Here is a 72,089-nt window from a genome sequence, read left to right as displayed (position 1 = left end):
GTTGGATGGGGTGGCAGAAGGGGTGGACAAGACACGCTAGAGAAGTACAAGGGTTGGGCAGGCAGCACAAAGCCATGTTAGAGAGGAAAGACAGGTTTGACAGGCTACACTCGGTGAAGGAGGTAGGGTTCAAGGTAGGAGACACAATCAAAATCAGAGCACCTACAGGCAGGGCGCAGTGGTCTGAGTTTACAAAACCTACAAAGATTGTAAAACTGTTCAAGAACAAAGTGAACACCCAGGAGGGGAAGATATGGAACCTAGGACGAGTGGTGAAGTATCACCTCCCTCCGGAGGTCATTGATGAAGAAGTCACGAGAGAAGAGCCGACTCGGTGGGGGGACAACCTGCCCGCGAGGATGTGTAGAGGGGAACCCCACGCTTCACGCAGAAGTAGTCAGAGGGTTGTTAGTCGCCCTAAACATCTGTTCCAATATGTCACCTAGTAGTTTCTTGCTATGTTATTTTCCTGTTTCAAGTAATGCATGTTCTTAAAGATTGTAGGGTAGGGGGATGTGTGGTATCTTCCATTCCGCCTGTACAGCCACCGCATGTGTCACCCCTGCCCTCTGCGCCACCTTGGAACGCGCTGCGGTGACATCACTTCGAATGTCACTGCAGACAGCATTCCAAGGCGAGCGCTGTGACAGAACCTTGCCTGGCCGGATGCTAGCTAGCTGTGGCTGGGGTCTCGATCTTCGGACTTGTGTCCACAAATAAATGTGTTGTTTATCCAAAGTGTATTACTCTCTTCTGTTGGCGACCACTACAGTAACCTTCTGTCTACAATATTGCAATTTCTTCAGAGAAACTTTGTGATGATATGATGAAAGCAATGACAGTGTTCCTTCTTCACACTGCTCAGGAGTAACAGCTGCCAACAAGATGTCATCAACATATTGTATGAGCGCCACCCCAGTTGATACAGGGAAAGAATCAAGCTGTCTTTTCAATGCTTGGCTGAAAATACTAGGACTCTCTGAATATCCTTGTGGAACTCTACAAAATCTGAAAGATCTATTATCCAAAGTGAAGCCAAACAAATATTGGCTATCAGGATGGATAGCGATGGAAAAGAAAGCGTTCTTCAGATCCATCACTGAAAATGTAGTAGCAGTTGGAGGGACCATGGTAAGGGGCATCGTGATGTCGGAGACTACGGGGTATTGGGGCACTACGATCTTATTAACCCCTCGCAAGTCAATGATGAATCTGTATACTTTACTATCAGTGTCTTTCCTTAAGATAGGAAGGAAAGGGCTATTGCAAATATTGTAAGGGACCTCTTCCACAACCCCACTTCAATTAAATCCTGAACAATTCGTATTAATGCCTCCTCGCCTTCTCGAGAAATGTTGTATTGAGGTAACCGAAGTAATGAAGCACATTCCCTCGAGTGGATATGTTCTGGTGAATAACCATTTGCCCCATATTGGTATCTGATGTAGCCCACACAGTACTAGGGAGTGAAGCCAAAAGCAATATCCTCTCTAATGAGACAGGACTTCTCAACCACAGGAGAGTTATCATTCAAGATAACATGCACACCTTCTGGGGAACAGCGTTTCGTAGCCTTGAAATGCTTGAGTGTGTCGAGACCCACAATATTGTCCAGCGTGTTAGGGGAAAGCAAAAATGACATGGAGCAGAACATTTATCAACATGAAATGCAAGTGGTTGTGACAGTGGGATAAGGGAAGGTGTCCCATCGAAACCTATCAATGTAATGGTTAAGCCAGACAGGGGAGCCCTTGGAACCAATTGTTTAGACAGGGGGCTACGAGTAGCTCCTGTGTCAACCAAAAACCGATCAGTAGAACCCAAAACATGTTCTTGAACATAGGGACCCTTCTGATCTACTGGGACTTCAACTGATTCCTTACCCCATCCTAAGCATTCCTATGGTAAGCAGAATCCTTCAAGTCAGCGATTGGCTAATCTAATATTTAAGTATGGGCGGAAAAGTCTGTTCCCATGAGGCACGGGGTCAGACTGATTTGCATATGGCCATGTCTGAACTGGGGTGGCAGAGTGGGCTAAAGAACAGTGATGGATTTAACCCAGATCTATTGACTGTGTTTGATTGGTTCAGATGCTCCGTCCATCACCACCCCCTTTTGTATCGCTTTTTTCACCATAAGTTGGCAGGGTATGCTCAGACGTGAGTCCCTTGCTCACTTTGCACCTGGATTCAAGAAAGCCGGGCTGAAGATGGCTGAAATGCCAGAAACCGGTCCTCGGAAGCTTGTTTCCGGTCCAGGGAAGGCATGGCTTGGCAGTTCGGGCTAGACTGTTCCCATGAGGCACAGGGTCAGACTGAACTGGGGTGGCAGAGTGATCTAAAGAACGGTGATGGATTTAACCCAGATCTGTTGACTGGGTGTGAGTGTTTGATTGGTTCAGATGCTCCGTCCATCACCACCCCCTTTTGTACCACTTTGTTCGCCATAAGTTGGCAGGGTATGCTCAGACGTGAGTCCCTTGCTCACTTTGCCACTGGATTCAAGCAAGCCGGGCTGAAGACGGCTGAAATGCCAGAAACCGGTCCTCGGAAGCTTGTTTCCGGTCCAGGGAAGGCATTGCTTGGCAGTTCGGGCTGGACTGTTCCCATGAGGCACAGGGTCAGACTGATTTGCGTATGGCCATGTCTGAACTGGGGTGGCAGAGTGGGCTAAAGAACGATGATGGATTTAACCCTGATCTGTTGACTGGGTGTGAGTGTTTGATTGGTTCAGATGCTCCAACCATCACCACCCCCTTTTGTACCACTTTGCCAAGGAACTGGCCTCCCAACAGCCTGCAACACGTAACCATACCTCTAGAAACCCCCAACTATGCCCACAGTGGAAAGTTACCGGCTTAGGCCGAACATGAACAAAGGAGGCACAGAAGGATGAGCAACCATCTGCTAGATGGGTACACACTATCATACTTTCAAGGTTGCCATGCCGGGTCTCAGCTTCTCCTAACGTGGGAGCAAATCTACACACATGGATAGGTATGCAAGGGCGGAATGGCCTATTCATTAGTAAGTCACAAGGCAACTTTGAACAGAAGAGAAAATAAAAACTAAATACAGTCTTCGACTGAGGCAAGCAAAATGAAAAACAGGGCCTAGTTCGGACACAGCCTAATGGGGATTGCAATATACAAAAGGGAGTCACGCAGGCTAACTAAGGTTTGTGCATTACAGGGATAACTCAGTGGGTTGCATAATGTGAATACACATGAGATGTCATTTTGCCACACACTGCTAACCTACTATGGTACGAAATATATATATAGTAGGAATGGGGTTTCTGAAACCTGACAGACCCTCCATTTTGCATGGGTGGCTAAATGCTTTATTGGAGCTATCCAGTAGGGTCTTTACTATTCTAGGCATGGAAGGGAATGATGCACTTGGATATCAGACCTCATTATAATTAAAAAATGCCCTAGTTGATCAACATAATAGCCTCTATGTCTTTCATCATCATAGGAGAGATTTTATTATCTTGTTCTGGCAACTTAGGAGTCGGGGTGAGCTTACCCACACAATACGTACAGCATGCAGGGAGGCAGTTGACACAGAGATAGCAAGTAAATATGCCCCCTGCTAAAGCTACTAGGAAACGGAGTATCTTCCAACCCCAGGATGATATCAGGCCCCAGAACCACCCTGGCAAGGACCATGAACCATTGTCTTGGTGAATGTCAGATTCAAGCTTGTGAAGCTTCTGTATAGAAGAATATACATTAGGGGTGCGATCAGGGATGTAGACACAGCAGCTGCTACTGATGACGCAATAAGCTCCACCTCTATCTTCGAGGATGACATCTAAAACCATGCAGTTTTGAAGAGCAACAAGTCTCGTAGCCTGAACCTCCACCGTAATCTTGGTCAATATTCCTGCCGTCATATTGATGACCCCCTCTATCATCTGAGTGAGTCATCTAATATTGAGGCTATTGGCCATAGGGCCCAAGAACGGTAGAATGCCTTTCATTGCATGAGTAAACTGTTGCAGGGTAGTGTCAGTCGATCTATGTCATCTGTGTTGATCATCCTCTTAAGTTGAGAGGCTAGGACACCTCTTCGCTGTAGGCAATGAGTTTTGTCGTAGTTAGGAGGGCCTATATAAACAGGGGGAAGGAGGTAGGCAAGGTAGCACCACCCAGACCATCCCTTAGGGAGCCACACATAGCCACGAGCACCACAGACAAAATAAACATTAAGCGGCTGGATCAAGGGCGGACTTTTAGGCATCTTCAATATAGAAGTGGTGTTGCATCTACTCTCTCCCACCTCTATGTCTCCTGCTCCTTGAACACAAAAAGCAGCTAGTACATCTACCACCTCCAGGGGTATGGGCTTTTCTTTGGTGACATTGCGGGCTTGGAAGGATTGGTAATATTCAGATACATTGAACTGGGAGAACCTGTCTCTGTCCATTTCTGTTCTGTTTGTCTTTCTACCTCAATCTGCTGCCCTGAGACAGGAATTCAAGAATACCCGGTAAAAATGACCAATTCCAAGGGGAACACCATGTGGGACCTTATGTTGGGAATACACATTCATTATCAGGGAACGGGACCGGGTACATCTTCGTTCCAAGGAGTCAGCTTGAGAGAACGAGCAGATCATACTGAATAAGGTAAACCACCCCTCACAACTATTAACATAGGATAAGGGCATATGCAACAAGTTCTCATTTCGATGTGTGACAGAAGGTAGCAAACCAAATACCCAACATTTTGTTGTATTATAGGCAGCATGGGCTTGGTGCAATGTCTGGATAAAAACATTGTCCTTATAGGACTTCTGGTGCTCTTCTTATAAGGCGCTAAGGTATCAAAAAATATGTTCAGAGGGGGCTGGCGTAGAACTCATCCAAGCATGCACAGGGTATTTCTCTATTAGGAAAAACATCACCGCAACGGACTGCTCCTCGTCCTGGATAGGGTGACAAAAGGATACATTTATAAAACTTCAAAAGCAGCTTATATGTATCAGAGGGAAAAATTCACAAACTGGAGCCACTAATACTACAACAGTACCAGAGGGGAAACAAGTTACCCAGTTTCCTTCAGATCCTCACTGGTAGACTCCTATTGTTCATCAAAGAGGGTGCTATGAAGCACTCCCTCGGAGGAGCTATGCGGTCGCAGCCCTAGCTGGGATACAAATCCTCTTCTTTCAGGATAGGGCACCCTCCCTCCTTGAAAGATACCGTCAGCTTATCCAGTGTCAAGGTCAGTGCACCAATCTCTGTTCCCTACTCCTATCACTGGTACCTTAGGCAGGGTACCTACAACCTGGTCTCAAGTCCTTCCCTAACTCCCAGACTGTCCCTCTGATGCACCGACCTTTCGTCGAGGGCGTAGATTATGTCTGGTGACTCCAGGCACTGTCTCATCAACAAAAAGGGGCAGAAACTCAGGTTCAGGTGTGCATTAAGACTCAGAATCTGGTGTTTTGGAAATGGGGGTATCCGGACGGCCCTTATCTCTGGTGGGATCGCCTCAAACAAGGCTGCGCCACTTTATTCATCCGTCTGCGCCCACCTCAATCGGGTGTCAGAGAACAGAACGAAGCAGGGCACCCGCTCTCCTTCCTGGTCAGCAATGCCATTGATCACCCACTGATCACAAGGAAGTGGGAGAGGTACCTTCCTGAAATGCGTTCCATGGATCCAATGCTTCTGGCCTACGAGCTTGACTGCGGTGTGGGTGGCGAGGAGGACAAGCAGTGGCCCCTTCCACCTAGGCTCCAGGCAGTTCACAGTTCTTCAGTTTAAAGTTTTTCACCAACACATAGTCCCCGGGCTATAGCTGATGCCCAGGCCCCTGTAATACTGGTCGCAGCTTGTCTGTTGATGAATAGAACAAAGATCTTTAGACAATTCATACAGATAAAAGTAGGGGATACTCTATCTCTGAAAAGTGCCTGGGTCCTGGAATTTCCCAGACATTAGCGGGCATCCGAAGACCACCTCATACGGGGACAACCCTGTTGTAGAATGCGCTGTTGCCCTGGTAGATAACAAAGCCAAGGGTGGGGAATCTGGCCACAACAAACCTGTACTTTTTTGTATCTTTGCTAACTTCAGCTTGAGGGTTCCATTATACTTTTCCACGAGATCCAATGACTGGGGGTGATTAGCTGCATGGAACTTCTGTTTAATATGTAGATCCTCACACACTAAATGAATGACCTTTGAATTGAAGTGACTTCCATTGTCACTCCAAATCAAACGTGACAATCCGAATCACAGGCAGAACTCCTTTAGGAGTGCCTTTGCCGTCGCCACAGTTGTGTTCTTTTTCTTGGGTAAGCTTCAATCCATTTACTGAATGCACAAATCACAACCAGCACGTAGTTCAAATTGTTCACTCATTTCATTTCAATAAAATCCATCTGGAGGACCTCGAAAGGTACGGAAGGCAGTGCAAAGTTACCTGAGGGTGTAGGAGTGCCTTTCCCAGGATCATGTCTCATACAAATAATGCAGTGCTTCACTAGATGCGTGGCTACCTTGGAAATATTGTCGTTCCGCAATACTGGGTCCAGTAGCTTACATATTCCTTTGGCACTATTGTGTGCTGGGCTGCATGCCATGCTAACAACAGGGAGCACATACGAACTAGACAACAACCATCTCTGTTTTCCAGACAGGTCAGTCCAGCACCCATCCTCATCCAAATGCCCTGTACTTTCCTCCTATATCGCCAATTCATCTAGGGTCACCTCACTCGGAATTTCCCTGACATTTTCCAATGTGTCCTCGAGCATTCCATTGTCTGGGACCCACCTAGCAGGACCTGCCAGAAACATCTTTTTCATCTTTGAGCGAGCTGTCCCCTTAGCTGTCTGGTCTGCAAACTCATTTCCCCTCCCAACATCATCTGTGATGGCTTTGTGGGCGCTACATTTGTTTATTGACAACTTATCGGGAAGTGTCAATGCGAACAGCAATCTATGTATTAATGGGCCATTCTGTATTTGCAGTCCTTGCAAGGTCAAGAACCCTCTCTCTGGCCAGAGGCACCCACAAGTATTGGCCACCCCAAAGGTGTACTGGCTGTCAGTATAGACATTGATATTCAGTCCTCCACTCAAATCACAAGCCCGAAGAAGGGCCACCAACTCTGCAGCTTGGGCTGATTGATATGGGATGCAGGATGTCTCAACTACGGTGTATAACATTGTGATGCGTACGCTGCAGTGGTAGTGCCATCTGGTAATTGGAAACAAGAGCCATCAACATATAGTTCTCCTTAGGGGTCAGGTAAGGAAACATGAGTCAGGTCTACCCATCCTTTCGTTTCTTCCTCAGTCCGAAATAAACAATCATTGACATCATTGTCCTTTTCTTCTGAAGGGAGGGGTACTAATGTGGCTGGGTTCAGAGTAGCACATCGTCTGATGGTAATGTGTGGAGCAAACAAGGTCAGCTCATATCCAGTCAGACGAGCACTAGTAAGGTGCTGTGTCTTTGTCTTATTCAAAAGCGTATCCACAGCATGGGGTACCATTACTGTGAGGTCAGTATTGAGGACGAGCCCTGCTGATTTTCTGATAGAAACTGCCACCTCCGCGGCAGCTCTTAGGCAGCTCGGGAGAGCTCTGGTGATTTGATCAAGAATAGCAAAGAAGTAAGCGCAGGGTCTCTGCTTACCACCGGAAACCTCTGTTAGAACAGAGAGCCGCAGCCATCTGCCTTGTGTACATAGAGCACAAAAGGCTTCTGGTAATCAGGAGTACCAAGCACAGGAGCAGAGCAAAGAGCAACCTTTAATTGCTCAAAAGCTTGCTGGCATGCAGACGTCCATGGCAGGGATTCATGCACTTCTTTGGTTTTCAGGTAAAGGAGGGGTTTTGTTAGTAAGGAATAGTTGGGGATCCAGTGACAACTGCTTAATCTTAGGAAAAGAGCTAGACGCATTGAATCACACGCATATTATATGCGGGAATATCTTATAGCAGGAGTCATTCCAACTGGTCTTAGAGTTAGGAATGCTCCAGCGTTATTTATGGAGATACGTAAATTCTTAGAAAGATGGTCCCTGATATCCAACCGCTGTTCCAGAGATTGGATGTTACTAATTATAGAGACGGCCAGAGACATCCTTATTACTTTGAATGATGAAATTGAAAAATTAGAAGAAAAATTGAAAGCATCAGATGCAGTAGAAGAAGCCAAAGAAAAATTAGAAAAAATACAAACAGATATGAAAGACTTTGAAATCTATCTAACAAATAAGAAAACGGAGAAATTGAAAAATGACGTAAGGTGGTTCTCTAAGGAGAAAATTTATCCTTACTTAAACCCAAGCTACTACCAAGGAGGCAATTCTAATGAGTTCCCACCGAACTACCCGCCTAGAAAAAATTATACTAATTTTTCTGACACTGGTTCATCAGGGTCTGACAGTGACAACTTTGGTAACCCCGGCCCCAGTGGGGGAGGGGGATATAACTCTGGACCTTTTCAAGGAAGACAAGGACAACGTAACTTCCATAATAGGGTTTTTTTATCGAGGGGCCCTTACAGGGGCAGACAAGTACACTGGCAACAACACAGAGGGAATGCACACACCTCGACCCCACAACCTCAACAACGGTATGTAAAAACCAGGAATCAGCAGTATTGGTGGTAGAGGACACACGAGAAGATAGGCTAGTTAACAACACTTTGCCTATCTACAACCTCTCATCAAGTCAACTAAAAGACGAGGAGTCTTCAGTTTTGAGTAGAGGTCTTTCATTTGTTCCGTTTACTGCATTGAACAAATTCAAACTACATGTTGATCTGCATGCCTTTTTTAGAAAGGTTAGGTTGAAAAAATATTTTCAGGGAAGAGATTTAAATGATGAAGAAGAAAATCTCTCAAATTGCAAACCCCCTTCCATTTTTTCGCCGACATTGGACATAGTTGGCCCAGAAGTCCAGATCTTTGAAAGACAGGTCCTGGCAGACATAAATAGACTATTAACCAGACCAGAGAGGTATAAGTATAACCTTACGAAACAAGAAAACCTGGCACTCAAGGACCTTGGGAACAATACAAATCTGGTAATAAAACCATGTGATAAGGGGGGTGGTATTTTGGTATTTGACAGAATGGACTATGATAACAGAATGAGAAATATATTATCGAATATAGAACATTATAGACCGGCAGCCACCAGAGAATTAATTAGATTAAGTGGGTCAATTGGTGAAATGACACAAGAAGCTTTCGCCAATGGATACATCTGTGAGAAGGAATTGCAATTCCTGAACAAAATCTGCCCCATTACACCAACTATGTACGGTCTCCCCAAGACTCATAAAAATGAAATCAACCCACCCTTACGTCCCATCATATCGACTATTGGTTCCAACACCGAACCACTATCAAAATATGTAGACACCTTTTTATGCCCCTTAACTCAGAAATATGAGTCCTTTGTTAAAGACACAGGTGATATGACAAATAAAATTGAGGGCCTGGCATTTGATCCTGCTATGGACATCCTCGTAACGCTTGACATTGAGGCGTTGTACACCAACATACCTCAATGTCAGGCGTTGCAGGCAGTCTCTGCTTTATTGCAGAGATATCCCCAGAACAGACCAGATGAATTTATCATTCAATGCTTGGAAATTGTGCTCCTGAATAATTTTTTCGAATTTGAGGGAACCCTCTTCAAGCAAATAAAGGGCACAAGCATGGGCGCTTCTTGTGCGCCGTCGGTAGCAAACACCTATATGGGTGAATGGGAGATAAAAAACATCTTTAATCCAAATGCCCCCTTTTTCGAGAACGTCTCCGTTTGGAGACGTTTCATCGATGACATTTTTTTTGTTTGGCATGGGGAACTCACACAATTGAAGGAGTTCATTTTTTGGCTTAACGCTAGTGATACAAATCTTAAATTTACCTCTAACTATAGCCAAGAAAAAGTTGAGTATCTGGACATCACAATTGAAGGGAAGGATGGAGTTTTGAAGGTAAGCCTCTTTCGAAAGCCAACGGCAAAAAATACGATTCTCCAGTTCGAAAGTTTTCATCCCCATTGTCAGAAGGATTCCATCCCCTTCGGGGAGTTCCTTCGTATTCGACGAAACTGCACATCCCTTGTAGATTACGACTATCACAGCAAACATCTAAGGGCAAGACTAATAGAAAGAGGTTACCCCCTTCGCCTGGTTCGCCAAGCCTTTAAGAGGGCGAGATATTACGACCGAGATACCCTTCTGAAAAATAAGAGAACTAAGAGCCAAGACAAAATTGTATGTGTTGTAAATCACTCCACACTCAATTATAAAATCAAAAACATAATCAACAAAAATTGGAGGATATTGGAGGTTGAAAGTGAAACAAATTTAGAAAAACCATTGGTGACATATCGACGTAATCAAAATCTGAGAGATCATCTGGTTCACACCAGAAGAAAAATGGTCTCAGCAGAAAAACAAACAACGTTGACCAGTGGAGACATGATTCGTGGCAACCACAGATGTGGCAATTGTCATGCGTGTGATGCTGCAATTACAGGCAATAGTCTGCTTCACAATGACAAAATGATCACTTTAAGATCATTTACAAATTGTCGCAGTAAAAATATCGTCTATTATATTGTATGCCCATGCGGGTTGGCGTACATAGGCGAGACCGGACGCGAATTCAGGCTAAGATTCAGCGAGCATAAATCGTCAGTACGAACAAACAAGCTGACATCACCTCTGACCCAACACTGTATAGATCATAACCACAATGAATCGGAATTGAAGTGGTGTATTCTTGAAAAAATCCAATGCAGGAAAGGTGAACTTCCGGAGAGAACTAGGAAAAAGCGGGAATGCTTTTGGATTTTCTACTTTGATAGTGTCAGGAGGGGCCTGAACGAGAATATTTCTTGGTACGTGACAGAGTAACTCCTTTAAACAGATTGAATATACATATGTCACAACTTGAAATTGTACTGGTAATTTTATCGAGAGTAGTGCTATAATGCCTTCTACACATCACATAAAGACGATATAAGATATGTTCTTTTCTGGCCCAATGCGAGAGTCTTATGTCTCTTGGTAAATAAACAGTTACCTTTTGGTATTCTGAAATAACAAATAGTATTTTTGAATGGTTATATTGTACCTTCTCAGACAAACAAATCGCCTCCAATATTATCATTATGCGGTTATTTTAATCGCAATATATAAGGACGGCTTAATGGAAATATCCATTATGATACCACTGACCAATGGCTGTTATGAGCAATTGACTTTATCTATGATGCTTCTGGGGGCGAAATTTATTTGATTAATGAGGGTCAAAGATATCCTTACATCATTCTACAATGGCCGTTATGGATTTGACCATGTGACCAGCACCATGATGATATAATACAACAAATATCGCCAACACCTTTATAACATAATATGAATATTATCGTGAGGTAGATGTTGTTATATCTTACATGAAAGTGAAGCAGTATATTTTTATTGGTGTTAAGTGTTTTGATTTCGCTTTCCCCAATAAATTAACAGCACCTTATAGATACCATCTTTTGAGTCATCGAACTCTTAGTTATTTTACATAAAAATCAGTGGTCACATCTAGTGGGTACATCGTTCGCTGTTTAATAGAAACATGCTACCAATATTCAAATAATGTCTTAAATAAAATTGTAACGTATGGGGACGATAGGAGGTAACCATTTATCAGAATACCACTGAGTAATGGCGGTCTCTGTATCCCGATCACGTGACCGCATTTAAGGCGCCGCCAATGACGACATACACTCGACCGCAGAGTGGTAAAAACACTTCCTTAAACACCACTGAGTAATGGCTGCCAGGGTTTCGATCATGTGATCAACCTTGTGGCGCCAAAACACCGTACATCTAAAATTGGTAGAACGGTAACATTTTAGGCGACCGCAGCAGCACGAGGGCGTGTTTGTTTGGAATAATACTGACCGGACGGGAGAGCAACAAAAGTAAGTACGGCATAGTGGGTAAATGGATAAATGAGATAACTTTAAAGAGAACATCTAAAAAGACAAGCAAGCGCTGAGAACTTTTTTATCTGACGAGCTTGTATTAACGTCTATTCCAGAGTATTTAAACTTACATCTCCCCGAGAGTAAACAATGAGGGGCGCGGCGGTGATGACTTAGGTCGCGAAAACCATCCCTTGGTAGAAGACGTTATTGCGGGAGGAATTTAAATCATCCATAAATAAGGTTAGTAATAAAGTCGACAAAACCTGCAATAAATTTGAAAGTCCGTGTAATGCAAAACATTAGTGAGACAGGGTCCTTTGTGCTTTATTTTTGGGCTTCTGCAGATGTACACCGGTTTCTAAACAAAGGAACACAACAATCCCTCGCATTTGTAATCACTGAAAAGAGTCGCTACATGATTTAAGGGTCAGGCGTTTTGGATGTAAGGTCAGTAATAATATTGACTAAACTTGTAAAAAATCTAAAAATGTCTTTTCAATGCTAAGCTTTAGTAAGACAGGGTCCTTTTGTTGTTTTTTCTTGGGTCTCTGCAGATAACCATCGGTCTTAAAATAAATAAATGAACACAACAATCCTTCACAATTATAACTAGTGGAAGAGTCAATACCTGGTATAATTGGTAAGCGCTTTTGTATGCAATTACTTGAAAAACCTAATACTAAACTGCAATATCCCAGAGTAGTGACCATAGGTGTTTTCACTCTGATATAGGAAGCTCCATAAAAATAAGCCCCGAAGTCGGTGCCTGAAGTTGGAAAATAGTCCACTGATAAAATTGAAGGTATACTATTCACTAAATCTACGTCTGTTTTTGCTTAAAGTGACAATACTCTCAACCTGTCATGTGGAAATAACTATGTGTATATATGAGATGGTCTCCATTCAAGGAGTCCTCTCTGAGAGAAAAAACACACAGTTATATAAAAATTTTAAGTCACCCTTAGTGGTATAAAGTCCTATCATAATTGATGAGGTTAAGGTTTTGTGTCTATGATGAGAGCTCCAGCGGTGAAGGTGCATTGCTTGTTTCAGGTTCAACTACATGAGAGATAAAATAAATGTAAATGAATAGTTCCTTTTTGTTGTACATAGGGCAACGCAATTGATTCAATTGATGTAAAAATGATATGAACTATGAAGAAGTGAAACAAATGTATGTCATTTATCGTTACAGATACCCAACCATGCAGGGTCTATAAAATATCGTTTGTGAATACATGAGTATTCTGCAAGAAAGGTCCTGAGGAAGGCGGTTTTATACTGCCGAAACGCGTCGACCTTGCGTATCAAATCGCACTTCTATCTGCGATCCCTCAGACGCAGAATCAAGAATGAATGTAGTATGTATGACAAGAATGGGGTGGATGTATTTGTGAGAATGTTTATTTTTTCATATATTGTTTTCTCTGCATGGAATGGCCTTTTACTGATTGTATTGTAGTATTATGTGTTTTATATTATGTGTCTTTGGAAATATATAAATTGATATGATAAACTGACAAATGAGAAATTTTTGTACTAAGAAATATAACTAAAGTGAAAAAAATAATAAAACTATAAATTAAAAAAAAAAAAAAAAAAAAAATGTTGTTGTTTGCCCATATGTATTAAAATATAAAAGTTAAAGTGTTGGAGGTATATCGCTAGAATTATAGAGGTCAAGGGGGAATATTTTTTGATAACAATATGAGGATATACCAATCAAGGCACGCACTTCGCGTTGGGTCCTAGGAACATGCAAAAACAACAATTGAATGTTGCACAATGGCAAAACATTCACCCCCAGTCACAGATCTGGGTTTAATCCATCATTATTTTGCTCACCACACCACCCCAGTTCAGACATGGCCATATGCAAATCAGTCTTGATCCTGTCCCTCATAGGAACAGTCCAGCCCGAACTGCCAAGCCATGTCTTACCTGGACCGGAATCAAGCATCCTAGGACCGTTTTCTGGCTATCAGCCGTCATCAGCCAGGATAGCTTGATTCCAGTTGCATGGAGAGCACTGGACTCACCACTGAGCATACCCGTCCCACTCGGGGTGACAAATGAAAAAACAACAATTGATGGGCAAAATGTTGCACAATTGCAAAACATTCACCCCCAGTCACAGATCTGTTGGGATTAAAATTCTTGCGGACCGTCTAGAACAAAGCAGCACACAGCAGATAGCAGAAAGCAGATAATGTGCAAGATTGTTATGGTAACCTGGAGGAGCAGTAGAGGTCTGATAGGATCCATCAAGATCAACAGCACAGAACACAGCAGGTGTTATGCTAGATTGTTGTAATAGCTAGGTGGATCATTAAAGATCTGAATGGAGACAGCAAGTCCAACAGCATTGTGCACAACAGTTATTGTGCTAGGTTGTTGTGGCAACAGTTGGCAACAGGTGGCACAGTAGAGATTTGATGGGCACCAGCAGGACCAACAAGCAAGAGTGAGAGGCTCCAAATTATCAAGGAGCTCAGATCACACCACCTCATGTGTGGACACCAATTTGGAGACAGACGAAGCCCTGCGTGGCTACAGCTCCCTTCAGAGTATCCTCAAATCCTATCAAATATCGGATTCCTTGGAAGCAAGTATATTTGTAGATGAGCTGTCGAATGTGCTCAAGGGAACAGCTGTTGGTTGTATAAATCAGTGTAAGCCCTTATCTACTTGTTTTATTCAGATGCAGCCACCATTTTCAAGTCTAGAATGGCAAGTTGGTACATGGACCAGCCTCCCAAGAAAGCCCAGTCCTCCAATCTTTTAACATACCTTCGGAGGAAGAGCAATGTCACTCGAGCTGCGGGCGGAATGCAGTGAATTTACAAGAACCTTGTTTGTTAAGCGCTTCACTCCAGCTCATTTAGTGCTGCCAGTGATGCAAGGGTATGTCTGTCATTTTAGCCAGAGATAGCGGCCTACAGAGATCGAGACCCATCAAGAGCCTCAAAAAGCCCTGAAGCAGTGAACCTTCCTATAGAACGGTTCTGACGATGCTCCGGAGACAGGGACTGGAGCGGCTTTCGCTGGAATCTGTCATTTGAGTAAGAAAGCCCACTGTGCAAGACCATGGCAGCGGAGCTGCACAATTAGGCTGCCATGTGCCATGCTGCGCAAGCCACCCCCATTTCTCATGACTTTTATGTGGTAGAATTATGTGGTCTCTTTAAGCTCCCATTTTTCTTTTCCCTAAAGTGATCAGCCCAGCACTGCTGGAAGGGGTTCTTTGTCTCAACCGATCCCTAGTTCTCGTTATTCTTAGGCTACTTTTGATTTGGCCTCCAAGCAACAATCTCAGAGTCTGAGGGCCCGATTCACAAAACTAACTTAAGACAAAATCCTAAGCTTACTACTATGTTGGTATTCACAGAAGGCACTTACTCATTTTGGTATTCACAGAAGGCACTTACTCATTTCGGTATTCACAGAAGTTAGGAGTCCTAACTTTAGGACTCCTAAACGCCTTCTGTGAATACTGAAAGTCTTAAAGTTAGTATTTTTCTCAGTTTAGAAGTATTAAAATTAGGAGTCCTAACTTTTGAACTCCTAAATGCCTTCTGTGAATACCGAAAGTCTTAAAGTTAGGATTTTTCTAAGTTTAGGAGTAGTAAAGTTAGAACTCCTAACTTTAGGACTCCTAAACTGAGAAAAATCCTAACTTTAAGACTTTCAGTATTCACAGAAAGCATTTAGGAGTCCTAAAGTTAGGAGTCCTAACTTTACTACTCCTAAACTGAGAACAATCCTAACTTTAAGACTTTCATTATTCACAGAAGGCATTTAGGAGTCCTAAAGTTAGGACTCCTAACTTCTGTGAATAACAAAATGAGTATGTGCCTTCTGTGAATACCAAAATGAGTAAGTGCCTTCTGTGAATACCAAAATGGTAGTAAGTTTAGGATTGTGTCTTAAGTTAGTTCTGTGAATCGCGCCCTAAATACTGTGGTCAGGATATTTTTTTTCTTGTGAGAGTGTTGCTTCTCCTTAATAAAATGCAGATTATTACTATGCAGGCAAAGAACAGTTGCGTTCAATGGCGCCGGAAGTTGAGGTGAGGGGTGCAGTAGCATCCCCCATAAATCCTTGGAGTTCAGATCTGGAATTAACAATAAAGATGCCTTTATTTATTAGTCCTGAAGCATTTACTGTGCGTTCAAGTACAAACTGTCTCATGGCAGATAACTCAATTTCAGAAAGTGCTGCTAATTCTTTTACAATGGCGAGCTGTGCTTACTATCCCTTTCTAATACTACGGGGCTTTTTTATGGGTGCTCTGTGTCACTTTTGCAACACGTAAAGTGGTGCATGTGTGACACAGGGCTCTTATTTTAATTTATGAAGCCAAGCAATGCCACCCTGTGTCTACAGTCAGTAGCGAACATTTTGGGGCATATTTACAAGCCCCTAGCGGCACTGTAGCATCTTTTTTTTTGATGCTTCAGTAAGCAGTGCCATTTTCCAGATTTTTAAGGTGGTGCTAAGCCACTTTTATTGGCTTAACACCACAGTGTAAATATGCCGATTTCTGACGCAGTCCTGTGGGGCAAAGGGGTATGCAATGGGAGTTCCACCACAACACCCATTGCTTTTTGATGCTGGTCCAGAATTACAAGGCTGAGGCAGCACCAAAAACAGATGCCATGGAATACCGGGCATTAGAATGGCACAATGAGGAGAAATACATTTTTTTGCTCTTTCCATGTGTGCTGTATTCTGCAGCACATGTAGAAGGTGCAAATCACCATTATTGATTGTTTATGTGCAGGGAGGTGTCCCTTGCTGCACATAAACAATCATCCCTGCAGTGCTGGCACCTTTGCAACATGGCAGCAGGGTGCCAGCGCTGACACTATGCTGCTTTTTTTGCACTAGGTGAAACATGGGGGTGCGCAGTATTCTTGTGAATACAGTGCATCCCTGTGTTTTGAAAAGGTTGGACCGCAGGGCTGCCAAATTCGCCACAGCTCCACTGTCCGACATTTTTCAGTAGAAAATTGTGTCAGATATTGAGATAGGAAGAGCAAGACTTTGGTCGGTTGAATAGGGAACAGGAAGCGTTGCAATTGTCGTGAAGGTCAGTAATTGGGATGTTCAAAAAAGCACATCTTGCACACCTCTACTACATATAGAAACAAGGGGCAACATTATCTCATTTTAAATGTTATACTCTATAGTGATCCCTGTCAGCCCCATTACAATATGGTACAAATAGAATCTGCTGGTCCCTTTCTCACAATCAGTAGAAACTGCTTTGAGAGAAGGCCTGCTCCCTGCAGGGCTATTTATTGATTTCCTATCTTGAAAAAATTCTAGGAAAATAAATAAGAATATATACTACATAATCCTCAGGCTACTAAGGACATAGCTGTTGTTGGAAGGCGGTCATTGCTTCGGCACTCATCGCTTTGTTCTTATCATACCCAATCACTTTAACAATAGAAATAATATATGAGCAAAACTTATTAGAACAGTAATAGAATATTGTGAAAACATAAAAATGATAAACAAAGATGCAGGAAAATGTAAAGGGAAAACATGGAAAAGCAAATAAAAAAACACCTTCCTGACGGAGGGTACAACATGATGTCATAATACCACGTCGACACTCGAGACATAAAACAAGAAGCAAATGTTAGTAAAGCACTCAAAAGATGTATCTTTATAGGAGATGCACAATAAAACATTAATGTGTAACATGACGGCCTGAGCATAGTTTGCAGAGTTTTGCTACGCGAAACTCAGTGAAGTCACAAAAAACTCTGCGAAGTTCAGCGAGTGGCGGAGTGCAGTGTGAACTGCAGTTTGTGCTGGTATTCCTGCCGCTCTGGTAGAAATTCTACCCGAGCGGTAGCTCGCGCTCGTGAACTTAAAATTCGCAATCGCGAACTCACCGTTCGGCATCGCAAGCGGGGAAAAAACTCCGCTGCACATCGCAAAGTGGAGTTTTCTGCACTCCGTGAACTCCGGGGAATGCAAAGTGCAGAAAACTCAGAAAACTCAGCAAACTCTGCGAACGGAGCGAAGTTAACCGCCCAGGCCTGGTTACGTGTAATGGACATTTTTGAGAGCAACAGCAATAACATATATTTAAAAAGCCAGCAGAGGGCACTACAGCCATTCCGGAACTGAAAACGGACGATGTTAGCTCCAGCAAGAATTATCCATTAAATTAGACCCATGGGGCCACAAAATTCTGGTATGTGGTGTAACTTCTGTTATCAAAATGACAAAGAACGAGGTTTCCTACCTATGTATATTTTTAATTTTTTGAATCGCTCTCCATCTCGTTTTGCTACATATAAGAATGTATGTGTTTGAAAAGAAAAAATATAAATATTTTTTACATAAATATTAAAAATTAAAAATATAAAGTAGGATTCTTTACAAACGTATGTTTATTTGTTCAACATATGTTTAGACATTATGGCTGTCTATATAGATGTGTATGATTCTTGGCTCCTTTAGGACACTGTGCGAGCACTTATGAGATAGTGAGAGATTCCACCAATTAAAACTATACATAGGTAGGAAACCTTGTCGTTTGCCATTTTGATTTTGTTCCCCTTATTAGACATCTGTGGCTTCTGTTCATCCCTTCACTCAAAAGAAAAGAGGGGCAGTGACCACCAGGAATGTATCAAGTGCCCCTGATTCTTGGGGGGAGTGGAAAGTGAAGTGTGCTAGCTTTACTCTGGTGATGTCTGATAGAACAGGGACCTGGTGTAGAGGTTATACTGTCTCACCTCACAAAACATTGTGCGTATCTAATTTGCACATGGCTGCCAAAAGGCGGCCCCTGCCCCTGCGACGGACCAGCTTTAGGCTCACAGATGTACCAGTGTGCAAGAGCCACGAGTATGGCGGGCAGGAGTGGGACCCCTGGGGGGTAGAAAGATGGGTGATGCTGTGATGGAAAGGACATGTAAATACAAGGACAAATATTAAAATCCAATGGGTATTTATAGACATTTACAATAAAGCTTTACGGCCAGCCAGATCTTTTATCGCTAGTGCTGAAAAAGGCACCTGTGACAGCACAAATTTGGGGTGAAAGGTATGAAACATCTTCCTATTTTCTGAGTGTTACAGGAAAGGAATGTCCACTGCAATTTACTCATGTGAATTATGAGAATATGTGATGTTACAACCTGATCAAAATGTTCGCGGTATGTAATATTGCAGTTTTTACAACTCAAGTCGTTACAACGACTTGCGCTGGAGGGCACTGGACTTAGGAATAGTAAGATTTATTATTCCAACAGCAATTTACGTACAGTAGGGAAGGTATTGGAATAGTAAATCTTACTATTCCTTAGGTTATAGAGCCAACCAGCGCAAGTCAATGTAACGCTTGCGTTGTAATTACTGCGTTCTAAAGGCATCGCTGTGTAATAACCGCGATGTAAAGGATGTTTCCCATATTATGACAATGGATGGAGGTCAGCCCTCATTTTCTTGACTACGTCTGCAATCCATGAAGAGCATAAAGTATGCATCCATCATACAAACACTTCTCAAAGTACTTTATTCAGTTTACAAGGTAGAAAATCATAAAAGTTACAGATCTCCAATAAAATATACGAGGCATATATATACATTACATAAACATATTACACGAGAAGCCAATTTTTGTAAATATGAGGGGGTATATGTACACCATAGACAATAGTTAAAAAAATACTAAGAATACAAAAGAAATGAGTCAGCTAGCTAGGAAGAACATGTGTCCTCAAAGGATATAGTAGATAAAACAGCCGTGATGTGGGTAAAAATTAATTTTCCATACAGTTTCTATACCTCAATGAAGATTTCAGGATCCAACCCCAAATAGGATACAATCTGGCTTTAACATTTGTAGAAAGTATAGGGCTGGGCAGACCTGGGTAAAATTTAACTTTTTTAAAAGCAATTTTAAAAAGAACGTCTGGGGAGCATCATAGAAGCTACAGAAGAACATGAAGTGCAGCAGATCCTGTGGAGACACTCTGTCGCAGCCACAGGGTGCTAGCACTTGGCCTCTATGGCACCCCTTCGGAACGTCAAGTAAAAAATGGAAATAATCCATTTGGAACCTGGTCAATAGGAACCGCTCGTGCGCCGACAGAGGCCACAAAAGACATGGCTCCTTGTCTGGGGTAGTTTTCAGCATCACAAACTTACGGACGCTAGTTTTGGACAGTTCTACCCCATCTCTGTTTGATTTTTTAAGCAAGATGAAAGATTTCTTTACAAACGCCACATCTGCTGTGGTAATAATATCAGGTCTTAAAAAGAGGTCCAGGCGCCCCAGCTCTCCAAAACAGCCCTTTATATATTTTAGCCACAGGATATTAATCATGTGGTCCAGGCTCAAAACTTCTTTCAGTAGCTCGTGATTAAGGCCAAGATCCTTATTTAACCAACTGTGTAGCCAAAAAAGCAATGGGCGTATAGCCAGTATGTCACAGATGAATGTTGTCCCTGTCTCTTCATGTACTATTAAATTAGATATTCCTTTAGGTACCTCCAACAGCTGTTTTAAAAAAGTATTCTCTGCCACCTGAATTCCCTCCGATGCTGCATATCCCCACAATTAACTACCATAACTGGCGATCGCTATGCTTTTTGCCTGATATATTTTCAGCAATGCCGCAATCGGGCGCTTAACCATTCTTGCGGCAAAGTTGAAAATAGCTGCATCTGCTCTTATTACCTCCCCCCTACTTTCCGAACTAGAGCACCCCAATCCAAGTGGTCATCCAGGAGGACGCCCAAATAAGAAAAAGCTAAAGTTATGGGCACTTTCTCCGCATTCACATTAAAGGGATCCTGCCTCTTTGGATGCAACCCGACTTGCATTATATACGAATTTGAACTATTTATGAGCAGGTCGCGTTCTGCCATGAAGCTACGAAAGGTGTCGAGCAGAGTCTGCAAACCTCTTGGGGTTCGAGCTAGGCGAACCGTGTCGCCCGCATAAAGCAGAACGGGAAGACCCCTTCACGCCACATATGGAAAATTGGCCCCAGTTTATATCAAAGTCTTGTCTAGATCATTGATGTAATACATAACATCGCTCTATTTGGCCCCAGTAGGGACTTTGTAGTAATGTTTCGAGAACCTTCAGCCCAGTAACATTCACTTTAGAGCCTTCTTTTAGATAGGTTGATACAGAGTCCTTTGTGTTTACACTTTAAGAAGTTATCTGACCTGTATAATCAAAGAATCTTGATTATTAAAAAACTCTAGTGTACACCTTCAAACGATACGGTGAGCCCCATACGAATTAACTTGTGACCGCTACATTTGTTAAAAATGATGATGGCTTATGTGACTTTAGTGACTTGTGTAGATAAGATTGTGAGTATCTATGTACCACCTAAATGTGTATGGGCACTATGGAACACGTCACGATACACCAAACCTGGTGAATAATACAGTTTTACACATTACCTGCACTTTGGATAAGCTTGAACTACATATCCCAGCAGGCTTGTGGGATCATTGCAGTTCAAAACCAAGCTGTGATCTGAATTTCTGTTTGACGTATAGACTAATTGTTAGATTAACATGTACTACTAAATGTTAGCCCTTTTTCTCATATAACACGATCCCTCCATTCGGCATCACCTGATTCTGGTTGACCGTCTATAAATGAATTGGCCCAAGACAGTCTGGAACTACATATCCCGTCAGAATTGCGTGATTTCGTAGGTCTATGAGAGCCATATTTTCAATAGTATTGTACTTACAACTTTTTGTATTTGCAACGTATCTGTGGCAGTTATGAATCTTTTAAATGGTGTGTGCCTTCAGGAGAGTGATTGTCTTACCTAGTTATAGACAAACCGCACATTTATCGAGCGAGAGTTGCGGATTCGGCTGAGACTACATTTCCCATCAGCCTAGGAATCGCTCTGTAGTTTCACACATAACGTCATCTTATTGTGCACGGTTTTTGACAAAGTTGTAACACCTGTGCGTGTTAGTATTTAAACTTGTTGGAGAGGTAAGTTTGGGAATAGAATCGCTGTTATTTTGAAGGCTGATGTATACGATGGGTGGCGGTCGGCTTTCACTAACGTGTCTCTGATGCAAGAGTTGTATTCTGCTCTACACCTTAACGTGACTGTTGGAATTAATTGAGGGTCCCGCTTAAGAAATCGATGCTGGGATTCAAACTGTTAGCTAGAGTCTTGCGGCTTAGAGATAGCGATTTTGCCAATTTGTACGCAAAATACAAAATGAAGTCAAGGGCATATCTATTATCGAGTGTTGTGGAGAATCTTTAAGATTATTTTAGAAACAATGATCAGAAATAGTTTATGTCATCTAGAGGATGACTACGTCTTTTGTCGGATATTCTTAAATAGCCTGCCATTTCTCTCCATGTCGTAATGGAGGTTGGGATTTGAGTTTTTAGAAGGATGAATATTGAGTTAACATAGCCAGCTGATACTTGACCGCTGCGATAGTCTAAATCAGGGGTACTCAAAGTACGGCCCGCGGGCCAGTAGCGGCCCGGCAAGCCTTCAGTGGCGGCCCACGGAGCTTTAGACATCGCACCTGTGTGTGTGTTTTTTTTTTATCTTCAGCAAACACCTCTGGGAGCGAGCAGCAGTGCGAGTCAGAGACACTGCTCTGTGGGGGCCCGGGCGATTCCAGCCACAGTCAAGAGTGGAGCTGCAGGGGCGCTAAGAGGTGAACAAAGCCCCATTAACAAACAAATGGTCGTTTAAAGACCTGTTAAGTACTGGGGTGCCTTGGAGGCTGTGTCAGCCAGGCTGACGCACAGGGGAGAGGGGGTGGGATGGGGGAGTACAGCAGGAACTGAGAGCGTGGTGAGGTGGGAGGGCAGAGCAGGGAGTGAGAGCCGGGTGAGGGAGGTGGAGGGCAGCAGGGAGTGAGAGCCCCCGGGTGAGGGAGGTGGAGGGCAGAGCAGGAACTGAGAGCCGGGTGAGGTGGGATGGCAGAGCAGGGAGTGAGAGCCGGGTGAGGGAGGTGGAGGGCAGAGCAGGAACTGAGAGCCGGGTGAGGTGGGATGGCAGAGCAGGGAGTGAGAGCCGGGTGAGGGAGGTGGAGGGCAGAGCAGGACTGTGAGCCGGGTGAGGTGGGATGGCAGAGCAGGGAGTGAGAGCCGGGTGAGGGAGTTGGAGGGCAGCAGGGAGTGAGAGCCCGGGTGAGGGAGGTGGAGGGCAGAGCAGGGAGTGAGAGCCCGGGTGAGGGAGTTGGAGGGCAGAGCAGGGAGTGAGAGCCCGGGTGAGGGAGGTGGAGGGCAGAGCAGGGAGTGAGAGCCCGGGTGAGGGAGGTGGAGGGCAGAGCAGGAAGTGAGAGCCCGGTGAGGTGACGGAGGGCAGCAGGGAGTGAGAGCCGGGTGAGGGAGGTGGAGGGCAGAGCAGGGAGTGAGAGCCCGGGTGAGGGAGGTGGAGGGCAGAGCAGGGAGTGAGAGCCCGGTGAGGTGAGACATATAGAGATAGAGACAGATAAAGACAGGGACAGGCGGAGCTACATAGGGTCAGAGACAGACAGCGATAGAGACAGACAGAGAGAGAGACAGACAGAGAGAGAGACAGACAGAGAGAGAGACAGACAGAGAGAGACAGAGGGAGAGAGGGAGACAGAAAGACAGAGGGAGACAGACATAGGAAGGGATGGAGACAGACAGAGAGACAGACAGAGGGAGACAGACAGAGGGAGGGAGACAGACAGAGGGAAATAGACAGAGGGAGGGAGACAGACAGAGGGAGACAGACAGACAGAGGGAGGGATGGAGACAGACAGAGGGAGACAGACAGAGAGAGGGAGACAGACAGAGGGAGGGAGACAGACAGAGGGAGGGAGACAGACAGACAGAGGGTGGGAGACAGAAAGACAGAGGGAGATGGAGGGAGGGAGACAGACAGAGGGAAGGAGGGAGGGAGACAGAGGAAGGGAGGGAGGAAGACAGAGGGAGGGAGACAGGGAGGCAGAGGGAGGGAGACAGAGGGAGATAGAGACAGACAGACAGACAGACAGACAGAGGAAGGGAGACAGACAGACAGAGGGAGGGAGACAGAAAGACAGAGGGAGACAGACAGAGGGAGGGAGACAGAGGGAGGGAGGGAGACAGAGGGAGGGAGGGAGACAGACAGAGGGAGGTAGACAGAAAGACAGAGTGAGACAGACAGAGGAAGGGAGACAGACAGAGGGAGGGAGGGAGACAGACAGAGGGACGGAGACAGAGGGAGGGAGGGAGGGAGACAGAGGGAGGGAGGGAGACAGACAGAGGGAGGGAGACAGAGGGGGAGAGGGAGGGAGACAGACAGAGGGAGACTGAGACAGACATACAGACAGACAGAGACAGACAGACAGAGGGAGGGAGACAGACAGAGGGAGGGAGGGAGACAGAAAGACAGAGGGAGACAGACAGAGGGAGGGAGACAGACGGAGGGAGGGAGACAGACAGAGGGAGGGAGACAGACAGAGGGAGGGAGGGAGACAGACAGAGGGAGGTAGACAGAAAGACAGAGTGAGACAGACAGAGGGAGATAGAGACAGACAGACAGACAGACAGACAGAGTGAGGGAGACAGACAGAGGGAGGGAGGGAGACAGACAGAGGGAGGGAGACAGATGGAGGGACGGAGGGAGGGAGGGAGACAGACAGAGGGAGGGAGGGAGACAGACAGAGGGAGGGAGGGAGACAGATGGAGGGACGGAGGGAGGGAGGGAGACAGAGGGAGGGATGGAGACAAACAGAGGGAAGGAGGGAGACAGACAGAGGGCAGACGGAGGGAGGGAGACAGAGGGAGATGGACAGTGGGACACAAATAGAGGGAGACAGATGGACGGAGACGGAGAGAGGGAAGGAAAGAGAGGGAGGGAGACAGAGAGAGAAAGAGAGGTAAGACAGAGAGATACAGAGGCAGAGAGACAGAGGGAAACAGAGAGAGAGGGAAGGAGGGAGCGAGAGAGAGATAGAAGGAGGGAGACAGAGGGAGGGTTATGGAGAGAGAGAGAGAGAGAGAGAAAGAGAGATGTGTGTGTATGCTGGTCTGTTGGCTCAGTGGATGAACGCGTCAGCTGCAGGGGCCTGTGTTCAACTTCATGGTCACAGTTGTTTTCTTTCTAGCCCCTTCCCCCTCCCCCACTGACCCCGCCTCCACCGGTGCAGCCCTCGGCCACAAACCACACTATAAATTTGGCCCCCGAGAGAAAGTTTGTGAGTACCCATGGTCTAAATGATTCAGCAACATTAGACTTTCCGAGCTAATAACTATGGTTATCTTGTAGTGCGGGGCCTCATCGATTGCCACTCCAGCTGGTTCTGAGAGAGGTGAGGTCCAGACTTGGACAAGTAGTGGTAAGCATTGGGTTTATTTACTACTCACTGTTTGAAACTTAACTCAATATGTTGGTAATAACCTTTATGATGCAGAGTCTATTTACAAGTTTTTTTCAATTCTTTTTTAGATATCACTAAGCATCATGCTTGTCTTGAAGGTTTGAAACAGGATATACAATGTATATATTTATCCTTTATTTTTCTGCAGTGACAGTACATCTTTAGATGTCCTGACAAAAGCCAGGGAGAATCATCCTCAAGGCTGAAACATGTTGACCACTTAGACAGTGACTAATATCGAACTGTCTTTCTTTTCACCTGCACTTTGGTTTTAAATTGGAAAACTTAACTGAGTATACATCAAATCAATGGTTAGATTGCAGGGCTCAGGGGTTTATCCTATTTTAACTCACAGTTTTTTCACTATATGCACTGCTTTTCTTCACTGAAAAACTTTTGAAAAACATTCTGAATACTTTCCCTGTTTGCACCTTTTTCTTGTGAGCACCCACAAGTGGATACAACTATACCTATTATTTTTTTCAAAATGCTCAAAGGAAAAATAGAGGTATTTTGTTTGGTAATACCCAGATGATGACACTGGGCACACTTATGATGGTATACCAAATATACAAGAGTGGTTCTGGTTCACCTTTGTATTTGTAAATTTAGATCTACGCATCTTGGTGTATATATATATTTTTCCACTTTCTTGACATACAGCAAGGAGTGGGAAGAGAGGTGCATATACTCAGACTGCATTTCTCCACTGCCATTTTTTGGTATTTTTGGAAATAGTAAGGAGTAGGGGGATTGAATCTGGTTGGTCTCTAAATATTTTACCTCTGGCCCCCATATTGTAATAGGTGTGTACCCCTGCCATTGTCTTGGGCAAAAAACGGAGTCACAAATCAGAAAGGAGAAATCATGGATCAAGTTTTTGATGCCAAGCTGAGAGAGTCACAGACCGACCAGAACGGCCAGGAGGCTTTTCCTTGAGGTGACCCCTTTTGAAACGAGGGTTGCTTCAGAGATCCCAGCATCAGGCCTCTGAATCCTGGTCCAAAAGTGAATGCAAGTTTGCACCTTTTTGTTTGTTGATCAAGAATACCTGGGCATACTGGATACTTTTTGGCCCCAACAAAAGAGCAGTGCGCCAGCAGAGCAATATAGGAGTGAGGGAAGGACTTGAGTTCAGGGTACAGGTGCTGTGTCTTTGGTGCCTGTTAGATTCAAGTGAAGAAAACTGGTGTACTGCCTGAGACACTGGACAGGATCGTTGAAAGACTTTTGCTTCTCAAACTGTGCCGTGATTCCTGATTTGCGAGTTGTGCAGCTCCACCTTGGGAACAACAAGAGCCCGCCTGTGAGGCTCAAACGGACACAGGGAGAAGACTCCCCTCTGGCAGGTTGTACAGCAGCTTAAATTCCCAAGGACTTCTTTTTTTAGAAGTCCTTAGGACGTCCCTTTTGCACGTCCCATTTTTGAGGAGGAGCAGCCCTTTGCAGCCTCTCTTCCTAATTCCTATGGCCCAGTGTGGTCCTCCTGGTCCCCTGGAGCCAGGATTATTTTTGAATATATTAAATGATACTCTAGCCCTCATAAAAGGAACACTGGAAAAGTCTATTCAAAATGTTTTTCACATAGAATTGGACTAGATGGTTCTAGGATTTGCTTTTTGCTTAGGGCTTGAAAAACATTGATAATTCTGTTTGTGATAATAGTCATTACTCTCTCCTGCTATCTGTATGTTAATTATGACCCAATGTTTTGTTCCCTTTGTATTCATGCGTATACCTTATGTATACCTGCTTAATGAAATATTTAGAATGAAAAATGCAAACCTTGCAATGAATTAGGATATTGATACATTTATGAGAATACATTTGCAAAATATTTTCTATGATCCTACTAGTTTATAGGAATGTCTTTAGCTCATGCTAAAAGGACTAGCTGTTAAAGATTGCAAGAATCGCTGTTAGCATGAGCTGAAAGCCATTTTGTACTTGGCAGCCATCTTATTTAGCCATGTGCTTGCCATGTGCTTTCTCCCTCTTCCAGAGCCTTGCACATGCTCAGAAAGGCCTAGCTGTCAGAATGCACCGGCTCCTAGTATGTAACTGTCAGGCTATTCTTGCTGATGTAAGGAGAAATGTCTCACCTCCCACTTTGTGGATCAAGCACATTTTGTATACCCATATTAGTCAATTTGTATTCTTGTATGTGCCAGGACCTCCCCTTGGTTTTATGCTGACTAATGTAACCTATGCATACATAAGGCCCCTGTTTGCTGTACTCCTCAGAATGACTCCTACAGTGGCCTGAGGGTACTGTGTGACGTAGTCTCCCTCATATGAGGTTAATAAATGCATTATTTTTATATTACAGCTTCTGTGCCAATCTCTTCTTTGTTGGTTAAAAGGACCAGGTGTATCAGTGAACCCCTTAGGAGGTTTATATTTCACAGATAAGTGTGGGGTTCAGTCTAGGTGCCTGCTCTGATGTCTAGTTATGCTCAGATGTCAGTTCCATGCTCAGTTATGTTATGTTATGTTATGTTATTCATGATTTGTAAAGCGCACGGGCACCCAGAGGTTTCATGGCGCTAGAGAAGAGACAAGATGGTAAATAGCATCCTAACCGTGTGCTTGTCTGAACAACCAGGTTTTCAGTGCACCCCTGAATTCCATTAGATTAGTGCAACTCCGGAGAGATAAGGGAAGCGAGTTCCAGATCTTTGGGGCGAAATAAGCAAATCAGCACCCGCCGAGGCGTTTCTTTTTAAAGAGGGGCAGGGTGAGGAGGGATAGGTGTGCAGAGCGGAGATTACGGGTCGGTTCATGTTTGTTTATGAGGTGGTTTATAAACTTGGGGCTTTTTCCATGAAGAGCCTTAAAGGCCAGGCAGCCTACTTTGAAGGTTACCCATTGGGCTATAGGTAGCCAATGCAGAGTGGCCAGCAGTGGTTTCGCCGAGCTCCTGCCATTGCATTTAAATATTAGTCTGGCCGCTTGGTTTTGCACGATCTGCAAGCGATTGGAAAGAGCCAAGGGGATGCCTAGGTAAATGGAGTTAGAAAATCTAAGCGGGAGAGGACCAAGGCAATTACCACCTGGATGAGGGCGGAGTGCGTGAGCAGATGAGCAATTTTCTTAATCTTTAGTAGCTGGAAGAAGCATGAAGAGATCACAGTTCCCACCTGACTTTTTAATGAGAGATCGGCGTTAAGGGTGATTCCGAGACTTTTTACCGATGGGGAGGGGGACGGGGGGATCCCATAGAGGGCGGCCAAAAATAAGGGCCCCAGCTAGTTGCACTTTTACCCGGGAGTACCAGCTCGGTCTTCCGGGGTTGAGTTTTAGATGGTTCATCTCCATCCACCCTTGGATGTGCAACATAGTGGCCTGAAATTCCTCAACGGAGTCTGTGGAGTTTAGTGGGAAAATAAGCTGCAGGTCGTCTGCATAGTTGTATATTGTAACCTTCCTGTTTTTTAAAGAGTACAGCAGCGGTTTGAGGTACAGATTGAACAGGAGGGGGGACAATGATGAGCCCTGAGGAACGCCGCAGGTGGTGGAGAGTTTGGGCGCCGAAAAGTTCTCAAGCTTGACAGCCTGGGATCGGTCATTCAGGAAGGACTTGACCCATCCGAGAGCCGTGCCTCGCAGGCCGGCTTGTTCGACACGGTGTAATAAGATAGTATGATCCACCGTGTCGAACGCTGCCGACCATATACATGGCATTATCGTCGGAGTAGATAGTGGGACATTACGGGACCAAATCTGGTCCAGGATATGTCCCCTTTCATGAGTGGGGGTCAGAACTGATTGAGCGAAGTTCATGTGGGAGAGAAGCTCGAAAAGTTCTGTAGCCTGGGGTACTGCTTCCGGGTCATTATACCAATAATTTAAATCCCCAATCAGCATGACTTTGTCATAATTAACGATTAGGCTGGCCATTTGCTCAGATAGCGAGACTGGGAATGTAGGCATAGATTTGGGTGGGCGATAAATCAATACCAGCACTATAGTTCCTTTATCTGAGTCCGATTTAATTACAAGGTTTTCCGTGTCTGGTAGATCTAGAGGGGGTAGAGTGGTGAATGTATGGTTTTTATGAATAATTGCGGCAACGCCCCCCCCCAGGTTTTCCAGGTTCTCTGTTTGTCAGCAGAATGTAATAGTCTGCAGGTCGAGCTGTAAGAATATCCAGTAAGGAGTCCGCCGTGAGATATAATAGCATATCTGGTCTATCAGATTTTAATAATAGGAAGATGTCTAGTTGGTGTTTTACCAGAGATCCGGTATTAAGATATAGACAACGGAGGGTCAAGGCGTTTGGGCTTGGGGTAGAGTTAGTGGAGGTAGAACTTTGAGATGTGGTAAAGGAGTTCTCCTCCATTAGGTGGAGAGGATAGATGTTATTAGCTTTTAAGCAGGAGAGTGTGGAGGGATCAAGGCAAGGGGTGCCAGAATGTTTCAGAGAGAGGAGTTCGAGAGAGGTGTAGCTGTTAGTTTCTCCATTCTGCCTAGTCCCTGGGCCCGGCCAGGCGCGGACGGGCGCAGACGGGCTTGCCTTAGGCGCGCCTTCGGCACGCAGACGGCACGCCTGCTGCGCTCGTCCGCTGCACGTCCTTGAGAGGCACATGATTATGAGGAGAGATGGGGGCGTGGCCTAGCGGTTGTAGGCGTGGCTAGTGCGTGTCCCGGGGAAGTGGCGGCAAGAGTAAACGAGCCCCGCGTCAGCGCTAAAATCCGCTGCACGGGTGATCCTGGGATGTGCCCTGTCACCAGATCGAGTGCCCGTAGGATATGGTAAGTTAAAATACAGTATTTACACAATCACAAGTTTTAAAAAGAATAGCAGCGATTCTCCCGGCTTTCCACCTCAGGAGTTAGGACTCAAGAGGTTGCTTATTTTCCCATCTGGAAGATAACTTGAATGGCAATTCAGTTTGGACAACCTTTATTGGAGCAGGACCAAGGCTGATTTTATTATGGTAGGTGAAAGAAAATGGGTTATTGGTTGACGGCGTGAAACCCTACTCAAGCAACAACCACAATCCTTTCATCCATCTGCATAGGAAGCAACATCACTGGCTTACAGCCAAAAGTGCCTGTGAAAGAAGAATCTAAGCAAGAGGAGTCCTTACCATCCATTCATCTGCACAGAAAGTGACATCACTGGTTTTCCCATCATCCATCTGCACAGGAAGTGACTTTTAAGCCTGGCGGTGAACTCTGCTCCTTTCGCGGAGTTTGCGGAGTTTTCCGCACTCTGCATTACGTGGAGCTCGCGGAGTTCCGAAAAACTCTGCTTCGCGGAGCAGACTTTTTTTCCTCATTCGCGTTCACCAACGTCAAGTTGGCGAGTGCAGGCGAGGAAAATCCACCTCCCGGTGAGATTTTTCAACGCGAGGGTCAGGTTTCTCATTGCGAGTGGTCGTTTCTATGGGACTCCGCCGCTTGCTGAGCTCCGCGTAGTGCGACTGAGTTTTTTTGCCACTTCGCGGAGTTCTGCGTAGTGCAACTCTGTAAACTCCGCACTAGATTTCTCATGGTTCATGTGCATAGAGCGTTAAATAACTGGATTTCCAATCATCCATCTGCACAGGAATTCACAACACTCCTCTCCCCTTCCAGGTCCTACGTAACGGCTGCTACAGCGTGGATGCTCAGCAGATGCCGAAAGCACACCAATGGCAAAATTGTCTTTGCCTGTTCACTTCTGGACTGCACTCAGCATGAGGAACCATGGTCCTTTACCCTTACACCACTACCATTTATGACCCCCGCATAATAAGCCATGGTTGCTGCTCCACACACTGCTTCCTCGCCACAGCACACAACACAGAGGGAGCTTTTTTCAGCTATTTACACACTATTCTCACCCCACACGTACCACAGTAATGGCACCCATAACACCATTCACTCACAGGAACAAGGTTCTGCAACCATCCACACAACCCTCCCTATTCATATGTATGATCCTCAACACATGCTCACTCGTCAAACACGAATCAACAAGAAGAGAGGTAGGGTAGACCAGGCACTCTTACTCCCCACTTTGATTAGAAAAATACCAACAAAAGAGTGCTACTTAATACAAAACGAAAAGGTAGCTGAGCACAAGGAGTCAACAACACCCATTAGGTGTGTTTAGAAAGCCCTCACTCACCGACCTGGTCGGTGACATGCTTCATCATCGGGCCCCACTGGGTGTGACCGAATGTCACCCCAGTGTGCTTCAACGCCAGATTTACTGCGGAGCGGGTAATGTGAAGATGTGAAGGCTAGGTGAAGGAATTGCGTGAATAATGTGAGGTGGTGACTTAAAAATGGCTTGGGTGTATCAAAAAATTCATTTAATGGTTGATCACCAAGGGCATATTAAAATATGTGTTTGGAAAACAAGGTCAACTAAATTGGATGGCCTGTCTCCAGTAACATTACGTGAGCGGTCAACATGTTTCAGCCAATGTTGGTATGATTAACCTGGTATTCGTCAGGACCTAGTGTGACTAAACCCCGGCGGTATGGGCACGCTAAGGCCCACCCTACCAAGGAACATGAAAGTGAAAAAGAGATCTGTCAAAGTGCACTGGGAAGGTGGCGTCGCCGATCAAAAACGGGAGGCACAACCCTTCTAGTCTCAAAGTGGGAGACTCAAAAATTAGATGCACTTGCAAGGAGAGAAAATTAGACCCCATAGACTGCGGGAGGGGGGTGACGGCGTATTTTGCACATCGCCCATGACGCCAGGCAGCCGTTTGTGAACCTGACCTGCCCTCGCAACCTCGCCACCGACTCAGGTCGGTGAGTGAGGGCTTTCTAAACACACCTAATGGGTGTTGTTGACTCCTTGTGCTCAGCTACCTTTTCGTTTTGTATTAAGTAGCACTCTTTTGTTGGTATTTTTCCACTCGTCAAACACACCACTGACATCTGGGGCCTGCTCCACGACAATGCCCTTAACCTACTTTTCCTCACAGAAACATGGCTAAACTCAGTATTGGCACCTGAAATCACCACTGCTATCCCCATGGCTACGAGGTTGCAGGCAAGATGGATTTCAGAAGACTAGAGGCAGAAGAGACGTCATCCAGAAGAACATCATCAGCTGCACCACAACCACAGACATGTCATCCTCCAACACGGAGTACCTGTTGTTTAAGCTCTACATTACAGCCATCTTCACCCTTAGTGCCACTCTCATCTACAGACCACTATGACTGTGCACCAACTTCACTGACACCATAACATACATTTTCGTACCACTCACCCTCGATATAAGCAATTACATCTTACTCGGAGCCTTGAACTACCACCTGGAAGACCACACCAACCTCAACTCAAGAGCACTCATTGAAGACCTTGAAAGCCTGGGCCTCACCCAACAAGCAAAGGGACCTACCCACATTGCCGGACACCTCATGGACCCAATTTTCACCAACGTCAGCAATGTCCAAGTCGATGAGCCCACACCAATCCACTAGATGGACCAAACCCTTTGTCAAGTTCAACAACCCCATCCCAATCCAATGCACATGCACAAATGCCAGACTAGCCAACCAAAACTGGAACAGCATCATTGACAAGGACTAGAACACCTCTCTCAACACACACAGACCACTACTCAGCAACAGCCTCTACAAAACCAGCACACATTTCAACAATTGGATCACATGCTGTGCTGACTCCATGCCCCCAACCCAAAACACAATTAGATCCAGACCACAGACCAGTTGGTATATGGATGAACTCAGACTGATGAGATGCCACTGCAAGCAACTGAAGCACTGAAGAAAGAGCCAGGACAATGTAAACCAAGCACATTCAAGTCCACCCTAAGACACTACCACCTAATGATCCAGACCATCAAACATGCCACTGTGGTGGACTGCATCGATGCCAGCACTAACAATGAAATGTTCACCATTGTGCAATATTTTACCTTGCCATCATCTGCCTCAATCATGCCCTTGCAGGACCTCTGCAACAGTCTCTCTCAATTCTTCAGAAACAAAATCACTGTCATTTACAGCAAGTTCAGCCAACAACCGGACCTAACAGACCTTGTGTTAGAAAAGGGATTTCTGGTTGGCTGAGGCTTGCGCCAAAGTCAGGCAGAAAACACCACTCAAGTTAGGGCAAGGAAGTTACACTCCAAAGATAACCCCTGCTTACCCCCTTAGCAACGTAACACGAGCAGCAAGGCTGATCCCGGAGGCAATGTAAGTTAAGTATTTGCGCACGCACCCACCAACAACAACATCCCAGGCCCCCCACAAAAGGAACTCCACACAAGGTTATATATAAAAATAGCCTTTGTATTACCATAAACACATTAGATAAAAATCACACAGGTACACTGTGCCAACTGGCACTGGGCAGTATTTACAGGGGATTATATATACAGGACAGGGCCACGTGGGCCACTGTCAGGAATAGCACTTGGTAGAAATTAGCACTTAGAACATAGGATAATTGTAGCATAAAATAGCACTTGTAGAACACAACCAGTAATCACTGGTAAAAGGTAAGTACACCCTACGCAATCCTAACCACCTTAGGCATATATCATGCAGGGACTCATGAACTCAATAGCATAACTATACTAGGAAACACAACCTCCTAAGCATAAAAATACCTTTAGAGGTATAGGCAAAAAGGCATTGCATCTGATGCAGAAATCACATTAGGCAGGTAATCACATTTGCTCCAACAATCACCTAACTGACCCCAGGCCAACGTGGCCTCTCAGGGGCTCACAGGCCCAATGTCCAGAATGTCTGGCCCCGGCTGAGCAGGCAGCCAAAGAAGAATGCGCAAAGGCCTAACCGGTCCAGCTGCCCACTAAGTGCTAGGCAGCTGGGGAACTGAGCCTGGCACCAGCGTGCCTCCTGGCTCTCTTGTGGGCTTCCAAATAAACACAGTGCCCAAAAACAACTTGGGAGCCTTGTGGGCTCTGAACCAACTGTGCCCCAAACACGTGGGAGCCTCGCAGGCTCTAATCAACAAAATACGGCCATACGTTGGATCCTCTCGGGCTCTAGATAACAATGCTGCCACAATGGAGGACCAACCGGGGCCGCTCTACCCTCTGAAATGCCCCCATTCACGTTGGAGCCTTCAGGCTCTATCTAAAGTGTTGCCCAAGTCCGTTGGAGCCTCATAGTCTCTAGAAACAAAATGCGGCCTTGGAGCCTCCTTGGCTCTAAACAAATGCTCTCGCATTGGAGTCCCGCTCTGGAGACTCGCGAAACAATGGCCCCCGGAGCCCTCGTGGGTACTGAATACAACTGTGCCTCTCTTAGGCACTACAAACAGGCCCGGAGCTTCCCTTAGACCCGTCAGCACTCACAGGGCTGCTTCTTGGTCCCGGTGCCATCTCCTCCCTGCGGCTGTGCAGCGGGGCTGCAGGCGGGGCTTGGGAGAGCCTCCCGGACTCCATTGGGGCTCTCCGGTCTCTCTGTTTCCGCCGCGGGTCCCAGGCGGCGCAGCCTCACCTTGGGGAAGCTCCCCCTGGCTTGAGGTGCAGGCTGGCTGGGCAGCCAATTAACCAATGGGAGCGCTGCCCTTGGTGTGGAGGCGGGCACAGTGCCTTCCAGGCGATCCCCGGGCCTGCAGCGGTGATAATCGGTCAAAACACGGGGTAGGCTCCCGAGTAAAATTATAATATAAAGCGGGGTAGGCACCCGCTTGAAGCACAATGTCCCTGGCGGGGTGGGCAACCACTAGGGATATGAACCAGCAGAAACTAGGTAAATTATAAAGAGGCAATTATGCGGCAGGCAGTGCGGGGTGGGCACCTGGCCGCAAATTAGGGCAAAAGGCGGAGTAGGCACCCGCTAGAACGGCTCCCAATGCGGGCAAAATGCAGGGTGGGCACCTGCTTCCCCCTAAATAAAAAGAGCAAGTGGCCAGTCCACCAGCGCTCCTGGCAAGGGGAATAAAGTGCTTCCCAGGTGCTGCAGGCAAAGTTTAGAAACAGTCCTTAGGAGGTCAGGGGGGGGCAAAGTCTGGGCCCAGGGGCCAGCTCACAGGGCCCTCCAGGCAGGGAGGCAGTCCCCAGTGGTGGTTCCTCCTGGTGCCCAGCAGCAGTAGGCCCCCCTCAAGTTAGGATCAGGGAAAGGACATTTTGCATGGGGTCACAACCCCTTCTTATACCCAGAAATCCTTTGTCTCAGGCTGCAGGGTTAAGGGAAAAACCAGATGCAATTGGTTTTGGAGCACACTGTTGTGCTCAGCCCCTCTCCCCATTCACAGGACAGGCTAGGGTCATCAGTCGCACCACAGGGGGCAGAGCCAGCATTGTGGAGGGAAAACCCAGCCCTATTCAGGTCCCAGGTGCACTCCACCCTCCCATCAATATGCAGATCTCTCCACTCACCACCGGGGCAGGCCCATCCTTACTCCTGGAGCCAGGTACACCAGCCATCTCCAGCCAATCACAAGCCAGACAGCCAATTCATCTTTATTACACAGACATGCCAGATTCTAGAAGTGGCACTTCCACACTAGACATATTAACGCCGTGCGCATCATTGCGCAGCATTCAATCTCACAAGTACGCACATACTAAACTCGACCATGCACTCCCCATGCATCAGGAACTACCATGAACACACACATTCCCCATGCATTTCTATGGGAGTGCAGGCCAATCTCACCACACGCACTCAGAGTGCGCACGCACTTTACACTGGGACACAATGTTAAAGTGCGCAGAAGCCAAAAATAACTAGCACCAAGTCACACATCAAAGCAAAAAGTTTAGGGGTGAACCTGCCAGAAGGGCCAAGTCCAACACCTTGTCAAATACCTCCCGGGCATATCCAAAGAACCAATGCTAACCACATGGCCAGTCATTATCCCAGAAGAAACCACTGCCACCATGAAGTCCACCATGAAGTCCATTCACTCAGGGGCTTCATCGGACCCCCACCACACCTACTCCAGAGGACTGTAGCCCATCAGTGCCACACTCACACCCATTCTGAATTCCTCCACCTCTTCTGCAAACTTCTCAGATGCTTGGTAAAACACAATTGTCCTCCTTTTGCTGATCCGTCATCTGCAGGCCCATCTATGCTAACCAACTACAGAATGATCTCTCTGCTACCATAGCTGTCCAAGATCTTAGAGAAAATCATCAAGAGACACCTCACCGAATACCTTGATGACTGCCAACTCTTTGACACTGCTCAGTCTGGTTTCAGACCCAATCACAGCAAAGAAACTGCCCTCATCACAGCCACGAACGACATCCGCATGACTCTGGACAGAAGAGACAAGGCAGCCCTCATAATCCTCAGCCTATCCGCAGTACCTGACATAGTCTCCTACCCCATCCATATCCAATATCTGCACAACATTAGAATTGAAGGACCTGGACTCCATTGGGTCTGCTACTTCCTGAGTGGGAGAGCCCAGTTAGTCAGCCTGGCATCATACTCCTTGGATACCGGCAACCTCATCTGTGAAGTTCCGCAAGGATCCTCCCTTTACTTGACTCTCTTCAACACTTACATCCTCCATCTAGCCAGCATCATCAGCTCTCATAATATCAATGTCCACTCTTGCACTGATGACAAGCAACTCATTCTCTCCCTCATGGAAAAAGGCAACCATAACCCTGTTCAAGTTCAATGATTGCATGACATATATCGTCCACTGGATGAAGACCAGCTGTCGGAAGCTGAACACCGACAAGCCCGAAATAATGAGCTTCGGGAACAGCATGTTGCAGTAGGACTCCACCTGGTTGTCAATAGGGCTAAGACTGACACCCACCCCATCACTCACACCAAGAATCTCAGAAACTCGACATGAACACCCAAGTATTTGTATTTGTATTTGTTAAGTGCAACAATCATCCCAAGGTATAACACGGCGCTGGAAAGCAATATCCTGATACCCAAGTCAATGCCTTCACCGCCTTATGCTTTTATACCCTGAAGATGCTGAAGAACATTTTCAATTGCTTTCCAATCAGGATCCTGAAAATTCTCATGCATGGACTATGGGTGCAGCTTCTATGCTGGGATCAACAAAAAACTCATACGAAGGCTGCAGACCATTCAGAACTCAGCGGCCAGAATCACTAAAAGGAGACGAAAATGATAAAAATGTAATGAACAGAACTGGAGATATGCAATTTTAAACTTTTAGGTAGGTATAGTGCCTAAAAGCACAAAATGTTACTCACAGTCATATGGTAATACCCTGGAGGAAAGTTACAAGTTCAGGCTGACCACAATGGAGTGCGGACCAGATACAGGGAACAAGATAGTCCTGCTGAAAACTTTACTTTCTCAAAGTCCGACACGAAGACTCCAGAACTTCAGTATTTTTCCTTCTGTTGTAGAGGAGAGCACACGGATGCCAGACAACCTGAGGAGTAAGCCTGGGCGTAATTCTCAGCTCCATCCACGGAGTTTTCGGAATTTTGCAACTCCGTATTCCACATAGAACACAGAGTTACTGTTAAACTCTGCACTCTGCAACAGAGCAGAGTTTTCTTTTGGGTAACATGCTTGAAATGTCCTTTCACATGCGTGGGAGCGACTTGCCGGGCACTCCCAATTATTCACAAGATTTTCAGGGCCTTTCGTGGGCGCCACAGGATTTGCTACCCAGTCTTATGCTCCAGGGAGATTTTGCAGCCATCAACATGTCATTCAGGCACGCCAGCGACTTCCAGTGGATGTTTTATGCCATATGCGATCCCAACCATGCAGGATTTGCCGTAGCTGCAATCTGAGGAAGATTCTATCCTTGAAAATCATCAAAATCTTCTTGAAATGATGATTTAAAGTTAAAAACATCCTCAAATTTACATTTGACGTTGGCTGTTTTGTATGAGGAATCCTTCCTGTCACCAACTTCCTGTTCTTGTCCAGAAGCCTCCTCCGAGTGCTCTATCCATCTTCTAGTCACTTTTCATTTGTATTTGGAGCTGGAAGGATCACTCTTTGTGTATGCTGCATATCCCATTGGATATAAGGACTTTGTATTTGAGATTTTACAAGAAAGGTGAAAGACTGGTGTTATTTGTTTGATTGGGGCCATGCCCCTGGATTTTTAAAAATGTATTGTGGTGGGTGACCTATTGTTTCAGTAGGGGCCTAGTGATTTCTTTGCATTTAATTTTTTCCTATGTTTGTAAAGGAAAAATGTTGCACAGTTTACTATGTTTTCTACATTTTTTAATCCATTTGCAGTATTGATTTAATTCTCTATGTGGCCAAGTCTGCCAATTGGCCTTTCAGCCAGTTGGTCCAGTGCTAGTCATGGGTGCATGAACCAACTGGTTCTGTGGTGTCTGTTGTAAAAGCGTTTAGGCCATGGATGGATTTGGATTAAAATACAAAATGTGTTTTTTGTGGTATTTCACTTTTTCTGTCCTGTAAACAGTGTATAGGACTAGTTGGGGTAATGCTTTTGAATGATGCGTGTTGTTGTAAAGTTACATTTTTTTTAGCCCTGTTCATTTTCAGCATTGCTGCGTTAATGCTGTGTTCTCGGTTTTACCATGCCTCATTTGTCTGGCCAGTGTGTGTGTGTGTTTTCCATAGGCCACCATTTCCCTTTGTTCTACATGCCATGTGGCCAGTGGCCAAGGGCCATTTTGTATAGTCAGTGGACTGTCCATAGGCCTACATGTGCTCTTTGTTTTACAGGCCTCCTACCTCTTGTTGTGAGTGACCATGTGACTGGCATCCATTTTGTGCATCCAGCCAGTGTGTTTTTGCAATAGGCCTGCATGTCTTCTTTGTTGTTGCCATGCCTTCTTGCTGATTGTTGTTGTGACCATGTGGCTGACTGTCATTTTGTGTAGGCAGCCAGTGTGCTTTTGCATAGGCCTGCATGCGTTCTTTCTTTTCTAGGCCTCCTTCTTCTTGTTGGGAGCATGTGGCTGGTGGCCATTTTGTGTATCCAGACAGTGTGGTTTTGCCATAGGCCTGCATGTCTTCTTTGTTGTAGCCATTCCTTCTTGCTGTTTGTTATTCTTGTGACCATGTGTCTGGCGGCCTTTTTTTGTAGGCACCCAGTGAGCTTTTGCCATAGGCATGCTTGCGTTCTTTGTTTTCTAGGCCTCCTGCTTCTTGTTGTGACCATGTAGCTGGTGGCCATTTTGTGAAGGCACTCCATGTATGTTTGCCATAGCCTTGCATTTGTTCTTTTTTTGTGGCCGTGCCTCCTTGCTGGTTGTTGCTATTGTTATGCATATCATTTTCCTTATTTGTATAGGAAAAATGTTGCACAGTTTAGTACATTTTCTACATGTTTCTTAATACATGTACAATATTCTTATAGTGTAATTCACTATGTGGCATAGTCTTCCAGCTAGAAGGCCCAGTACTAGTCATTGGTGCAAGAAAAAACTGTTTCTGTGTTCTCTGCTGAATGAAGAAGCTTTTTTAGGCCACAAATGGATTTGAATAGAAATACAAAATGTGTTTTTTTGTGGTATTTCACGTTTATTCTACATGTACACAGTGTGGGTAATGCCTTTGAAGGATGTGTGTTGTTGTAAACATTGTTGGCCCTTTTAGTTTTTGGCATTGCTGAATTAATGGTGTTTTCTTTGTTTTAAAATGCCTCCTTTGTCTGGCCAGTGTGTGTGGGTTTGTCATAGGCCACATTTGCCTTTGTTCCACATGCCATGTGGCCAGGGGCCATTTTTTATACAGTCTGTGTCCAGGGGCCTGCATGTGTTCTTTGCTTCCCAGGCCTCCTGCCTCTTGATGATGTGACCATGTGACTGGTGGCCATTTTGTAATACTACTAGCCAGCCAGTGTGCTTTCCCCTTGGGCCTGCAGGTGTTCTATTGTGACCATGTGATCGGTGGCCATTTTTTGTAGGCAGTCAGTGTGCTTTCCCTATAGGCCTGCATATCTTCTCGTTGTTCCCAATGTCTTCCTGCTCAGTGTTGTTGTTATTGATGACAATGTGGCACTGACTGACAGCCTTTTTGTACGTCCAGGCAGTGTGCCCCTTTGCCAAAGGCTGCATGGATAGTTGAGCAAAGAGATAGCAGTTTTAAAACGTATTATTATGTATTTGAGGATAACCTCTGTTGTGTTGAATTTTTTTAATTTAAAATGTTTTTCATTTTTTTAACATTTAGCAAATTATATTTGTAATTTTTTCAGATGTTTTATTTTATTGGTATTTCTTACGATGTTCCACTGCATCAGACATCAATCAACCCCATGTCTGCTCTAGGTGCACAACAGCATTCATTGTCTCAGTATTATTCCTTTTATTGTCATTTGTCAGCTGCACCTCCCTGAATGCCACATCACACATGAGTGACGTCATGTGACTCACATAAAGCAAACAGTTTCATCTGTATGTTGTAGTTTTTGTTCACTCTTATCGTTCCTGAGTGTACAGTCAGTCACCATGAAAGTTTATGTTGGTGTGGTTTTCCATTTTACAAATACATACATCGTATTATTTATTATTTATAATAGGGAGTAACCAGTGACCACACTAAATGATATTGTGTTTATTTGCACTACTAATTAAACAGCACCAATGCTACGTTTCACTGATATCCTTCTTGCTTCTTTTCTTTTAGGTGCAAAAGAGACATCACCCACAATAATGCCAGAAAGAAGGCCTGTGCATGGTCTGTCACAGAGGCAGCCAGTCTAATCATGTCAACACCGATGAGCAGTGATGTTGAAATTGACTCATCGCAATGTAGTGCAGGACACCCAGAGAAGTGGACAACAGAAGCCACAAACGGCAATAGTAGTTCCTCTTGAAGTAGGAGCAGTTCAAGAGATTGAGCTTCATGTTAAGAAAGTAGAGCAGTCTGCTCTTTCACAAGATTCAGACGGTGTTCGGCTGCTGACTCCACAGTAGTTGGTACATCGTGTACCACCACCCATGCATTCTGGTTATCATCGTAAAGTGCCTGTTCAGGCACCATCCAAGTCTCTTCACCTGGAACTACATAACGTACGCTGGCAGACAAATACATCATATATTCCAGTTTTATGACCTTGTACATTGGATATGCTAGCTCTTTCATTGGTGCTTGCCAGGTGACCTGTATTCATCGCTATTACTTTGCCCAAGAGACCTGCCTCTTTTGGGCATCCCAATCCTATTTTCTCATGGCTCCTCCAGATGAAGGCACTGCTGTGCCAACACGCGAGTAGACACCAGACACTATCTGGACTATAGCCACTGATTGATGCTGGAATCATTCACCAGTTTGATTGTATTAGTAGAATTAGGTGTTCTTTACATATGGTGATATCATTTGTCACAAAATTCGCATACAGTGAATATCATCAAACAAGGGAATTGGCTCTACATATGTATATATAAATTGTTTCTCTCAACTCTTTAATGTGTTGTCAGAGTGAATGTTGATGTGATCGTGGTGTGCCTGTGGACTATTTTATTGATTTCATCATTCAAATGTATTGTCTTGTCCTAATAAAAGTCAATGTTGTACTTGTATACAATCCTTGTGTTTTGGTTCTTTATCTCTCTATGTGAAAGTATTGTATTGCTGACACAGTTTTAATTATGCTTGAGTTGCCCTAGGAATTAGCATTTTTAATTCTTTTATATTTCAGACGATCCGGTGTCTTCCAGATCTCCAGCTGGAAAAATTAGGGTTAGGGGTTCATCATCTTCTTTTAAGCCCCCTTCCTAATTATCTAGACACCACTTGGATTATACCTCAGTCTGAGAGTGAGACACACCATGAGACAAGGCTAGGAAAAAGGAATGTTCCAGAAAGCCTCAGAGTTTTGAAGGCAGATGTAGAAGAGGAGGATGACAACGAGCCAGTCATCATAGAAGTTAGTCTTCCCCCAGTGGAGACCGACATTGCCTCATCCCAGCTTCCTCGGGGGGTGTGACAATGGCACCACAGATCCAACCATCAGCAGCTGCCATATATTCAAAGTCCTGGCAGAGACATACATATACAACCACCTCAGTACAGGTAGGTCATGCAGAGAGTCAAATGTCAAAATGGCCACATACCACCAGTTCATCTGACTTAGCAGTGGCACCAGTCAGAACGTTGAGCTCCCCAGTTTGGGACTTCTTTTCGGTTATCCCGAAGGAGGTGAATATTGCCATATGCTCCCTTCACGGAGCAATTGTTAATCGGGATAAGCTTGGTAGAAAATTTGGCACAGGGGGCCAGACAACCCCTTTGAGAAAGCACCATATGATCCGTTGGGAAGCGCACCTTAGCGGCCAAAAAATTGCAAATGTTGTTGGTGAAGGGTGGGAAAGCTGGTTCAGCAGGGAATCTAAATCTGATCCAATCACATTGAAAGGTGAAGAACAGGAAGATATCTTTGATACACAAAGCTGCCCTCTCCCCAGCAGTGCAGTACTATCGCCCACATCAGCAACATCGCAATGGCACAAGACTCAGGTCAAGACACCAAGGCAACAGAGGAGAGTGACCGCCCCCTAAAAAGCCCATTGAGACTACCACTGCCTACGCTCAAAAAGCCACCTGCATCAGTGGCATCAGGAAAGAAAAAAATAAATTCAGGCTCCGATTCCTGCCATGTTTAGGCTTGAAGGTCAGTCTGAATGCAATCACTCAAAGACATGTTTGTACAATGCGAAACTGGCTAGAATGTTAGCGCTGGACATCCACCCTTTTTCTTTTGTGGAAGGGGTGAGTTACCTTGAATTTGTGGCAGCCATCTGCACGAAATGGCGAGTTCCTAGCTGGTGTTATTTTGCCAGAGTTGCTGTTCCAGAGCTACATCACAATGTGCTGGAATTGCTTGGAGAAGTTTTGCAGCAGAGTGCTGTTAACAGTATTCACATGATAACAGAAATGTGGGCCAGTTCCCAAGCCACTGATTACATGTGCATTACTGCACACAGGATGTCGTTTGTGGGGCCTACAGAAAACATATCTGCAGGTGTTTATACTGCTCAGATTTTTAATGTTGCTCGGAAGCATGCAACAGTAGCCATGTTCACCATGGAGAAATGCTATACAGCTGCAAACATTTTGGAAGACTTTACCAACAAGGTCTATGAATGGCTGCAGCCAAGAGGGCTTAAGATTGGATTTGTTGCCACGGACAATGGCAGTAATATAGTTAAGGCTGTGGCCGATGGTGGTTATTTCAAGGTCCTGTGTTTTGCACACTACATCAACATCATATACAGGGCATTCTAAAAAAAGAATACCAACAAATCAACATACTATCCACCTGCAGAAGAATCTGCACTCATATCAGCCATGAATTTAAAGCCCAGCAACAGCTGAGGGTCATTCAGCGTGATAATAGAATGTCAGTTATTATCAATGAATATGTCATGCAAGGAGGAGATGCAACTATGAAAGGTATGATCATTTAGATGGATCAATAGGGCCTAGTCAAATGCCTGACAGAGATGCTGCTTTCTATTGAGGTGTTCACATGGGAAGTCAGTAAAGAGGACAGTACCATACGCCTTGCTGTCCCATTGTTGCACATGCTACAGGAACATCTAAAGGAGGTGTCTGCAATGTACACAGGCGTGGAAGAAAAAAAAGATGTGTATGACTTTTGATGGAGAGCTTAATCCTTCGTTTGTCTGCCAATGCAAGGGTGCAAAGAGACATTGTGTCCTCCAAACATTACATCTTTGCCACAATTCATGATCCACTGTACAAACCATAACTGTCCACTTTCATTCCTTTTTCAGACGGGGATGTTAGAAAATACAAAACATGGATAGCCAAGCAAGGCAGTGAGCTCGAAAAAGAATGGCAGGGAATTGGAGGCCCGCTCCGTCAGGGCCGTAGTCCTGCGGGGCAGCCTTCAAGTTCAGAGCCTGAGGGCAGGGCTGTTGGCTCACAGCAGCCAAAACCAACAACCAAAACACAACCAACATGTTCAGGAGCATTAGTCCAAAAATCTGCAACTGAATGGGTTCTACTGGCAGGAATTAAGCCCAGTGCAGAGGTGAAGGCAAAAGAGATTAAGCAACATGGAGCACCAGCAATGAACATTGAGCGAATGATTCAGGCCTATCTTGATGATACAACAGAGGTCTACCTTGAGGAAAACCCACTGGTGTATTGGTACGGGAAGAGGCACCAATGGCCAGTGCTTAGCAGTCTGGCAATAAACTATCAAGCTTGCCCGGTTGCCAGTGTCTCTGCTGAGCGTGTTTTCAGTGCTGCTGGTGCCATCGTCAAAGTGAGAAGGACCAGTCTCTTGCCTCAAAATGTGGAGAGATTAACCATGCTCAAATTGAATCTGCACTCTATGTCACTGTATTACTCCATTCCTGAAGTACCACAGGAGGAAGATGAGGGAGACTCAGGTCATGGGAGTAGTGTGCTAGATTACCTTCTTCTGAGTAAACCAGCAACGTTTGAGTCTAAGCCCCTACTTCCTTGACTACTAGGCCTGGGCCAAAAACAATCATAGAACTTTCCATTTCATTGTCTTATCAATCGCTGATCTACTTTCTTTCTTTCTTTGATGCCAAAAAAGACATAGCTACTAGGGAGCATTATTATTTACTTTTTTATTTGTCTGTGTCTGGTTGACTATTTCACTCTTAGACAATTTGTATTGCCACATTTGGGTTGCAACTGTGTTCAGTGAAGAAGTCCAGACTCCCCCACACACCCATTTTCCTTAAGTGCATTAGGTGGAGAACACAAACAAATGTGTGCCTGCCTTTCAAACCTGGGCTGTGACTATCTATCCTTTCCTACCTTAGAGGAACTGCCCCATGTGTGACATTATAAATCAATTTACACCAGCCATTTTCTGCTTTGTGAATAAATGGATCTGCATTCTACAATGTACCACGAATCGATCATGGTGAGCACACCTGAAGAACAGGAAAATGGCATGCATTGCACGCTGATTGGTTGTTGTTTGTTTTGTACTTGTCATGTGTATTGAGAAGAGATGATTCAAGTGGTGGCAGGCGGTGTGACATTGGGTGTTTGTTTATCTGTAACTATTACGCTTAAAATGTGTTAGTGATAATTTGCAACGTTGTTTGCCTACAGACGGCTGATCAACTGTCCCCTGAAGGTTATTTTTTTTCCTTCCCCTTGGAGAGATAACAAGATCCCTTCACCTGGTTAACTCTACAGTCCACACTGCTTTGTTTTATTGTGTTCTGCTTTATTGTCCTCAAAGAGTCAGACCCGACCAGTCCCTTAGATAATGCAAACACAAATCTAGTCTACAAAAATATTACTCAATCTTTCCCTTCTTGTTGTGCAACAACAAAATTGTACTACAGGCCGACCTATTGCATTTGAGTCAGGACTCGGGACTCAGTTGGTAGGGAGTTAGACACCATACTTGGAGTCAGACTCAGGAGGATCAGAGATGATGGAATGACTCATGGAGTGGGCGTGACTACTTCGAGAACTTTTACCAGAGATGAAAGTTTTCAAATTCACTGAATCCAACCGATTTGGTGATGACTTTAAAGTGGCCTAAAGTTAAACAACAGACCCACACAACTCTGTGGAGTGGTGGTGAGTGGTAAGTGACAGTGGTGCATTGATTTTTACTTGATTGGGAAAATGCTATGTTTCTGGATGTGTATGTGCTCGATGCTGTCTGGATGAAATTTGAAGCTAAGTGGTGGTTGGGTGGGGGGACCTGTTGTTGAAGGTAACTGGAAACAAACATTTAGCCATGCTGCCTCCGGGATTCTCGGTGCACTCATTATGCAGTTTAACTTTTATATCCTTGATCCTTCAATATAATTTTTGTTTATCAATCTACAGGCCCTCTTACCCTGTGCCATACTGTAAAAATTATATGACATACTCACACTTACCTTACCGAAATCCTTCCGCCAGGCAGCCAAGATTGATGGACAGTCCAAGAGGAATGGAGATGCAACTCCCAATTTGGCAATACAGTATCTTTTTTTCTCTTTAATCATTAGAACCGTGTGTGTTGTTTATGTTTATTTACATGACTCCGACAGATATTTAATTTTTTTTGCTATCTTTTTAAGCTCGGTACAACAGAACATAATGTAACTTGGGTCTTTCTGGGGGCAGGTGGACAATTTGATTTGTTTTACCTGTCCTACTCATCATCATTCCTCCATTTCCTTTTCCTCTCATAACAGATTTATGATGGTCAACTGCCAAGATGAATGTTGTTTTTGTGTAGTGTTTGTCTTTGTCAAACATTTCCCTCAAATCCCCCTTCCCATCCTTTCATTGAACCCCTAACCCTCTTTCCCTGGGCTGTTCAATTTATTGAGGTAGGACTCATTTACATTTTCCCCATTAATTAATCACACACTTCGTGAGGCGGATGTGGTGAAAGCAACACCAACTCAGTGCAGGGCGAGGATCTTCTTCAGCTCTGAGTAAAGCCCACACTGGTAATATTATTTTCAGATTATCCACCCAAGCACATTATTTGATATATATATATATATTTTTTAGAGGAACATGATTGCTAGCATCATCCTTCAGGCACTGTATTGCATCAAAAGTTACTTTTGTCCACTTTGTTGCTCAAGTCGACTTAACTTTGCAACTTTTACCAGGGCACCATTCTGATTATTTTAATTTAGCATTTCTTATCATATTTTCTCTATTGTCTCTCTTCTTCTTGTGTACTGTTAGTCTAGTCTCTGGTGATTGTCTCATTTCTTTTGTAAAGCTTGCATATAATAACGATATTAGCTCAGTTTTTATTTCAATGTAATAAGTCCCTGCAATGAATATTCTTTATCCTCCAGTTTGAGTTCAGCTAGGAAGGAGTTGGACCTTGCTTCTGAATCTGGTGCTTTCACTATTTGACTAGTGTGCTAGCATGCTGCTACTGTCTTTTACCACCACTATGTTAACTCGGAAAACCATGCAGCCATCGCTTCATCTAATCAGGTAAGAGAAGAACTGTGGCAGATTTATTGTTGAACTGCAATATTCTATATACAATGGAAATTCACACATCTACCCCCTCCGAGTCCTTACGGGCTAATATAGTTGCAGACTGCAGAGACTAGAAGAAGAGAGTAGTAGGACAAGTGAGGGTACTGCATAACTATTTTGTTGTTGTTAAACTATCAGCAGATTATTAAAAACTGACCCGGGCCTTCGGCAAAGGCAGCAATATGAAGTAAAACAGTAATCCCCCCAAAAAGATTTAAATCATATGTACAGTTATAGAAAATGTATTTCCCTAACAAATATAAACTAGTAAACCAACAACAACTGGCCCACCCCTCTCCCTTTCAACCAATGTCCAAAGTAAGCTTAGCCCAAAATAAAAGTCCAAAAACACAATTATCCATAAAGAAGAAATAAGAAAATCACCAAAATGCCCCAACTCCCACATTCTCACCCTCTCTCCAACAAGCCCCGCCCACCAAATCAGATGAAAAAAGAGGCAAAAGGGGCAAAAGAGGCCGAGCAATAGGCTAAGAGCAGACTCTCCAAATTGTTCAACCACTCCTCCATCCTGGCTTCCATGTGCACCAGCCTCTGGAGCATGCAGTGCTGAAAGGTTCTAAAGTAGTTGGGAGAAGCAATGGTGGAATGGCGGCAGGCGGCTGCCTTGTGACCATGGAAATGGACTACTCTGGCCTGGCTGGGGCCAGGGGCATTTGCAGCTCCTCCTCCTCGGCCACCAGCCACTGGTATTCAGCCGTGATGGCCTCTAGCTTCCTTTGCCGGGTCCTGGCTGCCACCTTCTGCGTGTTGCGCAGTGATGGAATGGCAGGAGTAGCTATATCAAGACATAAAAAAGACAAATTGTAACCAATACTCTTAGAAAAACACATACAATTATATAGTGGCGCAGTAGCACTAGCAGTACATAATATTTGCTGGTATCCTCGAGCCATTTATGTTTGATGTGAATAGAATTTTCAGCATTAAGCACTATGGAGTATACAGGTATTCTGTTCTCTCTTGTTGAGCTCAAGTAATGTAGGCATTCTGGCTCAGATTGAGCTCTAGATAGACATACTTGTATCGCGTTACTTTGCTGCTGCCTGCAGGTAGGGCAGCTGTACTAGACAATTATCTCTTTGCTATCATGGCCCTGCTCTGTTAAATTTCTCAATGTCGTCCTGACTGCAACAAGGCAGATGAATAGTTACTATGAATGATATACGTCAGGTGAGGTACTACTAACTAATTATTAAGAAGATATCCTCCTGTCTGCCCATGGGAAAGGCAATGCTCTACATTACAGAGAAAGGATTAAGGAACATAATATTGTATTATCACGCACTATCCCATTCACAAAATGCAAAGTCACCTACTCTTTATTCCCACTTTACTCCCTGGCCTCACCCTATGTCACCACATTTGACATTACTTGTTTCCAACAAAATACATTTGTTTGGCAGTAAGGAAAATTTGTATTTACTTAGTTGACTGCAGGTAAATTAGAGGGAATAGGCCAGATAGGTAGACGTTTCACTAATCATCATCATGTGCCTAAGCTTTTGCTAGTAGTGAGTCACTTTGTTCAGCAATTGTTGAAAGGAAAAAATGTGAACTGACGTTATACTTTATAGAAGCAATAACAAAATACATCACTTGGCCAGAGGAAAGTGGTGAATGCAAACAATGTTGTTTTCAAATTTTATGGAAGGCTGAGACAGAAGAACAATGAAGTTAGGAAAGGGCTGGAATTACTTATGTACTAGGAAGTGAATTAATTATCATTGGGAGTGAAGGAAATCACAACTATTTATTTTTTGCATTGCCATAACATTTGTAAAGGGGTCTACACACTAACTGAGGCAAACACACATTGTACAGCCCACAATGCACTGCCACCCATGCAGCCAATAGGTCACCCATGCTATCACTGGCAAAAGGCCTTGGGTAGGGACTCAGAGGGTAGCGATTGATGATGATGGGTGGGTACTAGGAAAGATATATAATATATGTTGCGCTTGAAAACGACTGTGACTCAATGGAGTCGTCTGAAATACCACCTCAACCCTTGGAATCAAAAACCTTGATAAAAAGAAAACTTGTTTGTTTACTCTTCTTCCCAGGTATTTTCAATTCATCATTCCATTGCTCTTCTAGTATTTTTATTCTTCAGCCTTGGCTTTGCTACTCAGTCACCATTTAAGTTTTACATTCTCTCCATCCAGTCTTCAACTATGAATACCATCCATCCATCCATATCTCCAATGATCAAAACATGGATCTCATTCTCAACAAACCTGTCACCAACACACATTTGGCATTTAACCACCCATTTGTCCTTTGACCCATTGAACCCCCATAGGATTCCTTTCACCCATACACTTTCACATTCCCAGGCAGGCATCCTTTCAACTTTCAGCCATCCTTCACCCACCCATGCACCCTATAAGCCACCTATAGTATATGCATCCTTTTACCCATGCAACCTCTTCCAGTCATATTACATTTCACCTGTCCTTTCTCTTTCCATCCTCCTTTCCCTTTTCCATCAACCCATCAAGGTCTGACTCTTCATGAAGCTTTCTCTGCCGAGTTGAAAATAGAAGAGGCCATTAGTTACTCAACTGCTGCTGTATACGCTAGGTAAAGAGGGGTGTGTTCAACTGTTTAAGTCTCAACAGTACAGCGTACACCTTTGCAGCGAGTATACAATCATCAAAAAGTAAGTAATATGACTTACCACCGCCCACCACTGCCCCAGGCTCACCCCGTACAGCTGCCGCATCCGCTTCCTGGCTGGCGCTTTCGTCGTTGTTGGCCCTGGCACTGGTGGTTGGTGTGGCTAGAAAAAACATTACACAAATTCTTAGATAGCATGTACGCCTCCAGCTATTTATTTACTTTTTATAGCATATTTTAAAATACACCACACACATCTCTGCAATTTAGATACAGACAGTATCTTCTATCAAAGGTTTCAGGTTGGACATTTTGTTGGTGGCAATTTTTGAAAAGCCTCTCAAGAAGACAACCTACAACAAACTGGAGTAGTTTGAGCCAATAATTAATCTGAGTTTTTAAAAAGAAATAAGAGTTGACAACTAAACATAAGGTATTGGTTGGCAAATGCAATGGGGCCATTCTCTTCCTCATACTTCCTTCCAGCCATGATGCACAGTAATCAGTTCACCATCAACTGCTGCAAATAATACTAGGCCTAGATATGAAGAACAAGACACAACTTTAGGGTGTCCAGCGTGATCATGGCCCCTCTCTTGTTCTACTGATTGAGCAATGTCAGTCAGTCAGTCAGTCAAAATACTTTATTTCGATAATTCAACATCATAAAAAGACGGTGAAGCATACTATACAGTCAAATACACATTATAAAACAATTACAATTCATATATTTAAAAGAGATATCCAACAGGTTTCATAAAATTGTTAAAAGAATCATTTTACATAAATATAACTGCCATATTTACATGCTATATAAAAGACCAATATATACAGTACAAAAAGATTCAATCACTTATAATTTATCATTCTCTTGTTCCGGACCCTAACAGCACCCACCAAATAGCTAGCAACATGAAAAATTATCCTGGGGCTGTTAAGTAATTGCAGATATAGGGGGGCGGGCTTAACTTGAAGGAACCCTGCATCTTTAAGGATAGGAACGAGAAACTTGGTCCTTATTGCCGTGTAGTGACCACAAAACATCAAAAGATGCATTGTGTCCTGCGTCGAGAAATTATCGCAGGAACACGGTGGTGCCTGATCAGGGCTACTCCATTCAGGAAAGTGACCTAGGTTCAAGTGAATCATATTGAAACGAAAACGTGTTAAAAGAAACCTATGGAAAGAACTATTAACTAAAACAAGGTAAAGTTCAGGTCCTGGGGGATTAGCAACAATAAGGTTGGCCCTTACAGTCGGTTTTCTAAGCTCAACTTCCTCTCTGTTCAACATCAGTATTTGTAACATAGCCCCCTTTATTAGTGCTATGTCCTTACGAGTTATTTTGTCAGGTGAGAGAAAGAGCTCAGGTCTCCCTAATTTGTAAAACCAATGTTTAACATAAGATAACCACTTAATTTTATTTACATTGTCTAATAGGAGGCAGTCTTTAATAATGACATGATTCAATGAAAGTTCATCATTCAGCCAGGTCTTCAACCAAGATATTACAGGGGCCACTCTTAACGCGTCTGTAATAAAGCCGGCCCCTAGCTCTGAGTGGATCGTATAAGATGGGGTAGATTGTGGCACTGATAGGATAGTTCTCATAAATTTATTTTCAGTGACTTGTAAGCAGTCTGTTACACTGTACCCCCATATTGAGCACCCATATGTGGCTACCGTCAAACATTTCGCTTTATAAATGTTCAACAAGGCCTTTATGGGCCTAGCCCCCAGTTTTCTACTAAAACCCATAATTGCCGAGGAGGTTCTAGCAAAAGCCGCATTTCTGTTTTTAATCTGCGGTCCCCAGTTCCCCTTCTCCTCGAAGGTGATCCCCAGATACGGGAATGTGGGGACTTTACTAAGTTCCTCCTCACAACAGAAAAATGTTTTCAGGTTTGTCTTTCTTTTGCCCCTTCCCATAATCATGATTTGAGATTTTTTTACATTTATTTTAAGGTCCAGGGAGGTCATAAAAAGGCCAAAAGCATCCAACAAACGTTGAAGGCGGACGCCTGTCCGCGCTAGAAGGACAGCGTCGTCCGCATACAGGAGAACCGGTATGCCAAGTTCCCCTATATGCGGTATGTCGGACGCTGCCTCCCTATGCACGGGTTCAAGGGCGTTTATATAAACTGTAAACAGAAGTGGGGCCATGATACATCCCTGCCTGACCCCCCTTTCTGATTTAAAATGACTAGAACAACGCCCCTCTGCATTCACCCTGACAGAGGCCAAGAGACCAGAATGTAAATCAGCTAAAAAGTTTACCAGGGCAAGGTCAAGTCCTAAATCAATTGAAATCAGCCAGAGTTTTGTACGATTTACAAGGTCAAAGGCTGAGGACAGGTCCATGAACCCCAGGTATAGTGACCCATCCTTAGCCTTTGTATATTTATCCACCAGCAGTTGTAAATTAAGGCACTGGTCCAAAGTGCCTCTTTGGATCTGAATCCATATTGCGCATTCGACAATATCCCTTTATCGTCGAGCCACTCCTGTAATTTGTGCAAAATGACCCACCCCAAAATTTTGACAGAGGAGTCTATTAAAGAAATTGGTCGGTAACAGGCTGGGTCCACCCTGTTACCTTTTTCAAAGACCGGGACAATAATGGATTCTTTCCAGGATGCTGGGATATTATCATGGTTTAGTGCATTAAAAACCTTGCATAGGATCTTTGACCACAGTTTTGGGGCGTATTTAAAAATATCGGCAGGGATCCCATCAGGGCCCGGTGCCTTGTTTATCAAGGTCCGGTCTATCGCCCTTTTCACTTCTTGCTCATCGAAAATAACACAAGAACCCTCCATTCTATAAGTGATGTCTTTTAGAGGGTCCTGATGGGCAGTGGTAGCGTATATGCTCCCAAAATGTTTAATCCATGCATCATCAGGAATCTTGGACTCAAGGGGGCGATTTTCCTCATTTGAGAAAAGTGGCTGATTTACTACTTCCCAGAACTGGCTACTATTTTTTAATGTCTCGGGATCAAGTAGCTTTAACCAAGCCTTTTCTTTTAACTCGTTCTTCCTAGTTTGCATGTTTTTTTACAGCATACTCTTAACTTAGCTATTAGGGCGCGATCTTTTGGGCTAGTCTTCAAGGCTCTGAGTAAGTCAGCATGAGCTTTTGAGCACGAATGATCAAACCATCTCTTCAGGTGATGTTTGGAGGGCCCTTTTGCCCCAGTTAAACTGTAGTGTAGTTCCTATTATCCCAATAGGCTCTGCGCATTGGAATAATACCTTCAATAGTATAGGCCTAGACCAGACGTTAACTAGGTCTTCTACTGTCGATATTAGACTTAAAGTTTTGGGTTTGCCAGCTAGCTCATAGTTCACTAGAAACTTTCTCGAATAGGCAAGGAGGAGTTGAACCTCCCTGGATAGACAAGAAGGGATTTAGTTTCTGACAACCATAGAACATGACAACTTTGCTCTCCCCTAATCAAGAGTGTATCTCTAGAGTCGTGTGAAAACAAAAGACGACTTATTTTACTCAGTCAGTACGTGCATTCTTAGTCTCACCAGATTGTAGAGAAAAGGAAGAGACGGGCGTGTTCAATAAAAGATGGTATTTATTGATCAGTCTCTTTTCTCATACAAGAGAAATGGATCGATATTATTGCAATACTTATGGTTAAGTAAAGTGCATACATTAAAAGCAGAAGTATAAAATAATACTGTAAAAACATTTATATGGTTTCTAAGCCATATGAAGGTATAAAATGAATAAAATAGATACATACACATATACATTTGACTAATCGTACTCAACTGGTGTTTCTAACTACACCTACCCCAATGTACCTGACCTAAGCCTAATACGTGGGCGGGGATAGAAATTTGCAGTTTAAGTTAAGTTTGTTTTGCCAAGTGACTGACTAAAGAATTCTCTGCGAGGGGTTATTCAGTTCTGTACCTGGAACCTAGGATGAATGAGGGATGGTATCTCTCGTCTCTGGTCTCGATATTCCAGGCTGCCTGCGAGGGCTACCCGGAAGCGCCGGAGCTGGATTTCTCGGCAGGAGAAAGCAGCGTGTCGTTCTCAGCGCGTCAGGAAGGCGGGGCTGCGCCAGCGGGGTCTGCTCTGCTCTGGCCTTCGGCAAGTCTGGCTGCTCCGATCTCGTCACCACCGCGTGTGTTTGCATAGGGCAATATCGGTAATATTTATACCTTTAAGGTGCCGAGATTGACGTAAGGATGGTCATAGATACGTCAATAAGGATGTCATACGACTTGGTCGTTAGCACATTCTTTTGCTGAAGTTCTCGATGAAATCAAAACAATGGCCGCAGGGTTTTTCCCAGGTTGTCATAGGTTTGATTTGTTTTGAGAACTCCGTATGCCTTATCAGGGGCTGGAGGAATATCGCTTGTCTAATTAGATGGCAAGCGTTATGACCTAATCAGATAACACGTTCCTGTGCCGTAGTGTGGCTTAATCAGATAACGGTTTCTGCATCATGGGGGTTTTCTGCATCATGGGATGGCTGCTAGTTAACTTGTTAACCAGAATAGGGTCAGGAATAGGGGGATCGATACAGAACCTATAGGAATACATCACACCCACTCCACGCTAACTATGGACATATTTACGAATCTAGGCATAGTAAAACATACTGTAGAGTATCGTGTATACCTTACCACCCCAAAATACATAAATGCATTTTGAAATTATCAAATATACGGAAAAAGGCAGTCACATGTATTATATGTACTCAAGCTGTAGAATAATGCTAAAGTAAACACGCATATCTATACATTATCACTAATTTGTATATGAGAATTTACACATGAAATGGCTCTTAATACAGAAAAAAGGTTCGAGACCATTTCATCAAAGAATAAAATAATTATGAACATACCAGCGGGCAGCTAATGTCCATAAAGTATCTAAAAAATAGAAATTTTAGTTCTCTAAGAATAGTTCTTACTTTAAGCAGAAGATAAGTGTCCCGAAAAATTGTAAAAATATTTTGGGGCTGCTGAAAAAATTGCTGTCCGTGAACTGGAGGGAAAATTGTTCATGGTATTTTGCTATTCTAGTTGAAGGCCAAATTCAGGGAACGCCGTGTGCGAGCTTGCTCAAAAGTCTCTATTTCTGCTCTGGTGAGAATATCATATCATTTAGACTGTCGAAAAAGCTGTCAACAGCTTCCTGGGAGAGTTCCACTAACTCGGAAAAAGGTGTAACCATGCATTCGTGCGCATGATTGTCTCCATTGACGTTTTGATTAGTATTGCTGACAGAAGGTCGTACCTGATCGATGCTGCTTTCATCTTGAACTTCACTACCCCTTAATCATAGTGGTGAAGCTTCCACGAATGCCGTCATCAGGATTGGTAGCCTTTGAGGGCAGCACAAAGCATGAGCCTTTATTGGACTCAACAATGTTTCTGCATCCATTGGCGCATCCGATTGTAGCGTCAGACAGGTGTCTAACACGCATTCTTCTCCGCATAGCAAGCACCTTAATACAGGTAAAACACATCGGTGCCACATTGGTTGAAATGATAGAAACCAAGTCATGTTCAGGTCTCTAAGCCGGGATAGTCCCAGGATTTTTGATATCCGGTCCCGGTATCCAATGGCTCGGATTGTTTCTTCCCTTGTCGCAGGTGTTTTGTCTTTGACATGGTTTGCCATAACGAAATATTAGGACCAAGAATAGGATTCCTGCAATTAGTCCCAAAATGAGGGGAAGTCCGCCAAAAATCGAATGGACGAAATCTGGAAAAATACCCAGTATGGCTTTGAATGGTGTTAATGCCATTAAAAATACTGTCTTAAATACCTTTGAGACTCCACTGGTATCAGAAATATTTAAGATTTCATTCAGGATTTCTGCGAAATGTATGGGGGAATTAGTTGATAACAAAGAGTGAATCTCTGCAGTCGTCCTTGCGACTTGGAGATCATACGTTTCTTTTGATGACGTGAGCCTGGTCGGCGTCTGAAGAAGCACTGTTTTCATTCTGCTTAAAGTATCTATTCGAATAGAAGTAATTTTCAAGTTGGACCATGCCCTTGCCTCCCTGTCTGGAAAGGAGCTGGGGAACAATGAGCGTCCACAGCACTTGACCTTCGCAGTCTTAGTTACGAGATAAGGAGTCCCGGGCATAAGACTACAACATCTGCGATCCACAATTAGAACGTAACTCCCATTATAGAGTCTTTGAAAGAATGGTTCTATCTCTGTTGCAGGTGCGCCTAGCTGGTGACATGAAAGGTTATATGAATTCCCTTCACAGGCTCCATGCAAACTAATTCCATTACACAGAAGTGTACCGCTTAGTGACATCGCACAATTATTGCCACTAAGAAACACTTTCTGTCCTTTATTACTGACACATGCATGTGAATAGGGCAAGTTCCATGTTGTTTTAATGTACCCTTTTCCCAATTTTTCGTACATGCCAGCCTGTATATGTTTTTGGCAGTATTGAAACCTGAAGGTTGATATTGGAATATTAATTATCCCATGTATTATCCATTCACTGACTGGTCGTTCTGACATTGTCACTGGTAATCTCTCGAGTTTCTCAATGCTCAGGATTGTATAATCAGCACCCTTCTGTGCCATACTGATTTGTTTATCAGTAAGGTTAAAGATATTGAATAGTGACGTTGTGTTGATTAAACGCCAAGGCACATAGCCTGAACGCAGATTTTGTAACGTCCAGCCACGTTGTACAATAGAACGCAATTGAGACTGACCGTGTTGTAACAACAGTAAGTCTTGCGATATTATGTCGATTGCTGAAGACACAATGCTGTCCAGAGAAAAAATTATTCTGGAGGACAGAGTCATTAACCCATTGTCCACTACAGAAAGTTATTTTTCCAAATTAATACGGTCAATTTCCCGTATTCTTTCTGCTGTTTCAATTTGAGTCACCTTCCAGGCCTCGTTGTATGCTGCATATACAGAGGCTGCTATGAAACATTTTTGACGCTGTTTGCGTGGTCCCATAATGAAATCACGCAAGTCAGCACCATCAGTAAGTAAAGTTAGGTGTTGCTTAATTTCTGCCAGTGTGGAAGTTTGTAGCCATTGAAGGCATAATTTGCCCACACTGTAGGTGGTTATTATCCCTGGGTGTTGTCTTTGGGAATATCTAGGGTCTGGCCTGGTCAATTTGAACCCCTGTGTTTTGTTCAGGAATCTGTCTTGACAGTTATTAGTATCTGTGGGCCAGATCAACCACTGTTTCCAATCAGGATGTGTTCTGTTTTGGTTTAATACATAGTTTACGTCTATCTCCTCATCTGTAGAGCTACTGCTGTTCATTGTTGGCTTTGGAATAGACGGTTTATTTAAGTCTTTGATTTTGGCTAGGCCAAGACAGGTAGTTTGTTGAACAGTGTCATTTAAAAATATAATTTGTTCTGGGATCATGCAGGCTCTAAACAAAGATTCTATACCTTGTACTTGCCATTCTTTTGTACCCCAAACACTTTTTACTTCAACATTTTTGTCCCAATAATCAAAACCAAAAGTATTCATTTGTTCAAAAAATGAGTCTGAATATATCAATTTCGTGTTTGTTATCATGGTCTTTGTCCCTGTCTTATTTGACAATTTGAAATAAAATGTTTCAGCATTACTTGTGTTAAAACCTGAAAAGTATGAATATTTGTCATAAAAGGTTCTTGAGCTTCCTTTTGGAGGGGTTGCACAATGTTCCCATTGATTATAATTTAAAACATTTCTAGGTTGTGCAGATCTATGTAGAAAATGGTTACCATAGTGGTTATAACAGTACATACTATCATAATTTGTCGAACCCTGCAAATAATCATGTTTAGTAAATTTAGCAGACATCACTAAGTCAGACATCATATTATTAATGCTTTCAAAGTCCCAATCATCAGCAAATGAGCTTGGTTTTACAAAGTCACTCAATGAGATCTTGATTTGGTGTGGATATTTCAGGATTTCAACCGGACCATAAATTTCGTAGTCAGTGTTGTCCCATGCTACCCCACCCGGTATAGGATTGGCTGTGAAGTTGACTGAAGAAAGTTTTTTTTTCTCGACGTGTGAAGATGTGTGTGGTTTGAGGATCAAGTTGATTTTCTGACTTGCTGTGTCCATTTTAGCATATTTTCCCTCAATGAAGCGTCCCAAAGTTAGTACCATGATGAGCCAAAGTATGAGGATAAATGCACCAAAACCCACCCAAAAGTCGATCCATGGAGAAATCAGATATGTTTCTTTCAGTTGTTTAAAAAGTTCTTTACCTTTATCTTTAAAGGTTTTTGTTGATGGCTGTGCTTTTGATTCACTGAGGTCTTCAGAGGAATCATCGAAGTTTATGAAGTAGCCGGATGCAGTTCTGTCAATTGTTCTAATTGCTTCAGGATTACTGTTTCTTGCATATTCGTTTTGTACTTCATTGTAGATTGGTGTGTCTCTGCTAAATGTTTTTATTTGGGTTTTCAGAGGTTTAAGTTCCATTGCATTGTTGCATAGTCCTTGTTGTTCTTGTGTAGGCGTTTCGAATGTGATTAGCCTCTTAGTTAGGACATCTGTATTGGTAGCAAACCTTGGTGTTCTGCTACTTATCGGGAGTCCACTTGGCCTACTGTTTGTTATCGGCCACATGATTGTGGTTTTACCAGGTCGATGGATACAACTCGGTTCTCCTTTATACCAGCAAGCGGCGGTAGTACAACTGATCTTGTCCCGTTGATAGACAAGACAGGAACTGCTTTTCTGTAAGAAGGCCCAAATTCCTTCTTTACCGCGATCTTTTCTCTGACTAGATCCCCGACTTTTGGAATCCAGACAGGTCTTGCTGGGACAGGTGGTGGTTCTTCAGTGGTTGTTGGCTGTTGTTTCAACTTTATGTTGCTCAGGTCTTTTCTTGTTTCGTTTAAGTCCTGCAAAATAGCCAAACGGTCTTTGATATCAAAGCTTTTTTCCTTCACCACTGAAGTCTGACTGTCGAGGTCTAAGACTAACATCCTAGTTCCAAATAATAATTCGTACGGACTGAATCCCTTCAGAGAATTTCTTGGCAGGTTATTTAGACTACGTTGGACACTTATTAGACTTATTAGATGTTTGACCCACCCAACCTTTGCTGTTATCGATTGCTTTATGTCACAGTTTTTTCTTTCAAAAATTCCGTTCCCCTCAGGGTGAAATGGACAAGAGTACCGCAATGCAATGCCCATGCTGGTCATGGCCTCCTTATAAGCTCGAGAGCTAAAGGCAGGACCCTGGTCAGAATGCAGCATGCCAATTGCGTATGTGCCGATAAAGACTCGCAAATCTTTTATAACAGTTCTGGCGTCAGCCGATCGCTGGGGCCACATCCATATGAATCTCGTGCATGAATCCACTGCGACCAAGATATATTTATAGTTACCATCCCTTTGTAAGGGACCACAGTGGTCCAGATAAACACAGGCTAATGGTTTATCTGAGATTAGAAGGGGCGTCTGTGCTGGTCGTCTCACCGTTGATACTTTCATTCTTTGACATATTTCACATTCTAAAACATAGTTCCTTGTTTGTCTTCTCATTTGTGGCCACCAGTATCTCTGTTTTAATAATGATACTGTGGCTGAGACGCCAGCATGTATAGAAGCAAGCCCTTCGTGTGCCGCTATTATCAGTCCTAACCTATGTTCCATGTTTGGAATTGCCCTATCCCCCACTCCAGGGATTCGAGCAAAAGGAACATTGTTTGCATCAGTTATGTATGAGTATTTTACTGGAAAGCCTTTCGGGAGTGTTTCTATCGAATCCTTTTCTGTAGCGCTGACAGCCTGTAATATTTCGCTGTCTATTTTTGTTTTTGACCGGGTGATAGCAGCTACGGAAGCCGTTTGCACCGCTGCCTTCGCGGCCTCATCAGCCAATGAATTCCCTGCAACGTGAACGCCATCACGTTGATGACTCAGCGTATGTATCACGTGAGTCTTTGGTAGTTCTTTTTGTAATAGAACTACTTGTTCCCAGAGCATTTTATGCTTGATTGTGCCTCTTTTTGCATCCTTAAAACCATTCTGAAGCCAGATCTGCAAGTATTCATTGTAAGACTGAACGCAATAATACGAATCGCACACTATGAGTGTGGGGAATTCTCGATCGGTATTTTCAAGCGCCATCTTGAATGCCAGTAGTTCAGCTCGCTGAGCTGTACAATCTCCTAGAGATTGTGTTTTAGTGACCGCTGGTCTAAATTTTCCTTCGTGCCAGCGACCTTTAACAATCGCGCACGCAGCACTGTAAGCTTGTTTACCCCCCACTGCGGGTTGTGCTGATCCGTCTGTATATATTATACAGCCGTAATGTTCTAGAGGCAGAATTTCGGTCGGCGGAGGACATTCGAATTCATATTGGAGAAATTCTTGTGGTTTTAAGTTAGGATCAAATTCGTATGCCACGTCTGTTGCAGCAAGAGAATTAGCCCATTGTATCCATCTCGGATGGAGCGCTTTAGCATTCGGAATGCTTGCTTTTGTTACAGCCTCTAGGGCTGGTATCGGTGTCACGATTATTATTCGTTTACCTTGTGCCAGGGCTCGTTCTTTTGCTATAGCTGTCTGTGTTGCAGTTAGAATTTTTTCCGTTGGGCTAAATTTCATTTCAGCCTTAGTGTACAAGTGTGATTTGAATGCAATTGGTACCTTTTCTCCCTCATTAGAGGTCAGGTATGTGAATCCGCATCTTCCTGGGATGACTCGAATCACAAGATTGCGTGTGTTATCACGTGTTTCTAATTTTGTTTTAAGTAACATGTCTGTTTGTAAGGATCTCAGAATTTCTGTGTGTATTTGAGTCCAATTGGTTCTTTTAAAATCTGGTTTTATTAGATCATAAAGGGGTTTGACCCTTTCTGCGTAATTTGCAATGTATGTTCTTCCGAAATTTAGGAAGCCTAGAATTGACTGTAGGTTTTTTAGTGTTCTAGGTGCTTGGAGTACGGCACATTTCTCTAGGAAATTGTCAGCCAGGCTTTTGCCTTCACTCGATAATTCATATCCTAAGAACAGGACTGTCAGATGGGCAATTCTGGATTTTTTAAAGTTGAATTTGTAACCCTCTGCTGCGAACCCAAGTATTATGGTGTTCACTCTCTTCAAGTGATTATCCAAGTCATCATCTGTTAGGTATATGTCGTCGACATAAGATAATGCTTCGTCATCATATGTTTGTAGTAATTCTGTTACTCTCGCTGAGAATACTCCAGGGCTGTTCTTGTACCCCTGGGCTAACCGACAGAATTGTTTTTGAGTGCCATTTATTGAGAACGCAGACAAATATCTGCTCTCTGGTGCTATGTTTTGACAAAAGAATCCATTAGAGATGTCTAATGTTGTTTTGTATTTTTTGCGCACTATGTTATTCATTAGTGCAGCACTATGCGAGTTTTGCACTGCAAAAGTTTTGCAACATGAGTTAAGGTGTCGGTAATCCAAAACTAGACGATATGAATTGTCTGGTTTGGAGACCGGAAACAAAGGGTTGTTCATTTGTGAGGTGCAAGTTTCAATCACCCCCTGGTATTCTAATTGATCTAGGATTTCTTTTACCTGTTTTTTAGCTTCTTGCTTAATTGGGTACTGCCTTTGTGCAGTAGGTTGTGATTTTAACTGGATTTTGTGAGGAGGAGAGTCCTCATCCCATCCTACATGATTTTTATATAAAGCAGGAGCTTGAGCTACTGCCCACTTTCTGGCAAGTGTGTATTTTTTATGAATTGGGATATGATTTGAGAAGGCAGGCATAATTATTTCTTCGCCATGAGGGCAGTCCCTGACAAACTCTGGTGGCCAGTCTTTTTCAGCTAGTAGGATGTCATAGCCCTTGGAGAGATTATCCCAAAATAGTCCCCTTATTTTTCTAGTCTTATCCCCTTCTATACGTAAAGTTATTTCATATATTTTGTGAGGTTTGCTAACTCTGGTGTCTGCAGTTTCCACTTGAAGATATTCATTCGTGTCCACTGTCTCCAGATGATTCATAAGGACTTTGCGAGCTATGCTCACTTCTGCTGCGCTGTCTAGCATTGTCTGAGCCCATTCTCCGTTTTTCAGTTGTGTCCTCAGTATTCTCGGCATTGTTAACTATTTTAATGCTGGCTACCTTCTTTTTTGGAAATTGTAATTTCTTTTTTAGATGAGCAGGTTCCTTGTCTTTGGACTTGGCGTGCTCTTCTCTTTGTTCTGATCGTCCTCTTCTTTCCGATTTCTGCGAGGAAGTCTGAGAAGATTGAGAGGGACGTGTATCAATGTCTTGATATCTATCAGGCTTCTTTATATTATCCCTATTTCTAAGGTTATATCTTTTCCCAGAGGGGTCACTTTGGGGTGACCTGTGTCTTTGGTTTGGAGATCTTTCTCTCCGCCGAGGAGACCTTCCTCTGGACTGGAATTTCTTTTCTTTAGGATTGGATTGTTTGTTTCCATCCCAGCTCTTTTTTTGTGATGATGAATTATTATTAAAAAATATTTTTTCAGGACTTTCAATCAGTTGTGGTTTTACTGGTATTCCACCTAAACTATCTCTACCTAGTTCCTCATAGGATTTTTCTATGATTCTGGCAATTTCAGCTGGTTGGTCTGCTATATCTGTCTCTTTTAACCTCTGGCGGATCGCCACGTTTGCTGCTTCTCCCTTTATGTTGGCTAATAGTATTGCCGAGACCTGCTTGAAGTCTTTTAGTAATTTCATACCAAGAGTTAAAGAGGGTTCTGGACCGTACTCATCTTGAATTTGTTTTAGCACATCTGGTATTACCGAGATGGATGGAACGCCATGCGTTTTTGTGTAAATGGAAGCAAAGACTGTACCCCAAGTGTCACAGTCCTCCACGTGTGGTGCGATTCCCATTGGAAGACAGATAGTCAGAATCCTGTGTTTTTCTAACGGGGTGGTGTCTGGAAACACCGCCTCTATTTGGGTGATTTTTTGTGCTAACCAGAATGGTATTTGTTCCCGTTTAGCCGGTACTTTACCTAGGCAGGACTGTATGTTCTGTGGTGTAATTTTATTTGTGTTCCCCTGATGAGGGGTCAGCTGTGGAATTTTAATTGCTGGTTGGATTGTTGAAGTCCGCATTACATATTGGACTAATTGTCTATGTATTTTTATTAATTGTTTTAGTTGTACTAAAAGATCTACTGCAGACATTCTTTCGAAGTCTGGATGTGGTGTGTATCCGGCTAGGACCGGCCACGTTGCTCCTGGTCTACCTAAGGGACCGAGCCTGGTGATGTGATTATTGGGTTTTAGGGCGCCATTAAATAAGAGCAGGTGCTCTTGAAATTTAAGTGGTACTTCCACCTCCTCGAAAGGAGTGTACTCATTAGGAGGTTCCTCTGTTTTGTAATAGTGGAAGTACTTTGTTACAGCGTTTGCTGCTGGAAAGTGTATCCATGTGTAGAATACCTCTGTCTGCCGATATTCGTGTGCCTCTATTACGAATATGACTGTGCCACCTCTAGGTGTCAGTCCATTTTCTATAAGTTTTAAAGTTATAGATTTCCTTGTGTTGACCGGGATGATTATTATATCCGGGTCTGCTTCTTGCATAGCAGTATCAGCTGCTGCGAGTTCAGTTGCTATTCTAACTGTCTCTCTTTCTTCATCACTGTCTACCATTTTACCGACAGGAAGGTTTTTTCTTTAGTTTGCAGATCAAGTTTCTTATGGAAACAAAGATTAGATGCACAATATTTTGGAACAGTGTATCCTTCAACGTTGACTAAACCAAGAACCTTTCACCCTCTCCAGACGTCTTTGGAGTATTATGGGAAAAAAGGGGTCTGAGTGAAAAAGCACGACCGAGTTACTCTAAATGTCTTACGTTAGTTTTATCGCCCTTCCAAACGAGTTGGGCGCCATGTAGTGTAGTTCCTATTATCCCAATAGGCTCTGCGCATTGGAATAATACCTTCAATAGTATAGGCCTAGACCAGACGTTAACTAGGTCTTCTACTGTCGATATTAGACTTAAAGTTTTGGGTTTGCCAGCTAGCTCAGAGTTCACTAGAAACTTTCTCGAATAGGCAAGGAGGAGTTGAACCTCCCTGGATAGACAAGAAGGGATTTAGTTTCTGACAACCGTAGAACATGACAACTTTGCTCTCCCCTAATCAAGAGTGTATCTCTAGAGTCGTGTGAAAACAAAAGACCACTTATTTTACTCAGTCAGTACGTGCATTCTTAGTCTCACCAGATTGTAGAGAAAAGGAAGAGACGGGCGTGTTCAATAAAAGATGGTATTTATTGATCAGTCTCTTTTCTCATACAAGAGAAATGGATCGATATTATTGCAATACTTATGGTTAAGTAAAGTGCATACATTAAAAGCAGAAGTATAAAATAATACTGTAAAAACATTTATATGGATTCTAAGCCATATGAAGGTTTAAAATGAATAAAATAGATACATACACATATACATTTGACTAATTGTACTCAACTGGTGTTTCTAACTACGCCTACCCCAATGTACCTGACCTAAGCCTAATACGTGGGGGAGGATAGAAATTTGCAGTTTAAGTTAAGTTTGTTTTGCCAAGTGACTGACTAAAGAATTCTCTGCGAGGGGTTATTCAGTTCTGTACCTGGAATCTAGGATGAATGAGGGATGGTATCTCTCGTCTCTGGTCTCGATATTCCAGGCTGCCTGCGAGGGCTACCCGGAAGCGCCGGAGCTGGATTTCTCGGCAGGAGAAAGCAGCGTGTCGTTCTCAGCGCGTCAGGAAGGCGGGGCTGCGCCAGCGGGGTCTGCTCTGCTCTGGGCTTCGGCAAGTCTGGCTGCTCCGATCTCGTCACCACCGCGTGTGTTTGCATAGGGCAATATCGGTAATATTTATACCTTTAAGGTGCCGAGATTGACGTAAGGATGGTCATAGATACGTCAATAAGGATGTCATACGACTTGGTCGTTAGCACATTCTTTTGCTGAAGTTCTCGATGAAATCAAAACAATGGCCGCAGGGTTTTTCCCAGGTTGTCATAGGTTTGATTTGTTTTGAGAACTCCGTATGCCTTATCAGGGGCTGGAGGAATATCGCTTGTCTAATTAGATGGCAAGCGTTATGACCTAATCAGATAACACGTTCCTGTGCCGTAGTGTGGCTTAATCAGATAACGGTTTCTGCATCATGGGGGTTTTCTGCATCATGGGATGGCTGCTAGTTAACTTGTTAACCAGAATAGGGTCAGGAATAGGGGGATCGATACAGAATCTATAGGAATACATCACAAAACTATGGTTGATCTGTTTGCAGATATTATCGAACGCCACAAAAACTTGAGAGCTTGGTGCCTCCGAGCCAAGACAGGTAGCTACGTCATCCTCCGCCCTAGCCAAAACGTCCTGAACAATAATTTCCAGATTAATATTCAACCACTTTAACCTACGGCCTTGGTCTGTGGGGATCACATTTTGGCCACCCTTATGTAGCGATAGTTTCATTGTTAAAAAATCCCTAGACAATACCTCCACAACTACTGGGTTATGGTCGCTAAAGACTGAAACCTCTGTTTTATACCTTACCACTTTACCTAATATGTAACAGGACATGAAAATAAAATCAATGATTGTGCCTTCACCAGAACCTTTAAAAGTAGGGACCCTAAATTCACCCTCACTGCATCCAGATTCATACAGATTCCACGCCGTCAAGAAATCCTCAAGTGCCTCCCCTCTTTTTGAATGTTCAAAATGCGTAACTGATGAACAGGGCGGACCCTCTTCTACTGAGTTGGCACAGAGCTGGTTACAGGGGTGAATATTAAAGTCACCTAAAAGAATTATCTCAAAACAAATTACTTTAGTTCTATAGACCGACAAAAAATTATCAAGATAAGCCAGATTATGTCTGGTACTTTCATTAGCATTTGCATTATAAAAATTGATAAACAAAATATTTGATGAATCGGGGGAATTCAATTCAACAATTAAGCAATTTTGACAACTTGAATAAGGCTGGGTTAACACTCCTTTTAAATCAAGTTTGAACAGTGTGAGCAAGCCTCCTTTTGATCTACCTGCCACGCTACTTGTGGCTGGAATCGAAAAATGTCTTTAACCATCTAAGAAAAAGCTGTTCCATTTGTCCCAAGTCTCCTGAAATGCCAAGATATCAAACGATTTCAAAAAATCAATCCATATTTCGTTTTCTCCTTTAGCCCTAATCCCGGCAAAGGTGAGGAGAGGTGTGACAGGTCTTCATACCCACCAGAAGAAGAAGTAACACACACCACAACAGCGTGAACAGTGACCCGCACGTCCAGGAGGACACTGATAGCACCAAGAACAAAACAGGCATCTACCTACAAGACCCCGACGACCAGTCGACTGCAGGAGAGTACAGGCTGGACCATTTGCAACACCCACCTTTGGGATTGACCAGAAGCCTGGATGGGGAGGGAGCTCAGGGTTCCTGAAGAAGGAGAACTGACCAATCCACACCAGCCCGTGGAGATCCAAAGGGCAAAGGGCTCAGGGACACCGGTGGCAGAGGGTCCCGACAAGAGAGATGGATCCGTCGCCGTCTACCCTGCACGTCCCAGGAAGAAGAGGAACTTGTGCGCAAAGGCAGGAGTCAACAACCACCCTTCAGAGAGGGGCGTCCTAGTGAGAAGGATGTCCTTCAATCACTCCATCCTTTGTAATGTAAAGCCAAGCTGCCTACAGTGATGAAACAAGACAGACCAGTAGAAGACATTTCATCCATCAAGTCTACCATCTGGTCATCCTGTTCGGCGTCACCCCAAAAGCAAGATCTCAGTGGACTGACCAACACACCTCAAGGGCGCAAGTCCAGAAGAGCACGCCCACCGAGAACCAGGACGTCGAGCCCAGGAGAACTAACGTTTCAGCAGTAATTTCCACCATCGTCATCTAGCGAGCCGCTGAAGAGACTCATTTTAAATTTATAATGATTGTATATTCATGTATTTCCTCCCACAGACTCGGACTTTGCCTTTCCTTAATTTTTATTAAATTTTGGGAGGAATGGTGTGTCCTGCTGGGCACATTCTAGTTGCTGGAGTGTAATCCCACACTTTACACCCACCCACCACTGATGTCACGAGTCACGTGACACAGTTAATAAATAGGGCGGAGCGCACGTGCTCTTGGCCCATTAACCAGCTAGTCCTCTAAGTGTCGGTGTGCATTCATTATGCTGATGTGGGCCTAGGGCCACAACACAACAGCTCCCCTTCTGTGCCTCTGGGACTCACCAGGTCTGTTCTGCGGCACCTTGGGCAAAACAGGAGGAGGCGCTCACACTTTGTTTCGCAGGGAAGGGGACTTCAAGACTCGGCCTTTCTGGCTGCAGCACTGAGCTGGATCTGTGTGTCTCTGTGCTCTGCCCTCCCTCAGCGCTGTATGTGCCCAGGCCTCGCTCACTTTGTTAAGAGCCACTTCGGACGACAGGGCTCCTCCACAGCGCCGTGTCTGGCCTAAATCGACTCAGCCGGAGTTCCGGTATCGCATCTGAAGTAATTCCCGCAGTGAAACAGTGCAGGCCTAGCTCCAGGAATTTTTATTTGGGAAGGCCAAGGGTGCTTTCAGGGGGACTACTACAGCAGTCACGGCCGGCATGACGGGGGAGGGGTGGGGGGCGGGCGGGTGTCACACTGGGGATTAATTTAATAATATTAATTTTAATTAATCAGCATGAAGAAGGACAGAGTGTGCATGACTGGTTTGGGTGGCCCCAGAGCGCTGACCAAATAGTCTTTACGCACTCAGGAGTGGGCACACCACTCCTCCCCAACCTTGCTCGCAGAGCAGCCCCAGCCACATGCAACCAAACATAAAATGGTAATAACTGAAAGTTATTACCATTTTATGTTTCTGCTTCTCCCACTGCGAGAAAGCAGTAGGGCAACGTTCCTCTGCCCTAGTGTAGGGGCCACCCCTGCACAGTGGGCCCAATGTGTTGCTTCTGGAGGTGGTCTACATGCTCCCAGATTACATCATATCTACTTGCAAACAGTTCCCATGATACCACCAATTGATTCTGTGTGTATACAGAGCATGTGGAGAGTTATTTGAAAGTAGGAGCAATGTCTGGACCTAACTGCAAACCCTCAAATTCCAGCAGGTTAGTCTTCAATACAAGTACTTGAATACCAAGCATATTATAATAGTTCAAGATTAAGGAAGTCCCTATTACCACACAAAAGCCTAGACATCATCTTTTTAGAAAGGCTGGTTATTTACTTGTAGCAATTTGTCAAATACTTATTTCTCTACACAAATTTAACTTGATACGTTTTACTTTCTTGTCATTCTTTTGTACTTTCAAAGATAAAAATTCTTGAAAAACAGCAACGCATTTGAAAAAGAGAAATGAGTATTTTATGAAAACTGACAGCACTTTTCACACTGAACATTTCAAAACTAGCAGTCCAGTCATAGAGTTAACCTTCTATTATTCTTTGAAAACTCCCTTATAAACTCATCCATACATAGGTTTCCGTGAGCTCCTTTCTCATGTGCTAAAATAGTCAAATTATGAAAGATAAAGCATCAATCTGTAATGCAATACAGGAGAATGAGACAACCATCTAGTGGTTGAATTGCACAATTCCATGGCTAGCTTCCATGCTTGACCAATTTGTGTGATCCTAGCCAAACCTTTATTTCCCTGAGCCTCCTTTATTCATCATCACATAAGAGGGCACCTTCAAATACATGTGTTCTAGATGTGCATTGTAATAAACACATTTTCTGTGAGAACAAGCCAGAGCAACCATACATCTTTTGTTGTATGAGTGCTCGGGCTTGTTGTCACTTGTAAGGTAGATCCCTAGGGGTCACATGTCGGGAGTGTGGAGGATTTCCTCCTCCCTTGAGCACCATAGCAACTATTTACGAAGTAGGATAATACCGCTAAGAGTGAGCACCAACACCACACAGGGCCCTTTCACCCAACATGGAGTTTATTTAAAAACACATTTTCTGTTTGATTTAGTCTACTATAATAGTGCTTCATTTGCACTAAGAATCTAAGCCATAAGGCACAAATAACAACAGACTTGCCTTTTAGTTTACTACGGGCCATATGTACAAGCTTTTTTTGCAGTCGCAAAAGGGCAATTGGCCCGTTTGTGACTGCAAAAAAGGGTGTTGGTATGAACAAACCCTATTGTGCAAGACTGCATTAGGAAGGGGTGTCCCTTCCTAATAGAGAGCTGCATTTGTATGTATCATTGTTTTGCAACTGCAATTGCAAAACACTCGCAGTTTACCACCTACTTCAAGTAGGCGGTAAGCCACTCGGAAAGAGGAAGGAGTCACCAGGGGATCCCTTCCTCTTTGTGAATGGATGCAAAAATATTTTCTAAGAGCAGGCAGTGGTCCCACGGACCACTGCCTGCTCGTAGAAAATGAAATAAACGTTTCATTTTTCTTTTTTTAAATGTATCTCATGTAAGGTCCCTTACAAGGCAAGTAACACTACTCAGTCTCCCTCATTGCCAGCCTTCAGAGAGAATCTCTCTTCATTGCTACCTGCATAGATCACGGACTCTACAGCACACTCCCTTCCCGGCCTGATTATCCATTTTCTACCATCCATCTGCCGTGCACCTTAGCTCCCAGCTGACCTTGGGCCCCAAGCCACCATCCGCCTCCATTTTCATTATTCCCGGTAAAAAACATTAGGAAAATTACCCTCAAACTTAAATCATTGACTATAACAGTAAAAAAAAATTAGCACCAACCTTAAAATATATTCCACAGAGGCCCTAATGACCCGACTGCTAATTAAATAAACAAAAACAGAAAGGCCATGACAGGGCCGGCTTTAGCGCTGATGCAAAAGTCTTTATTGGTGCCCCACCTCTGATCTCTTTCTCCATAGATATCTATACTACCACCCTTCAACAGTGCCCTTCACCTCTCCATAGCCCCTCCCCCACATACATTCCTCCTCGTATGTCCTCACTGCCATCCTCCAACAGTGCCCCACATCTCTATGTAGCTCTCCCCCTCACGACCTCCTCCTCAGACTCCCTCACTACCACCCTCCACCAGTGCCCCCATCTCTCTATAGCCCCCTACAGCCCATGACCACCTCCTCGGATTCTGTCACTGCCACCCTCCACCATTGTCCCTCATCGCTCATAGCCCCTCCCCCATTAACCCCTCCTCAGAATCCCTCACTACCACCATGCAACAGTGCACCTCATCTCTCTGTAGCCTCTCCCCCTCATGACCTCCTTCTCAGTCTCCCTCACTACCAACCTTCACCAGTGCCCCTCATCTCTCTGTAGCCCCCCTACTCTCCATGACCACCTCCTTGGATTCAGTCATTGCCACCCTTGACCAGTGCTGCTTATCGCTCCATATCCCCTCCCTCTATGGCCTGTGGTAAATAAATAAATAAATACCGGTACTATTTTTCTATGCATTAACTGAAAAGGATAGCTCAATAAATAAGAGGCAGAATCCGTGGTATCTGAGTCATACGGGCTTTAATCAGATGGCTCGAGCCAATGGACCATCGGGTTCCATCACCTGCAAAGGTTCAGGAAGGGACAGACACAGGAAAAAGGGAAGTCGCGCAACATCATATTAACATCATACAGTATATATAGTAAAACAGTACAATTGCATTGAATACAGTAGGCGTAACAAGTGACAAACGGAAGATAAGAACATATGGGCGTAAAAAGAAGGCGTGCACAGGGCGTGCACGGAGACATGTGATGTAAACGTCACAGAAGTGTCACAAGTGGGTGGATACATGGAGGGGGCTTCATGGGCAGCTGGAACCTTTAACCTACTGGTGTGCGCAAACGGGTCATGACGTGTAACTGGGGAGAGCTGGGGGCTCTGACTTCTAGCACTAGAAGAGGAGACTAAAGTCTGGGATGTCAGAACGACCTGTACCTATAGCATATCTGATATCTCGTGTTTGGAGTACACGTTGCTTGAATCTAAAAGTCATCAAAGCAAAGGCTACTTGTCACTAAGGCTAGTGCATGTCTATATTTCTTCAGGTATTGCGTGTGCTATGGATCTTCTATGGATACTAATTCAATAATTCTCTTGCATGGAGACAGGAAGACTAGACTATAGATGAAGATGTTTATGCAGTTCGTTAGCTAGGAATGTGAAGCCGGGGAGCTGAACTGATAACTGTGGGCATAACATATTCTTGGCAGACAGGCAGGCAGGCCAGGCCGGGCACCGCGCTGCTTGGCAGGAAGTAAGTGAAGGGTCAGGGATGCGGGCGGGGCTGCATCGCTCCTCGGAGTGGTTCAGGAGACTTGAGACTCGAATCCGGTGTCCGGGCCCTGTGAGGCCTAGAAACGGGTGCAACTCGATGATTTAACGTGCACAATGTAAAGATGTTGGCAACATAGGCCTAAAAGCCTAATTCACGTTGCTTTAAGAAGGACTGGATAACTGACATACTAACGTTGGACACAACTATAATTGCGTCTTTATTCAGTCAAGGGGGTAATATGCATATTAATCATGCACATATAACATACGATGGGGAACACGTAGGGACACATGACAGGGCAAAATTCAATTTTCCTCATTCCCTCCTTGTTCCCTACGTTTCCTTCAGGAAACATCAATATTCATGAAACCATCTATCTGTTCATACAGCATCATTTGCTCGTCTCTTATCTTCTGGGAATGGGACTTTGGACGTGGAATACAAGAGGTAGCGCACAAGCCGCAAATCGCAGGGCCACATTGTAAACAGAGACAACAACTGAATATGATCATTACTCCTATACCCAGAAATGACAGTACTTTCCATCCCCAGGCAGATATTATATTCCAGAGCCAACCGGACCATGTCCAGGTGCCTGGATTCTGTTGTAACTGATGGGCTATTTTATGAAGTCTTGTTATTGCTGAATATACAGACGGTGCGTTATTAGGAATGAAAATGCAACAACTAGATCCGATGACTCTACAAGCTCCGCCCCTATCGGCCAGTATGACGTCAAGAACAAGGCGGTTCTGAAGAACGACAAATCTCATAGCAGATTGCTCTTCTGTTAAGTTACCTAGGGCAGAAGTAGTCTCATTCACTACTGCTTCAAGGGTTCTGGTTAACCTGCGTATTAGCTTACTATTCTGGACAGGACCTATGAAGAAAAAGAAACCTTTATTGAAGTCGGTATACTGTTCTAATGCAGTTTCAGTTTGATCGACAATTGGGGACTCGATCTCCCTTCTATGTCTG

The sequence above is a fragment of the Lissotriton helveticus genome, chromosome 2_1 (assembly GCF_964261635.1).
Source record: "Lissotriton helveticus chromosome 2_1, aLisHel1.1, whole genome shotgun sequence".
Lineage (NCBI taxonomy): Eukaryota > Metazoa > Chordata > Amphibia > Caudata > Salamandridae > Lissotriton > Lissotriton helveticus.
The sequence above is the reverse complement of the archived record's forward strand: the minus strand, read 5'-3'. Positions refer to the sequence as shown.